The 72,089-nt window shown below is 42.9% G+C and overlaps 1 protein-coding gene and 1 pseudogene across 1 annotated transcript; both read left to right on the forward strand.

Annotated features, from left to right (window-relative positions):
- The first annotated feature begins 3,053 nt into the window (after positions 1 to 3,053).
- On the forward strand, positions 3,054 to 42,070 carry LOC137641495 (syntenin-1-like). The gene is made up of 7 exons (XM_068374114.1): positions 3,054 to 3,167; positions 4,997 to 5,110; positions 8,037 to 8,159; positions 12,794 to 12,902; positions 17,118 to 17,244; positions 32,053 to 32,194; positions 40,514 to 42,070. The coding sequence occupies exons 1-7, from the start codon at positions 3,075 to 3,077 to the stop codon at positions 40,685 to 40,687; spliced, it is 882 nt and encodes a 293-aa protein (XP_068230215.1). The 5' UTR covers positions 3,054 to 3,074; the 3' UTR covers positions 40,688 to 42,070.
- A 9,346-nt stretch (positions 42,071 to 51,416) lies between these two features.
- On the forward strand, positions 51,417 to 60,035 carry LOC137641154 (uncharacterized; annotated as a pseudogene).
- Positions 60,036 to 72,089: the final 12,054 nt, after the last annotated feature.

Here is a 72,089-nt window from a genome sequence, read left to right on the forward strand (position 1 = left end):
CTCCCGAGTTTCTCCTGTTCACGGACGCCTCCAGCCTAGGGTGGGGAGCCCACCTGAGGGAAGAAACAGCAAGCGGGACCTGGTCAGAGACCGAAAAGCATCACCACATCAACGTCCTAGAGCTAAAAGCAGTACAAAAGGCATGTCTGCACTTTGCAAGTCGATTGAAGGGAAACACCGTGGCCCTAATGTGCGACAACGCCACGGTGGTAGCCTACATCAAGAAACAAGGGGGCATGAAGTCGAAGGAACTGTGCGACCTCACTGTAGACATCTTGCACTGGGCGGACGAACACCAGGTAACACTGCTAGCAAGGTTCATCCCCGGGAAAAAGAACGTGCTAGCCGACGGCCTCAGCAGGGTAGGTCAGATAGTAGGGACGGAATGGTCCCTACAACCAGCGGTAGCCAGACTCATCCTTCAACGATGGGGCTCCCCGGTGATAGACCTATTTGCAACAAAGCTCAACGCCAAGTTACCGGTTTATTGCTCCCCGGTACCAGACGAAGGAGCAGCCCTAGAAGACGCCTTCCAGCACAGGTGGGACAACCTGGACGTTTATGCCTTTCCCCCCTTCACGCTGCTAAGACAAGTGCTCAACAGAGTAAGAACCGCCCAAAACCTAAAGATGACTTTGGTAGCGCCCTGGTGGCCGGAGAGAGAGAGTGGTTCGCGGATCTGAAAGACCTGGCAAGCCATCCGCCATGGCCTCTGCCCCCCAGGTCAGATCTACTAAGTCAACCGCACTTCCTCAGGTTCCACGACAACCCTCTCTCTCTTCGCCTTCACGCCTGGAGACTATCGAGCGACTCCTGAGGAAGGAGGGGTTCTCCTCCCCCACAGCTAAGAGGATGTCCCTATATCTAAGTAAATCCTCTACCGTAGTCTACCAGGCGAAGTGGGCCGCCTTTACGAAATGGTGCGCGACAAAACAAATAAGACCTCTCGAAGCCTCGGTCCCTGACATAGCTGATTTTCTAGTGTATCTTAGGGATAAAATAGGAATGTCAATCCCAGCTATTAAAGGAGTGCGAGCAGCCTTAGGCCAAGTCTTTCTCCTGAAAGGCATCGACCTAGGGACATCAAGACATATAGGGATGCTGATTAGAAGTTTCGAACAATCCTGTCCTCCCCAAGCCAGGAGAGTGCCTAGATGGGACCTGGCCAAGGTCCTGAAAATGTTGTGTCTTCCTCCCTTTGAACCGCTCAGAGATATCGGAGACAAAGATCTCACCCTCAAGACAGTCTTCTTGCTAGCCTTAGCTTCGGCTAAGAGGGTAGGTGAGATCCACGGTCTCTCCTACGACGTGGCACACTCCAAAGGGTGGAAGGAGGTATCTTTCAAGTTCGTACCCTCCTTTGTAGCTAAAACTCAGAACCCAGCAGTCTGGGACCCGAGGTTCGAAGGTTTCTCTGTTCCGGCCATTCCCAAGACAGGTAATACGGACGACCTGTAGTTATGCCCGGTCAGGACGATCAGGAAGTACCTGGAAAGGACGGCCCATCTCCGTCCAGGTGCCAAGAACCTCTTCGTCTCTTCAGGCGTTAATAAGAAGCAAGTGTCCAAGAACACTATTTCCTTCTGGCTGAGACAAGTCATCACTAGGGCTTATGAAGAAGACAAGGTGGCGGTACCAGGCACTCCCCGTCCCCATGACATCAGGGGCCTGAGCACGTCCTTGGCCTTTGAGAGAAATATGGCAGTGGGCCAGATCCTGCAGGCCGGCACTTGGTCACACCAGTCGACCTTCACGGCCCACTACCTCAAAGACTACTCAAGAAAGTCTTTGGATGGATTCTCCATTGGGACAGTCATCGCCGCCCTCCAAGCTGTGTAGTGGCAGGCTGGAAGACGTCCCCAACAAGTGAATAGACTCATCCCTACTTCTTCAGGAGAAGATTCAGTAGAGAACATGTCAAGAGGTAAGACTTAAATTATAAGCGTAAGTTTTCCACTGCTACCCCCTAACCGCTCTCTGTACCCCCGCATTACGTAGCCCTCCGGGCACCATGTGCCTAACCAAGTGGCAGAATGGCTCTCCCGCCTCCTAAAGTGTAAGTCTCCAAAGAGGTAATTCGAGGTAAAGTATTCGTGTCGGAACAAATGAAAAATTTTAAGTAATTTTTATTTTTCCTAACATACTTACCGAAGAATTACCTCTGAAGTAATGGCCCTCCCTTCCGTCCCCGAGTGCCATTCTTCCATTGCCAAGTCGGGCTTAACGGAGAACTTAATGAGGTCCTGACCTGGGAAAAGCAGTGACCTGCCCTAATCCGGGCCGAAGGAATTATCCTGGCGGCGGGGGTAGTAACTATCGGGAGCGAGATAGGGGGGTAGCGCGGGAAATCTTGGTCGAATTTGAGAGAGGATCAAGGACCCTCCAAAGAGGTAATTCTTCGGTAAGTATGTTAGGAAAAATAAAAATTACTTAAAATTTTTCATATATATATATATATATATATATATATATATATATATATATATATATATATATATATATATATATATATATATATATTAATTTATATATATATATATATATATATATATATATATATATATATATATATATATATATATATATATATATATATATATATATATATATATATATATATGTATATATATATATATGTATATATATATATATATTTATATATATATTTTTTTTTTCTTACAGAGTAGGTCATGAATCCCCTAAGTTCTTGAACTTTTCTAGTAAAGTTTTACATTAACCTATTTATTTAGTCACTTATTTTATGTCAGTCTTTGAGTTTTCTCCTATTTTCTTCATGCAAATCCATTTTACCAGAAGGAAAATTGTAATTCCCCGGTTGTTTATACGTAAAATGTCCCCTATTTTTAGTAAAATAGCCAGACATTCTTGGTTTTTCATATGACTACAATATTGTGTATTGACTTTTTTACATAGTGTTTCATATACAACTAAAGAAGTATAGAACAGCACATCACTTGTGAGTTTAGAAGAGCCAAATATGAAAATTTCACCTGTCTATTAGTTTCATTACTAGTTGAATCTTCCTCCAGGCTCAGGTCCAGTTGGTAACTCAGATGGCTAACTCTGGCGGAGGTGCAGCAACAGCACCGCCTGCTCAGCCCACACTGCCTCCCTATCCCCTTCATCCCCCAGAGTCTGAGAACAAGGTAAGTTGTATTTCCATTGTGTCTAGGTTTTTGCTTAATTTCTTTCCCTATAAATCCTAGCTTAAGATTGTTACTCTTGACTTCGTAGCTTGAGACCTTGTAACAGGTGAGAGTTTGATCTGTCATGTGTGCCAGAGCAGCAATGGAGTGCCTGTACAGAGAACATGAAGTTTTCACTGATTTCTTTTTATCTTTATAAACAAAATTTTGAAGCCAATTTGCTTTTGCTCAAGATAATCAAGATGATAATTTGATCTTTGATCAGTGGTGGTTTGATGCACAAACTGAAATTGAGAAATACTTTTAATGTGTCATTTAGTTCAATATTTGTTTTTCTACTTTGTCTCGTGGATCCCTAAACTAGGGACACTAATGACACTTGAAGTTGGAAGCCGAGTAAAGTATTATAGCATAGGTAATTGCATAGATCACCAATGATATGATTGTATTTTGTTACGGTACTGGAAACGCTACAAAATGCATGTACATTATATGATGAAAATACAAGCTTTACTAAACTCCTGATTTAATAATCTAGTTCAGCATGGGTCTCCCACATAATGGCTGATAAAGAGCCTGCCAGAAGAAATGCTGTAACCCCTGCTGATGGAAGCCCTGTCCTTATCGACATTTTGGAAGTACTGTACAGTATTGTCTTTGACCAGTGTTTTGAAGGTTTGTTATACTATGGAGAAAAAGGTTTCATTCAATATTGGTTTAAGCACAGCACTATACATACAGAGGTTGCGTTCTACTAAACACTGTATAAAGTTATCTATGTGTGCAGATTGTACAAGGCATAATTTATCATTGGGGTGAAAGGTCATATGCCAAAAGACAAAAGATCTCGGCAAATGTTTATAATGTTGAAAGGGTTCTCTTTGACTGGATGAAGTCTAAAGATGTCATATTAAAAGGTTTGTCTTTAAAATTAGGTTGTTCTTGAATCAGGAGTTTGCAATTCTTGTATACATTGTATTGATGAGTTGTATAACTTGACGAGTGTAACGTAAAATTGTGCAAGGAGTACAGTACTGTATGGGTTAATGGAAGACCTATTCTTTTAAAACTGGGCTTTCAGATTTATGGACGAGTGACTTCCCTTGTATCTCCTGACCTTTTAGTTGTACAGTATACTCTAATTTCTCAGTTTATGTTTGTCTACTATTTCATTGAATTCTTCCTTAGTTTATTTATATTTTTGCAATGGAATAAGACAACTTTTTTATGAACTTTCTCGATATTAATTTGTTAGTGCAAGAATTATTAACATGAAATTTCCATTGCCATTTTTCTTTGAGGAAGCCTTTATAATTCAAAGTATATAGTTTGAAGATGTAATGTACATCTTAATTTTGTAAATCATATCTTGAATTATGTTCAATTACTGTGATATTTGGGCTGTATGCAGAAATATTTTAACAGTGTAGCTGTAAAGTAGGTTGTCAACATATTCCTTAGATTTAACAAAAATAAATTTTTCATTTTTATCCTAGTTATGTTGCACTGCCTCAATTTTACCCATAAATTATTTCATGACATAATCATCTGCTTTAAGGAGATTCTTAGGCAAGATTTAGTGTTGTTCTAAAGGTATTTGAGGTCGCTTACGCATAAAAACATAGTATGAGAGATAGTCTTCTGTTTCATAGAATAAATTTAGAATAGGGAGAGACAACAGACCTTTTGTAGTATACAAAATTGGCTTCAAGATATCGCATATCCAGGCCGACATAGCCTAATTGGGATTTCTCTCTTTATTTTTTTATTGTTTAGCTGTAGATAACCTTAGCAGCTTCTATGTTTTGTTTCTTTTTATTTTTGTGCAGTCCAACATGGCCCACCTATACCCAGCTCTGGGCGACTACATGGGCCTGGAGTTTACGCATGAAATGATTGCCGCTAACATGCCCGAGTATCTCCCCGTCGCATTGATGCAACCAGTAAGTAGCTTGAATTTGGGGTTAAGATGTGTTTTTTGGGGGAAGAGCCTGAATGGAAATGCAATTGCATTTTAGAATGTCGAGAGATACCGTAGATGTCCAACTTAGGTTTCTGTGTTGCACGTACGTTGAACTCTTGGTGACTACGTACCGTCATTCTTTGCATTCTGTGCCATATTTTCACATGGTTGGGATTATTCATAATTTAACTTTGTATCTGGTTTCACAGCTTTTGTAATTACCATCACCAAACTTTATTTAAGAAGCACATTGTATGGTAAATCATAGAAATTACTCACTAAATTTTATTTTGAGAATATTTCAGTATATATTTCTGAATTATTACATTGTTACACTGAATATGCACATTATTGCTTGGGTAAATTTCTTGGAAACACAATCTCACATATTTGTCGTAGTTGTAAATTTATGCTAGCTACATTTTATATATATATATATATATATATATATATATATATATATATATATATATATATATGTATGTATGTATGTATGTATGTATGTATGTATGTATGTATGTATGTATGTATGTATGTATGTATGTATAATTGGTTTGTTTTCATTTGATTAATTTATTTAGTTTTTGTTTTTGTTTTTGTTTCACATGTATACTATTGGAATTTATTGTGAAAAATCCATGTGCGAAATATCTTGTTCTTTTCAAATTTAATAAGTTACTGCACTGTATTACAAGAAGTAAGCTTGATTGATAAAAGTTTTGATAAGTGTAATGAATGCCATGATTGACTTGGTGGTTAGGTTTCTTGCAATAATCTTTAAATTTATAACTTTCGGTATGGCATAATACAGTATATTAATTGTTGCTCGGATATTCTATTTGTTGACAAGATAATGTAGTGTAGTTTTGTAGGGATTCCATTCATCATGAATTTGATCTTGATAACATGTCTCTAGCCTTTGCGATAGTAGTTTACTTCGTCTAGGTTTTTCATATTTTTTTTTTATTATTAAGACTTAACATATGGTCTATTATTTTTATTATTATTATTACTGTTATTATTACTTGTTAAGCTACAACCCTAGTTGGTAAAGAAAGATACTATAAGCCCAAGGGCTCCAACAGGGAAATAAACTACAAGAGAAGTAAAGATCAATTAGAATAAAGTATTTCAAAAACAGTAACATTAGAATAAATCTTTCCTATATAAACGAAAGACTTCAAAAAAGTACGAGAGGAAGAGAAATAATATAGACTAGTGTGTTTGAGTGTACCTACGAGCAAGAGAACTGTATCCCTAAGGCAGTGGAAGACCATGGTACAGAGGCTATACATAATTAGTGTGAAGGTCATTTTGGTAAACATCATATTATTCATTGATAGTAAAATGTTAGATTTGTAGTTATTTTACAATTTCAGGGAATGATTGTGTGAATTATTGTCAGAAATGTATTGAGTAAATGTTTCGCCAAAGTTTATATGTTTACTGTATTATTGTTTATAAAACTACTACTAAAAAGTTCTTTTTGGAAATGAAGATCAAGGTAAAGGTTTAGCTTTCTTTTGCATGTGCTTCGATTTGCCTGTGTTTGTACAATACCTCCTTGTGGTATTATACAGTACTTCCTTATGGTACTTGTAAGCCTGCTGTGCACGAAAATTTATTACATTAAGTAGCTCGTACTTCTGTAGTAGAAATTATTTTGTCTTATGTCAAAGTGGCTGCAAAAGTAATTATTATAGGTGTAGTTGCCAGTTTTAGATGTTAATCAAAACATGTTATCAAATTCCATTGATATTTTGTCAATGTGTCAATGACTTCTTAGATTACAGTACGTCCTTGGGTTACAGTGGTTTAGACCTTCTTCTTCTTCTTCTTCTTCTTCTTCTTCTTTTTCTTTTTCTTTTTGTTTTTCTTCTTCTTCTTCTTCTTTCAATGTCTTTGATTTTGACTTTAGTACTGTACAGTAATTTCATAAGTGAGAGATTTTGGTATTTGTGTTTTGACTTGCACCAAATCTTAATTATTGTAGGAACAGATCTCTGCTGTAGCCCGAGGACCTGATTTGTGGGAATCTTAATGTGAAAGTATTTAACATTGGATATGTAAAAACTGTAAATGCATTACTGTTGGAATATATATTCTTTTGGATTGTTGTGTGGAACTGAAATGATGTTGCATGGCATCTAATAAAGTATATTAGCAAGAATTAATATAAAATCTTTTGGCAATTGAACACTAGAGAATTTATTATTAAATAAGAATAGATGGTAATTTTTTTTTTTGTTGATAGATTTCAAAGAGAATTATTTGGTACGTAAAGAGGAGATTCAGGTTTTTTTTTGTAAAAATTTGTATTTAAAAAAAAAATTGAAATAAATTTGCCTGCTTGATTGTTATACCGTTTGATATAAAGTTATTTTATAGCGTTAGTTTTAAGTATCTTCGGTGCGAAATTTATAATTTGTCTTCAAATGTTTCATATTTATTGTATTAGGAAAAAATATTAAAGCTCTCTTATTAGAATTTAATTCGGTACCATTTATTCTTGCTAATGTTTTCATGTCATGACTATAGTTGTTTTCTTCAATTTAAATTTAGATGTTCATCTTATAGATGGGAATCAACTTTGCATCTTATGTTTTTGATTGTGAGAGACTGGTTGGAAAATTTAGCACGTTTTGTCGTAGTTTGTTGGACGTTTGAATTACTGGTTGGAAAGCATCTTGATTGTGATCAGATGGTGAAGCATGATGAGTAGATTTACTAGTTTTCTTAAGTAATTGTGGGGTTTTTATTAAAGTTTAGTTAGTTAAATGTTCTGACTTTGCATGAAAGGTTTTGTTTGTGCTCGTCAAACTTGGTTTTGATTGGCTGCTAGTAAAGTAGTGTAATTGTAACGGTAATAGAGGGTTTCAGTGACTGATATTTCCCGTTTTTATTAGGGCACCGTTGCTGTACCACAACAAAGTCTTCCCCCAGCTCAGTTGCCATCTGGAATTGTAGCCCCTCTGTCTGGGTCATCTGCTGGTCTACAGAGAGCTCAAGTCACTAATGCTATCAGAGAGGTGAGTGGACTATTCTTTATTATTATTATTATTATTATTAATTGAGTCTGTCGAGTCATTTTGACACTCGAAGGGCTTGCAGGAAATATTTATTCTGGAATGAAAAATGGGAAGTGAAGAAGATGAACTGGTATTTTAGAAAGAGATGAAATGGAATTAATTGAAATTAGAAGGCAGAGAGTAAGGGTTCCCCTAAGAAGGGACATCAAAAAGGTACACTATACTGTACAATGCCATGTAATGCAATGGAATTTGGTAACCTTTACATTAGTTCTGTCGTTGACTCAAGTACACACACTATTAGCATTCTTTCTGCATCCTATGGCTTACAGTAGGTACCTTTGGTTGCTCCATGAAGAATGAAAATCAAAGTCTTTGCATGCAGTAATTAATAATTTTTTGTAATGTTTTAGCCCTGCATCAAGCATGTTGTTGAAAATTAAGAATGATTTCAATAGCATCTTTTTAAATTAGTGGTTGTAATGTTTAAACATACAAATGGGAATGATGTGAATATTTGCTTTTAGTAAACTTCATCTGCAAAGGTCCCATGATTTCAGAGTACCCTTAAAGGTTGTTGTCATTGCCTGCTTCATTGCATCATCTCGGCATTGCAGTTTTGCTTGCTCTAGGTCCTTGTAAAAGGCTACTTGCCAGGGTGATGATGTTAGTTGCCTGATAATCATTGCATAAACAGTAAGAGCTGCTTCTCATTCACGTAAGAATTAGAACTATATGTTAACCATACTTAATTTCTTCACAGATGTAGTTTTTATCTGTTATTGCTCAATTATATTTTGTCCCTGTTAGAAAAGACATTTATGAGTGAGGTTCTTATAAATTATAACTGAATTATGTATTCTAAAATCAAACTGGCTATATAATTAGGAGTATCTCTATCATGAAATCAGACTGGCGGCATAATTAGGAGTATCTCTATCATATATATTTCAAGTATACAAAGAAGTATGATATAGTAAATGAAACCTCTAGATACGAAAGTTTCTGTATACGAAACTCAATTTACGTAACATGTAAAGTTTTTTTTTTTTTTTTATCTCATATTACGTAAAAATACTCGGGATACAAAAACAAAATTCACCCAGCCTCTGAAAATTTTAAATTTTCAATATTAATCTTACCCGATGATCATGTAGCTGTCAACTCCGTTGCCCGACAGAAATCTAAGGTCGGGATACGCAACCTGAGCATGAGGAAATGGTTTCACTGTCGTTGATTAAGACAACATTAATGAGATTCTTGAGGAGCACCCAGAGGAGCTTACAATGGACGACCTGAAGGAGTTGGAGACTATGCAGCTGAACGACTGTTCAGGAACAGTTCTCTGGCAGCGCGGAGGATACAGATACAACTACAACAATAGCAGAAATTGAAATGCTATCCGTATCATAAAGTGGCAGATTTCATAGAAAAGGGTCACACAGGTCTTTTGATTGCGCAGTTTAATGACATTTGCAAGAGTCGTTTCAGGAACCTTTAATAAGTAGGTAGAAACTAGTTTTCTTTGATCGATATTTTTCAGAGGCCATTAGTAAGCCAATGTGAAGGTCAAAGTTACATGAAAAAACTAAAGTGGAGGCAGAGAAATTGATGAAATTTATAAAGTCTTCTCTTTATTTACCAAGGCACATCCCCCCAATCTTAGGGGATAGCCAATATAGAAAAAATTAGAACAAAATGGGACTTTTCCTCTTCGCTCCTCCCAGCCTGACTAGGGATTCAGCCGATTTTGGTTGGTACTGCTAGGGTGCCACAGTCCGCCCTCCCCCATAACTGTCAAATCGCTTGCCATTCATTCCTATTTCTAGCACGCTCTATCACCTAGAGCAAAACGTAAAATACTGTATAAAAAAAGTAGAAAATAGAAAAAAGCAAAAAACAAAATAATTTGAAATGTTTTGTAAAATTGAGTGTTGATGTTTTCTGGCATTTGTTAATGTGTTTTGTAAAGTTAAATGTTAGTGTTTGTTATTTGTTAATGACTTATGCCATTTTCCCTCTGCCACCGATTTTGAACATTGCCTCACCGAGAAGTAGTTCCACATTTTTGCATTTTTTTTTGTATTATTTTCCATTTATTATTGCATTATGTTCAAATATCTACTTCATTTACAGGTATTAATGGTTAAGTTAGGTGTATTGAATGATTTAAATGAATTTGGCTTTAGTGTATTTCATTCTGGTTTTACCTTTATCATAAAATTTAATGTGGTGTTTCCGTAGAGCTTGGAACAAAATAGGCAAATTTACATGTAAAACACGGCTCTTTATATGAAAGCCGCTCTGGAATGAATAAATTTCGATGATTGTCCTTACACCAGTATTAAAAAAAGTTTATTTTTTGGAGTTTTAAAAAATGGAAATAGATATTCAGTGTGTAACAAGAGTTTTAATTCATATTCAAGACAAATGGAAGTTACATTAATATTGTAGGGTTAGTCCAAGTGAAAATTAGGACTTGAGGAAATGTAGTGGAATAGCTATGTAGATTCTGTTCAAGTTCTGAAGTGTTTTGTATGAGACTTTGTAACCTTTTGAATTTTACCATTGAAAATGGTTAAAGTAAGTCCTTAACTTACAAACATAATCTTAATAGGTTCCAAGAAGCTATTAGGCCTAAGGTAGGCTTCAAATAACATGCAAGCCTACAATTTTCCTTCACAAAAGTCAACAAATAGTCCCGTTTCATATTGCAATTGTTGTCTTGCTTACTGCATCAAATTACATCATTTTTTATTTTTTATTTTTATTTTACTTTTGATACAATATCTGAGAATTTATGATTTCAGTTGGATCTTTGTATCACTAAATGTTTTTGAATTGAGGACCTTCTGTACTTTTTAATAAAAGCTGATTTGATAAGTTTCAGATTTTGGGAGTCTTGTATAATTTTTTGTTATCGATTACTTTAGCGTTATGTCTGTTGAAGAAGCGTTGGTAAATGTGAACTTCATGGATGATTAGAAATGTTTGCAGCTCTTATTTTGGTTTTATAACTTAGCATGAAGTTTTTGTCCAGTTATGGCTTTGCCCAGAATTACTATAGCAGTTACTTTATTACTACTTTGTATATCATTGCAATAGCCTTATTTCATTAGTTTATTCTAAAAACATACCCAGACAATGGGGTCACATTTGTAGACACACAGGTAGTTTGAATAGTTTTTTTTTTTTTTTTTTCTTTTTTTATGAAAGGGGCCAAAAAATCTAGCATTTCCTAGAGAAGAGACTGAATTGGTGATTGCTCATTCCCCTAAGGGATAACATAATGAAATAAAAGGGAGGAGGTAATGTGGCAGAATCCAGAGTCTTGATTATCAAGTGCCATATGGCTAGTTTTGGATAAACTACCTGATGATAATGATAACATTATACATGCTGTAATTAACATTACACTTTTGAATAATTTTACAGCTATATTCAACAACTTTGTAATTTTTGATAGTTACAAGCAGTGTACCAAAACTATTAATTCTTTACAGTATTTGTTTAAATTTCAATGTATTACTGTAGTGTCATTTTATGCATTTTTAAGTCATTATCCCTGGTAGTCTGTTGTGGTGGGGAATCTTTATAACACACGACAAACCAAATTACTTTTTAGACTTCAAGGTACCAACATTGATGACTACGCACTTGACCCTGCCTTTTGTTTGTAGTCCGTATTTCATCTTTGGAACTTTTAAATCTTGATCCATAGATGGAATAGTAAAATGACTTGCTACTAAGCCATGATAACTATCAATCCCAAACCTTGTATGCAGGATATCTTTCGTTAATTTGTATATAGTTTGTGTACAGTATACAGTAATGTATTACGTTTCACCCACTATTGATTGTAAACTTGGAATTTACTGCCCTTTCCAGACTTTGGACATGTTAGAAAGTTTTTATTTTCACCCAGAAAGGTAGTGAAAGTACATCTCTATTGAGGGCAAGTCATCATTATAGAAGGTCCCCAACTTGCAAACATTTGGAGGTACAAACAAATCCAACTTAAAATGACAAAGTTAAGATAAAGAAATACTGTAGATATATACATATACCAAGGCACTTCCCCCAATTTTGGGGGGTAGCTGACATCAAACAAATGAAACAACAAAGGGGATGTCTCCTCTCTATGTTCCTCCCAGCCTGACAAGGGACTCAACCGAGTTCGGCTGGTACTGCTAGGGTGCCACAGCCCACCTTCCCACATTATCCACCACAGATGAGGCTTCACAATGCTGAATCCCTTACTGCTGCTACTCCGCGGTCATCCAAGGCACCGGAGAAAGCAGGAAGGCCTACCGGAACTGCGTCACAATTGCTCGCCATCCATTCCTATTTCTAGCCGCTCTCTTGTCTCTCTCACATCTATCCTCCTATCACTCAGAGCTTCCTTCACTGTAGTAAAATATTATATCATTTATTATGGTTAGAAAAACATTTGTAATAACTTGATATCTATTTCATATGAAACTTGACTATTTGTTGACTTTTGTAGCTGGAAATCATAAGCATGGAGTACTTGCACACAGCTTCTTGGAATCTATTAAGTTCAAGTTCAGGACCTTATGTAATGACTTTGGTCTTCTTCTTTAGCAAATCTGAAAATTGATATCAAATTGCAGGTCACATTGTGTAAGGATGGGAGTGAAAAAGTTGGAATGCGCGTCAAGCCAATCAACAAGGGTATCTTCGTCTGCCTTGTCAAGAAGAATTCCCCCGCCGCACTGGCTGGTAAGTTCATGCTTATATTCGACATTAGTTAGAATTTTGTTCTCTGATAATTTGAAGATGTAAGATAATTCAGTTTCCTAGTTAATTCATGTACTTAGTATTAATTTTAATTGGTTATTTTCAATCCTTATATCTAAATAAAATTTTATTCTTTGAGAATTTGAAGATGAAACAACGAAATACATAGTTTCCTAGTTAATTTATGTACTTATTATTTTTAAGGAGTTTTCTTCATTCCTTATTAATATTACAGTTATTTTCTTGTTATATCCTTATTTTATATTTTTAATGAGTTATTTCAATCCATATTCAATTTTCATTTTTTTCAATTTTATTATTTGATGTATAATATGAATAATTTTGTAGTATTTATGAAAATAACGAGTCAAAGGTGAAGCGATGAAATTTTTATCAATTATGTTCAGCATGCAAGGCATCAGTCAGGAATAGTTCCCTCCCTATGTATGAAGAATATATAATTCCACTATAATATTACACCACCCTCCCAAGATTTTTAGTAAAATATGAGCTTATACATGAAATGGCTAATACTTCAGTGAAAATTTCACATATGAATACAGTTATTTTGCATAAATCAAACAACAATCGATTAAGTAACTAAGAAAAAGAATACATAGCATATGATAAATGGTTATCAATATGCTACTTAGAAGAAAATAAAAACACTCGTCATCCTTTAAGCATAACTAAACATAAATTGTAGAAGCCAAAAAATAATAATTTTAAACAACTATTCACATGATTAAGTTATTCATGCATAAATGGTATATAGCTTTACTGGCAGGTTAACAATGAAAAATAAACTGGTACAATTTCAATGAAGCGGAGAATAGGATATAAAATTAAACATTATTATTGTCCATGACGTAGTCTTAGAACACCATCAGGCACGTAGTCTGCCTCTTAGGGCGTACTGGAAACTCGAACGTATTAAGTTAAAGAAATAACAATCTGTGCCCTTGGAATATAGGAAAATTGAATTTCAGGCTCTGCAAAAGTTTTACATGACAAAATGTTTAGGTAATAGTAAAATATTCAGGAAGTGCAAAAGGAATCTAGATGGGAAATTGAATTAGATAAAATCAAATATCAATATTGATCAGATTCTAAGGAGTACATTATGTTTGAAAAAGATAATTCATTCTTGATAGAAATTTTGCTTTTAAGAGTCAACAAGTTACAGTATCTGTGTGGTCCCAGTTTAAAAATGGCAATGGAAGATAATGTTGTAGTTCCTCTATATAGACTTGTTGTTACTATCTATAGCCTTTTTCGTTTATATAAATCTCCCCTGATGTTCACATTGCTTTTCTTTAGAAACTGTTCATCAACATTTACCCGTAAAATTTATGATATTTCCTGTCGTCTTTTCTTTCAATAGACATACTGTATCCCTCTTGAGTTATGTTATGAAACACTTGCTGTCAATGGCAGGAAGGGAAGCAATGACATGCCAGGCTTCTTTGTTATTTCAGTATCTGTCGCATCTGTTGGATAAATTATCCGTTCTCCAGGTTCCAGATTGTTAGATTGATAATTAGATATCACTGGATGGTGACTGTGTTGTAATTTAACAACTTGTGGGGTGGGATAATGCCTCGCTGTCCTTTTCATGGAAAAATATCTTTCAAGTTGAAAGTGCAAATGTAATTTTCTTTTAGTTTTAGCGGGAAGTCCAGAGAAGACCAAGCTAGTTGTTTATAGCAGGGATGATGACAATAGCAACACATCAACAATGTTGTTTAATATAACATTTAACCACCCAAGTTTTGACAGTGGTGAGCTTCAAAACCACTGGAAATATTAGCTTTCTTTCTTAATTTCGGAAGGCCAAGGAGTCTTTTTCTTAAAGGCAGTAATTCTGGTCTTTCATGTCGAGTTGCTGAAACAAGTTCAGAATCTTTGCAAATAGCAGGGTAACTGTAATAGCCCCAATCTGGCAACAGAGGAATGGTACACAGATCGTCAATACATCTAGTACAAAAGTAACATGCTCGAGACAACCATTTTCAAAGAGAATGATGACGATAATGTCAACGGTTTTTAAGTCGGTTCTAGTGATACTGTTTTAATGGTCCATTCATTAAGGGTTCCGAATGTTCACTTCGCCTGACAGAGTCGAGATCCTCTCCCATATCCCAAAATTCTTGATTTACCGCAGACCATTCTGCTAAATCCATGCATTCCTGTTTGGATCTTAATGTCTCTCTACTTGACAAAGTAATCAGACTTATGCAATCTCTTATTTCATAATTGTGATGCCAACTCAGTTCTTCATAGTGTTTTATAATTATATATAAACATACTTTATAGTAACTAAAGTTGGCATCACTGTTTCATATGTATTTGACAGGGCATATCGTATACTGTAATTCCCTTGGCTCTTAATGTTGCTGTTGATAATTTTTTGTCATGTTTCGGATGGCATTGTGCATTGTTCCCTTGCAAGCTCTGCCACTAGCTCATCAAGGGCGACTTTAGCATGGTATATGCAACTCATGGTACTTGTGCAGAAACAAGTATTATTAACAAGTGCGTAATGGCTTCCATACCAGTTGTAAACAAATGGGAAAGCAAGTAACTAATGGTTCTGTTCATCCTTCTATATGGGAAGATAAGGATGAAGAAAACAGAAAGATCCTAAATATGATGAAATGTCTTCATCAACCTTTCGTAACCTTATTGCTAAAACTATCCATATAACTTGCTGAAGTAAAGTTCTGATGCTGTATTTTCCTCCAAGTTTTCATAAAAAAAATACTTCCAATGAGAACTTTACACCTCTGTTTTTCCTTTTTGTTTTAGATAGTATCGTTACTTGTTGTACCAAGTGTATGCCTGATAATTCTTGTTCTCATTTTGGTTTTTAAGCCTTCTATATCTCTTTGGGGTTTGATTTTTATAAGACTAATCTGTTACCTAGTCTTGTCCCACCACCAGTACGAGCATCATGGGAGGTACATGGAAGTAAACAAATTTAATAATTGAATTTACTTAGTACATTCACTTGATGTTCATATATATGCTGACCTTCCCACCGACTTGTGATGTTTAAGAAAATAGGGAATAGTTTTGGCTTTGAGACGTCATTGCTTCGCTGCTTACCATTAACCACTAGTATCTCATGACTTTGTTCTCTAGTCTTGGGTAGTACCATAGCCTCTGTACCATGGTCTTCCACTGTCTTGGGTTAGAATTCTCTTACTTTAGGGTATGCTTGGGCACACTATTCTATCTTATTTCTCTTCCTGTCTTTTGAATGGAAAGCTAATGGGAAATATTTTAGTTTACTGTACTTGGGTAAAAGTCATTAAACAAAGGTTCAAGTAAAAAAGCAGTATAAACATCAGACAAGTATAGAAATTAATTTTAATGATAAAGTTCCATTTTCTTTAATTTATCGCTTTACCTGAGCTTGTAAATTTTTATGTAATAATTAAACTGCCCTTCCCTTTCTATAATTTTGATATCTGATAATACATACATGTAATATGATTAGAGAAATTTAGTTCTGTGTTTACGCTAATTCAAGATTAAAAAAAAAAAAAGTTTTATTCAGATAGGAAAATTTTGCTTGTAGTAAATTGTAGAGTAAATTTTCATTTAATTGCCGGGAGTTTTAGATGAAAACTGTACAATATTTATTTTGTGAAATTGAATGGCATTTACGCAGAAAACTCCCCTGGTAGAATTTGTTGATAGTTCGTTGATGCTGGTTTACGTTAAAAAGGTTTTTAAAGGGTAATGTGTGTGTGAAGAATAATACCTAAACTGTGTAAACCTTTAGACTTTTGTGTAGAGTATTGAGTAAATAGTAAATCAATTGACAACTTTGTTTTCCTGAATGTATCGTACACTAAGAAGAGAGGCTTTTAAATGGGTGTCACCTTTAGAAACTAGGGAAATGAAAGTCTCATTTTTTACAGGTACTATACTGTACTTAACCCTTCGAGCAAATTTTCTATTCCCTTTGGCACCGTTGGACGTATTTTATGTCTAGTGATTACCAATTTTTCTCGTGCAAATTTTACTGAATATATAACATTAAATATCATTGGAAAGGAAATTTTTCAGTTATACGATTCTATGTGTCAAGTTCTGTCTTGTATAATTTTTGTGTAAAGATTAATAAAGTAAAATGTCAAAAAAAGCTCTATGCCAGATTCAAGTATTTTCTTTTGGTTCTTCTTTTAGGATTGCGGTTTGGGGATCAAATTCTACAAATAAATGATGAAACTGTCGCTGGTTATTCCATGGACAAAGTACATGCCCTCCTGAAGAAGTGTCCCCCGAATGGCATTCGCTTGGCTGTGAGAGACAGGTAGGTTGCACTTTACACCTGAATTCTTTGTTTTGGTCATGTAGGGAGGATCCTATTTGATGAGGTGCCTGATGTGGTGTAAAGAATTCAGGTCAACCCTTCTTTGTAATATGAAAAAAGAATTAGGAAGACTCAAAAACTAAGTTTGTAAGGGGGAAAAGTAGTTGCTGAGTTATGTGATACGCTGATTACTGACTTTGGCCAATAATTCCTTGGAAATGGTGACCTGACTTGTAGCATGAAGCTTCTCTTGAGAAGGTATTTATTGGAACAGAGCTGAATTAATTCTTTTCAGTAAAGATTTGCATCCCTTCATGGCAATAGAAGGGAATATATCAGAGATGATTTATGATGGGGCACTTATCAGATTAATTTTTAAAAGTTTGAAAGTCATAGATGAACCATCCCAAATATGATTGATATTTGAATCCAGGAAGTCCTTCAATAGCAACAATGAAGGAAAGAAGTGGAGGCCTCTTGGAAGCAAACTTCCAAAGACCTTTTAGAAGCAAATTATTACTTGTATCAAATTAGTGGTATTGAAAAAGGTTCAACGAATAGTTTTGGTTGTATTATGCAGAGGGTGCTGGACAATTTAGTACCAGGACAATTCGGTACTATGCATGTCATTTTATCTATATAAGTTATGACAAACAAAAGGGTTGATAATATTCATGTTATTAAAATGTGTTTATTAGTTTTCTATCATGTTTAATAAACTAAGCATTATTAAAAATAAATATTTATTACCATATTGGGTATAGAAAAAATTTCAAGCTTGATATGAGCAATTGCATTTTTGAGACTTGTAATTCCTTTTTTGCTAATTGATTTTCACTTTTAAGGGCTTTAATGCACGTGATTCTCCTTTCAAACATCAGGCACGAACGTTCCATGTTTCTATTGAATATTTCGGATAAAGTCTCCTCCTTTTGGAAAAGTTGGTCGTACAGTATGTGTTCTGGGTTTTATTGGGTAATAGGGCAAACAATCTTGGAGCGCTGAAGTTCTCAATTTGAATGTGGAAAACGTATAATTGAAAATATAAGGGTGGCAACTCTTAGAGGGGCTATCTCCGGCCTAGTTCGCACACTCAAATCTTGATTATCAGTTGGAAAAATTAGAATGCGTTTAATGTCGTCTATGCCTTCATATTGTAGAAACGTAGCTCCGTTCTTGAGGCTGGAAAATTCTTGTGCTATTGAAAAACCAATATTTGTTTACGGAATTGGTAAACGATTACCATGAACACCACGCCATTGTCTAACATTTATACCAACATGAGCAAGTCTTGTCGCATCCCCTAGTTCGCTCTTGTTTAATTTTCCCAGTTCTTCAGTTATGATTGAACGGGAATGTGTTTGAACTGCTCTTCCCTTTACTTTAGTATTTGCAACAGCAACCTTTGCCCTCACTTCCATTGCAATCATGCTATGATTGTGATTTCCAATGTTCTTAAACATAACTATCATCTGAATGAAGCTGTACTTTGCAAGAGCCACCAGGATATTCTTTGTCTGTGGTAAATGTAGTTTGTTCCAACACGAAACTTACCTCGAATTACTTTCTTAGGAGAGTCACTTGGTGACCTCTTTCTCGACCAAGGTTTTTGGCGCAGTTATCCCCCACTCTGTTCTCCCTATAGGCCTACCCCCGCCGCCAAGGGATGCGCCCCGAGGGCAGGATTAGGGCAGGTCACTGCTTCTCTGGGCCATTCTCCTCATTAAGTTCTTGGTCGTGAGGTGTTCAACACCTCACTCTGTCTCTCTCGATCCTTTGTGCGCATTTTGTGTTCCCAGCGTGGGGACTTGTGTTTTTTCGCAGTGTACTTCCCAAGTGTTCCTGTGCGTTCACTTTTCAACCGTGTCCTTACCCGGTGTTTAATTCATTTCCTTAAGTGCTTGTGTCGTGCGTTGTGTGCGTTATGGAACAGTATTTCTTTTAATTTCTTCAAGGAATTAATAGCTGAAAGGACAAATTTTTACAATAAATCATTCTTCCTCCCCTTATCCTCGGTGTTAGCCGTGTAGGGGCAGCTTATGTTCCCCTTCAACCACGTGTCAGGACTACTGGTCCTGGAACGTAGTGCAGTGAGTGCACTTCGGCACCAAAAGGAAGAATACATCCAAGAGGCTCATAGGAAGACGAGCCTCCTCGCCAACTTAATTCCCGATGCCTCGTCGAATAAAGATTCTTATACAGCCATCTTCCCCTACCCAGAGTAGGGGACGAGGTAAGTCAATTGCGGGGAAGTGCCCATTGCTCTTCCCCAAGAGTTTGAGTGGGTGCGGTATAGCACCAAGAAGAAGTAGGTGACGAAGGGTTCGCCTAAGAAGACTAGCGCCGGGCGTCCCGCCTGACAGGGCTTCCCTACCACCCTCTCCTACCCAGAGTAGGAGACGAGGTTGGTTTAATGTGAAGAAGATAACTCTTAAGAAGTAGTTCGAGGTAAGTACTACTTTCGAGAGTGTGTGGGGAGACGGAGTCCTGGTGCAAGCAGGCCACGTCTCCTCTGATGACCCCATGTGGGGGAAAATGTCCCTAATTCTTCTCCAGTCTCTTAACGTATTTTTCAGTCTCTTCTGCAGCCGAGGGCCCCGCCGAGAAGGAGCCTCCCAGGTCTGTATTGCAGCGTTCCCCGGACCGACAACCCAGGGTTTTTTCTCACCACGAAGGCCATCCTCCAGACGCAGATATAACCCTCGCAGGGAGAAATGCGAAAAGGCCTCTTCAGGCAGGCGTAAGACCGCGAAGCCTCCGGTTCACCCCGCCAACGGGTGTAACCGAGCTTCTTTACGGGCAGCTTGGCCGAATCAGCACAGCTGGTTCGGCCCTCGGACTTAAAAGGAACGGTTCCCTCCGTCGGGTCAGCCCACGGGGATCCGCGTCCGCGTCCCCCAGCCCGCCCGCATGTGTAACCGGGCTTCTTTACGGGCAGCCTGGCCGAATCAGCACAGCTGGTTCGGCCCTCGGACTTAAAAGGAACGGTTCCCTCCGTCGGATCAGCCCACGGGGATCCGCGTCCGCGTCCCCCAGCCCGCCCGCAGGTGTAACCGGGCTTCTTTACGGGCAGCCTGGCCGAATCAGCACAGCTGGTTCGGCCCTCGGACGTAAAAGGAACGGTCCCCTCCGTTGGGTCAGCCCACGAGGATCCGCGTCCCCCGGAGAGAATACACGAACAGTAGTCCTAGACGGTACGGCGTTGCCGGTTCTGACCCCGAACTTGGTGCGGAGCTCCCCGCCAGGGAAACCGGTACCACCGCAAGGGAGTGCCTGGTATTCCTGAACCGAAGCGCCCGGGGAGTGCCCGGTGACCCGGCGCCTCAAGATCAAGCGGTAGGAAGGACTCTACAGGTAAGCGTAAGTCCCCGAAGCCTCCGGTTAACCCCGCCCAGCGGGGGAAACGCACTTCTGGTCGGGCGGCCTGGCCGAACCAGCCCGGCTGGTGCGGCCTTCGGGTCAGAAGGAACGGTTCCCGCTGTCGGGTCAGCCCACGGGAACCGCATCCTCGGCACCCAGAGCCTTGGGCCGACGAGAGTCCCCGCTGAACCAGCGTTGCTTGCGGTAACCCAGGCCCCTGGTGCGGACGTCCCTGCAGATGAAATCCAGGTCCTCGGCCGACGGAGAAGAGCGCTCCCTGACGGAGGACTCCGTCTATAGGATTGAATTGAATTGAATATGGGATTTAGGCATTAAGCCAAGCACTGGGGCATCAAAGGCCATTCAGCGCTATATAACTAAAATCATTCAATCATATCTGTACACTCACAACATTTAGTATCATTTTAACCTTTAATACAAATCGTAACACTTTCATACAATAAAATCTAGATGTGAAATAAATAGGGATTAAAAGGGTAAAATAAATAAATAAATTAATAAAATCAATTATAGCTCGTAATATAACCCAATACTTTGTATAAATTTTCTCAAGTTCAGGGTATTACAGTTTTCCCCCAGTATATCTCTTAACGGTTTGTCCTGGAGTAAATGTGTACTCCTCTGGAGATTAAAAACAGGACAATCGACTAAAATATGTTTAACATCCATTGTCACTTGACAGGTATTACAAAGAGGGGCCTGTCTCCCTTCCCCACTCTTCATTAAATAATTGTGCGTTGCATGTGTATGGCCAATACGCAGCCTAGTTAAAATAATGGTATCCCTTCTACTTGTAGAATTACAAGATGACCATTTATCCACCAATGGGTGGATTTGTTTCAATTTTGTATTGGTGGTCCGTTCAGACCATCGAGCTTGCCACTTATTTTTACAGTAAAGATGAATCTCACTTCTAAGATCTTTGTAAGGAATACTCAAGGGGGATGGATTACTTAGCCCTGAAGCTTCCTTTGCTGCCTTATCTACTTGTTCATTCCCATCCACCCCAACATGGGCAGGGACCCAACAGAAGTGAACACTGATACTCTTCCTAGACTGCAGAAGTACTAACCAGTCCTGCACCTCTTGTACTAGATGATGGCCTGGCATAATTTGTTTTAATGAGAGTAAAACTCTATTGGAATCCGTAAAAATTGTATAAAAACTATTTTGGTTGCCATTTTTAAAAATATGTTGGACTGCGAGAATTATTGCGTACAGCTCAGCAGTAAAAATTGAACAAGAGGATGGGAGTTTCCTTCTAATAACAATATCCCCCACCACAGCTGCACTTCCAACTCCTGCAGCCGATTTGGAGCCATCTGTAAAAACATGTTTCCCATGATGTTGAGCAGCATGATTTAAAAACTCACTTTTCATTACCCTACTAGGTAAGGTATTTTTCCCTCCTGCCGTAAAACATACTTTAACAGGTGGATTACACCAAGGAGGAGACTTGGGATATCCTACCTCTGCTATCTGTGCTGTTAACAAGCCTACTTCTCTAGCATCATTTTTCAGCTGTACTTCCAAAGGCTTAGGCACTCTAGATCTGTTAGGAGCCCGATCTAAAGGCGCCCTAACATATTTACAGTTAGGATTGTTTCTCACAGCAAGGGACCTAGCTAAAAACCTCAAACTCAACTCCTCTCTGCGAATGGAAAGGGGAGGTATGCCAGAATCAACATAGAGACTGTCAATGGGAGATGTTCTGTAAGCACCTGTGCAGATGCGAAGCCCAGCATTGTGAACAATATCAAGTTTTCCAAGTAAAGTCTTTGTAGCTGACCCATATATTTGGCATGCATAGTCTAACTTGCTCAGACACAAAGATGTATAAATTCTAAGCAAAGTTGTTCTATCAGCACCCCAATCAAAATGCGATATCACTTTCAGAATGTTCAGTGACTTCTTAACCCTGATAGATAGGTCATTTATATGGGGACCAAATGTCATTTTCTTGTCGAAAATGACTCCAAGAAACTTGACACTATCCTCATATGGCAAAATACAATCATTTAAGAAAAGGGTGGGGATCTCTTCCCTTTTACGAGTACGAGTAAAGCGAATGGCTTTGGTCTTCTGAGGAGAAAACATGAATCCGCGAGAATTTGCCCATGCGGAAGCAGCATTTATTGCAATTTGAAGATTTTGGCATGCTTGTAGTGCAGATGATCCACTACAATAAATTGCAAAGTCATCGACAAATAGTGATCCTTGTATGCCAGGAGGTATGTGACTAATGAGACTATTAATTGCAACAGCAAACAAGGTCACACTCAATACGCTGCCTTGGGGGACACCTTCTTCTTGCATGTAGGATGAAGATAGTTCTGACCCTACTCTCACTTTAATGGAGCGGTTTGATAAAAATTCTTCAATAAAAGAGAACATATGTCCTCCTATACCCCACGAGGCCAATTGCTTTAAAATACCACCCCTCCAGGTGGTGTCATATGCCTTTTCGAGGTCAAAAAAGACACCCACCACCTGGTTTTGGTTAGAAAAAGCATTTGAAATTTCCCTTGATAACATCAGCAAAGGGTCCAGAGTACTTCGGTTCTTCCTGAAACCAAACTGTCTGTTAGATAAAAGATTTTTTGATTCTAGATACCACACAAGTCTGTTGTTGATCATTCTCTCAAATAGTTTGCATATGCAACTGGTCAAGGATATGGGCCTATAACTAGATGGCAGTTCTGGGTCTTTACCAGACTTGTGGCCTGGAATTACAATTGAAGTATGCCAGGAATCAGGAGATGTATGGGAAGCCCATAGACCATTAAAGGTTTCTAATAAAAATTCCTTGGTATCCACTGGAAGATGTGATATCATTTCATACCGGATGCCATCCTCACCTGGGGCAGTTAAAGAAGAGCTGGAGATAGCATTTTGCATCTCCTCCATACTAAAAGGCAGGTTAAAAGCTTCAGTATTTGAAGAAGCAGGAGGAACAACAGATGTTGATGCTCTAATTTGTTGAAATGCTGGGGAATAGTTGTCAGCACTTGATACATGAGCAAAGTGCTTAGCAAGAACCTCTGCTACATCTTTGGGGTCAGATATATATCTATTATTTTCCCTTAATATTGGTAGAGGCTTAGGGACGAATTTACCTTGAAGTTTTCTAATCTTGTCCCATATTTCCTTTGAAGGAGTTTTGGTATTAATATTAGATATATATTTCTTCCAAGATGCTCTCTTTGCTTTTTTAAAAATTCTTTTTTGTTTGGCACAGGCTCTGAGATATGCTATTCTATCTGCTAAATAGTTTGTCCTCAAGTATCTTCTGAAGCAAGTTCGGGTCACTTTTCTTGCGTTGGCACATTCTTTACTCCACCAAGGAACTACAGAGCGATGAGGTAAACCGCATGTTTTAGGTATAAACTTGCTAGCATTATCATCAATAATATTTTCAAGATGTTGATAGGCATGCACTGGAGATGTAAATTCATCATATTCTTTATCAGTGTGTGAACAGTTTTCATAAGCTGCCCAGTCTGCCTCATCTATCTTCCATTTTGGTGGACACTGAGAAGGAAGATTATGGACATAATTTAACATTATTGGCCAATGGTCACTGCCATGTAGGTGTTCATTTACTGACCAAAGGTAGTCCAATCGAATGGATGAGGAACAGATTGACAAATCAATGGCTGATGTAGAGTTGTGGAATACATCATACCTAGTTGGAGAACCATCATTCATTAGTATTACATCATTGTTGTCGATTAATTCTTCAACAAGATTACCCCATCTATCGCACACATTTCCACCCCATAAAGTATGCTTTGCATTAAAATCACCCATTAAAATAAAAGGGGCAGGAAGCTGATTGATCAAGTCTTGGAGGTCAGAAAGTCTAAGCCTTCTTGGATTACCAGCATGATCTAAGAGGAAAAGTTCTAAGGATGGTTCAATATATAGCGAGCATAAAGTAATTTTTTTCCCGATATGAGTTCTAACTGCACATGCCTGTAGTGGTGTATTGAGTGGGATTGTTTCAAATTTTACAGATTTGTGAATAATAAAACCTGTACCACCTTGAGCTCTTGCAGCTTGCAAAGGAGGGGATCTACAAAAATGATAATTGAGTCCAGGATTAAATGGTTTGTCACTGATCTTGGTTTCCTGTAGGCAAATTACCTTCGTGTCTGAGTCCCTGGTTAAAGTTTTTATTTGCTCAATGCTAGTACTTAGACCTCTGCAATTCCACTGGATGATAGACATTATCTTTTGTTATTATTTTTCTTTGTCTCATTTGTCTTTTGGGACTTTTCAGATGAAGCCATGTAAGGCCTGGAGATGGAAGGCTTTACTAGGCCACCACTCTTCTTTTCTTTCTTTCTAGGATCTTTATAAGAGTCAACCTTAGGATCATGAGCAGTAGGGCACTTACCTGACTTAGATGAAGGTGAGGATGATGGGGACCTTTTCCTCTTTGGAAGATCTTGTTTTCCAATCTCCATCAAATCAGGTAGAGATTCTGCCTGAGACAATACATTTAAGGTGGTGGAAGCCACATTGGCTTCCTTGGAGGATTGTGCTAGAACTTCAACAGTTCGAGCACTTAACCCAGAAGGCTGGGCTACTACCTCTAGGGGAGATGCTCCTATCGGTGACAATACTTTTGGTGTGTTGGACACCATATTGACCTCTTTGGAGGTTTGTGCTCTGGCTTTTATAGCCTGAGCACTTGACCCAGATGGCTGGGCTACTACCACTAAGGGAGATGCACCTGACGGGCCAGGTGCTGCCACTGGTCCCCCTGTGGTAGTAAGGGGTAGTGGATTATAATCTTTTGTTGGCATCTTAACCGCGCGAGCAAAATTAAGTTGCCGATTGAGTAAATGCTTTGCATAACCTACACTTATATGTTCAGCATTTGCTTTCAAGATTGCAGCTTCTTCATTCTTGTATTCTCTACATCTTTTATCATTTGGTTTATGATTATCTTTACAGTTTGCACAGGTTGTATCTCTGTTGCATTGGCCATGTTCTAACAAAGAACAGTTAATACAGATCTTCGTATTATTGCAGTACCGGGAAGGGTGACCGTACTTGAAACAATTAAAGCATTGTAAAGGCCTAGGTTTATATTCTCGAACACGTACTCTTTCATTCTCAATAATTATATGATCTGGTATAACAGGGGTTTCAAATGTTAAAACTACCATGCTTGTTTGAGGAATCTTACTTACTTTCCAAACATTAGCAGGGCACATGTCCAGAATTTCTGGTTCTGAGAATTCATATAGATCTTTATCAAAAACTACTCCTTTACCATAGCTGAAGCTCATATGTGGTTTAATATCCTTAATAGGATCAATTTCTGCAATCTTCATGCCACAAAGCATGTGAGCTTGAGTATCTGATTTTGCATTAATCAAAACAGATTGCTTACCGTATCTACTAATATCCTTACTTTTAATTAAACCAACTTTTTTTTGTATAAATTTACTCATCTTATAATAGTTATAATTATCTATCTTTCCAGATGCAATTATCCATGTTGGGGGCTTGGGGGTTCTTACTTCTGGAAGTCTATGCTCTATTTCTTTTTCCATCCATTCTTCTGGTTTATATACCTCTAGGTGTCTTGGTGCTTTATCACATAAAGCCCCAGAAATCAAACAATTGTCAATTTTTATGCTCTCTAAATTTTTATTTGCTTCTAAAGCAATCTCAAAACTTGAAAATGATACCCAAGCTTCCCAAAAACCCTTACTACCATTAAGCTCCATTAAAATTTCTTTGATTGCTCCAAATCTACAGAAGGCTTCATGAATTATGTCATAGCTACAACCAATTGGTATGTTTTTTAAGTGGAGAATTTTCAGATTTTTTGTTGGATCTGGTAATGAGCCAGAACCAGAGAGTAAAGTATTACGGTTATTACAAGCATCATTTTCCACCAGTGCCGATAAATTGTCTTTAACAACACTGGTCAAAAAAGTATTGTTGGAGGAATCCTTTTTATTGCCGAGGTTGTCAACAGAGCTTTCCCTATTTAAACAAGCAGAAGTCGTCAACGGTGTCTGGGGTTCGCCATTTGATCCAGGGGTACGGGGAATATTAAGTTTACTCATTAATTATTTTTCAGGGGGAGGGAAGGGGTCATAATAACAATGAAAAAAAAAAACAATGGAAAAAAATATAGTTTAAGGGAGAGAAAAAATTAAGACTGTCTGAAATTCCAAAGAAGACACCGTTAGCCTTTCCTGGAATTAATTTCTCCACCAATGACACCTGTGAAAGCTGCTTACCAAATGTCCACTCCCTACCCTACCACAAAGGGATGGTACCACTATGATTAGAGTGGCTCAAGTGTATGCCAAACCCGCTTGATGGGACTGAGAGCATTTCATGAATACAATCATCCCCACTCTAATCATAGTGGCAGGCAAACCGGACAGAATGCCAAGAGTCCTATCTCTATAAAATCGCCAACCCCTGGAATCCGAAGGCCAAATTTCCTAAGAGATACTTCCACGTGCCAGTATGGGAATACTGACACTCCTAGGTGTCCAAACATTTTCGGGCAGTTGGCAAGACCACCACAGCTCCCACAATTGATTTTGAAATAAAAACCGATCATGGATACAATGTCCCCTCTAAAAAACCTGGACAGTGAAATGGGTAAAAGAGTTTTGACAGCAAGGTTGGAGACAGCTGATAATTATGAAGGAGGAATAAGCAATAAGAGGTAATAGAAAAAGAATGAGAGAAATTTAGAGTCAAACTGAGGAAAAGAAATTCCCCAGTTCGAGAGCCCTCTTGCCCGTCACAAGCCTTCAGCACGGGAATGATATGCCGTGCTGAAGCCCAATGACTTCATCAAGGCATTCTCTCGTTAAGAGGGTCCGTCTATAGGAGAGTGGTTAGCCTTTGCAGAAGACACCACAGGTTCCGGAACCTGCAACTACGGATGTAGTTTCCTGGAAGTCAAGCCTTTTTGAGGATCATGCAGACTCCTTACAACCTAAGACGTCCCTAGCACTTCCTCTAACCCGAGGTCTAGGCCTAGAGCAGGATTATGTCGGCAAGGTAGTGGCCAGCACTGCCGGGGTCCCCCAACCTTTAAGCAGGACATCCTTAGTCAAGGCGTTTTCAGACAGTAGAGCCTCTTCAGCCCCAGTCTGGTTCTCGCCAGCAGGAGCCTCCATGATGGAGAAAATGTCGAGGGACTTAGTAAACGTCCCCTCTTGGCTGGACAGGTGGGCTTACTCTTTGGGAGGTGTACAAGCCTCCTTTGACCCCGAGGACCCTGTCCAGCAAGGCCTTCAACCCTTAGGTTATTGACATATCAGTCTCTCACACTAACTGCTAACTGGGTGTTCTGGAAGCGAGACACTGTTCTGGCGAAAGTGTCTTGGAAGGCACCAGACAGGGAGACGCGACCCATTCGCAGCTTTCCCTTGTGGGGAGAGTCTCTGTTTCCTCGGAAAGAACTAGAAACCATAATGGAGAAGGTCTTGAAATAGAAGGAGACTAACGTCCCCAGACCTACGACTCCTAGGAGACCACCCTATAAGAGATCGGTCTCGGATAGTGCCGCGACACCCCAAGCATCTACCAGCACTACGAGGAGAGAAGCCCCCCTCTTCCTCCTGGTCCGCAATGCCTCAGCCCCTCCGCAGGGGAGCTCCAGCGCCCTCTAGCTCCTTCAGGTCGGGTTACCCCGCCTCTAGGGGAGACAGATCAGGCCGCCCCTCTAGAAGAAGATAAGAGTGGGAGGCCCCCTATCCCCACCCAACCCTCGGGTTGGAGGATGACTCAGACGTCATTGGCAAGCATGGAGGGCTCAAGGAGCGGAACCTTGGACAGTGTCCTTACTAAAGAAGGGCTACGGACGTCCATTCCTAACGGAACCACCCACGCTTTTTCCGGCCAACCGGATAGAATGGCTAGATCCCAAAGACCCGTTAAAGAGGACCGCCCTTTAAGAGGAGGTGTCGTCCATGCTAGAGAAGGGTACCATGGAAAAAGTTCTTCTCCCAGGGCCAGGTGTCTACAGTCGCCTATTCCTGGTGGAAAAAGCGACCGGGGGGGTGGAGACCGGTTATAGATCTGTTAGCTCTCAACAGGTTCGTCAAGATGACGGACTTCTAAATGGACACGCAGAATTCAGTCCTGCTGTCCTTGAGGGAGAAAGATTGTAGGATACCATCGACCCCAAGGACGCATACTTCAAGATTCCGGTCCACACCTCGGGTCGGAAGTTCCTCCGGGTGAAATAGGGTTCCCAGATCCTGCAATTCAGGACCCCTTTTTCTTTGGTCTGTCAACAACGCCCAAAGTGTTCGCGAGAGTCCCCACGGCTGTCGCAGTGGGGGCACACGAACGAGGCATACGCCTTATCAGATACCTGGACGACTGGTGGCTTCTTCCCGCCTCAAAGGTCCTCTTGGAGGGACAAGGGAGAAGTCTCCTCCAGTTTTGCAAGGATCTGGGGAACTGAATCAACCCGAAGTAGTCAAATCTATCCCCTTCCACCGGAATGAACTACTGGGGAATAACATTAGACTTTTTTCGGTGAGAATTTTTCCCTTCGGAGAATAAGATATGAAACCTCAGGCTCATTAGTCAGCCGTTCCTGTCTGAACACCCCAGAAGGGCGGAAGACGGGCAGAGGCTGATAGGTCACCTGGTCTCTCTGGAGAACCTAGTTCCCCAAGGGAGGGTAAGGCTCAGTTCCATCCAATTGAATCTCAGGAACCTCTGGTGACAGACGGGTTCGCAGCAGGTGCTAATCCCAGTCATTCCAGACACGAGACCCTCCCTAGAATGGTGGCATTGCCAGTCGAACTCACTCAAGGGGACGTCCTTCGGGACCGGCCCTCCCGAGTTACTACTGTTCACAGGCGCCTCTAACCAGAGATGGGGAGCCCTTCCCCTCGACGAAGCGGCACGAGAGACCTGGTTGGAAGGGGAGAGGCAACTCCACACAATGTCCTGGAGTTGGAAGCAGTCCAGAAGGCGTGCCTACACTTCGCAAGTCTGCTAAAGGGGAACACCGTGGCGTGGGTGAGCGACAATGCCACGGTAGTGGCATACATAAGGAAGCAGGGTACTTGTAATCGAAGGAGTTGTGCGATCTCACCATAGAGAATCTAGATTGAGTGGAAGAAAATCAAGGGGTGATGTTAGCAAGGTTCATTCCCGGGAAGTAAAACATTCTGGCCGACGGCCTCAGCAGAATGGGCCACATAGTAGGTCCCTTCTCCCAGGAATAGCCAAGCTCATCATTCAACGCTGGGGTTCCCCGGTGGTTGACCTCCTTGCAACAACCTCAACGCCCAACTCCCAGTCTATTGCTCCCCTGTACCAGACCCGAAAGCTTCCTTAGAAGACACTTTTCAGCACAAGTGGGACAATCTGGATGTGTACGCCTTTTCCCCCTTTTCACGCTGATAAGACAAGTGCTCAGCAGAGTAAAGGCGGCTCGAAACCTACAGATGACTTTGGTAGCGCCCTGGTGGCTGGACAGAGAGAGTGGTTCGCGGATCTAAAAGACCTATCGAGTCAACCGCCGTGGCCTCTGTCCGTCAGGTCAGACCTTCTGCACCAGCCTCACTTTGTCAAGCTCCACGGCAGGGCTCTCTCCCTACGTCTTCACGACTGAAGACTAAGAGCGGCTCCTGAAGAAAGACAGATATTCTTCCTCCACGGCTAAGAGAATGTCTCTATTCCTAAGAAGTCGCCAACCGCGGTCTTCCAGACAAAATGGACCTCCGTCGCGAAGTGGTGCGCTGAGAGGTACATTAGACCTCTTAAGGCCTGTCCCAGACATGGCAGATTTTCTGTAGTGTTTCTCAAGGACAAAGTGGAGATGTCAATCCCAGCCATAAAAAGGGGTTCTCCATTGGGACAGTCATGGCCGCCCTCCGGGCTGTGTAGCGGTAAGGCCAGAGGCTGTACCCAACGATGAACACATTCTTCCCGACTACATCCGGAGGAAATCGTCAGAAGAATTTTTTAAGAGGTAAAATCTTAGGTAAATAGCGTAAGGTTGCGCAGTTACCCTCACTCCCGTACTCTGATAGGCCCCCGCATTCCATAGCCCTCTAGGCCCTACGTGCCGAGTCAAGTGTCAGGATAGCACTCCCGCCTCCTAAAGTATAAGTCTCCTAAGAAAGTAATTCGAGGTAAGTTTCGTGTTGGAACAAATAAAAAATTTTAAGTAATTTTTATTTTTCCTAACATACTTACCGAGAATTACTTTCGGGTAATGGCCCTCCCTTCCGTCCCCGAGTGCCATCCTTCCATTGCCAAGTTGGGCTATACGACGAACTTAATGAGGAGAATGGCCCAGAGAAGCAGTGACCTGCCCTAATCCTGCCCTCGGGGCGCATCCCTTGGCGGCGGGGGTAGGCCTATAGGGAGAACAGAGTGGGGGATAACTGCGCCAAAAACCTTGGTCGAGCAAGAGGTCACCAAGTGACTCTCCTAAGAAAGTAATTCTCGGTAAGTATGTTAGGAAAAATAAAAATTACTTAAAATTTTTTATTTTTATTGTCAACTAATATCTGTAGAACCAAATTGTCCAGGACCGAATTGTCCTTGTACCAAATTGTCCGGGACCCAATTGTCCTTGTACCAAATTGTCCGGGACCCAATTGTCCTTGTACCAAATTGTCCGGGACCCAATTGTCCTTGTACCAAATTGTCCAGGACAGAATTGTCTTGGTAATATCAAATTGTCCCTGTACCAAATTGTCCGGGACCGAAGTGTCCTAGTACCAAATTGTCCGGCAAAAAATTTTCCAGACATCTATGCAGAGATAAGGGGACTAGACTGCAATAATATCTGGAATGTTTTGGTCGACAGAAGAAGGGAAGGGGAAAATTCATATAGAAAAATATCATAGCAAATTTATGCGGGAGAAAAAAATATAAAACAGGATGGAAGAAAGTAGAAAGAGCAATAGAAATCTGTAAACCCACGTAGAAATGAGCAAAAGCTCGAAGATGTCAGGGTCATTCAAAAACTTCCATTGGTAAATCTAAATTAAAAGGGTGTTGGTAGAAAGTCATTATTGAAGACCAAGCATATTTTATAGAGCTTTTAGAAACTTCAGTGTGAAAATTGCAAGCATCTTTTCATGTATTGTAATATGTTATGACCTAGAGACTTAATTTTGTCATCATCACCATCATCTACACCTACACATATTGACGCAAAGGGTCTCAGTTAAATTTTGCCACTCGTCTATCTTAAGCTTTAAATTCAATGCTTCTCCACTCATCATCCCCCACTTCACGCTTCATAGTTCTCAGCCATGTAGGCCTTGGTCTTCCAACTTTCCTAGTTCCTTGTAGAGCCTAGTTAAAAATTTGGTGAACCAATCTCTGAATTATGTCATAAATGAACAAAAATACATGATTTTTAATTCCAGCATTATTATATATTCTGAACATTTTCAGGCCATTTGAACGATCGGTGACCTTGCACAAAGACAGCACTGGCCATGTTGGCTTCCAGTTCAGAGATGGCGAAATCACGGCATTGGTGAAAGATTCGTCAGCTGCCAGAAATGGCCTCCTCATAGACCACCAATTGCTTGAGGTAAGTACAGTATTGCTAACCAAATTGCAATATTGAATGTAATTAACTTTAATTTTTATTTTATTTTAAAGGAAAGTTACCTATTAGGGGAAAAAAAAACACCTATAAAACTGCTAAGTAGTATTGTTAACCTAATTCCAATTTTGAATGTTATTTACTATAATTTTTTATTTTATTTTAATGGGAAGTTACCTCTTAGTTAAACGCATAGAAAATCAACAAACGCCTATAAAAGTGCTAAGTATAGTGATTAAAAAACACACCCTCTTTACTGCCCGCAAAGAGCATCTCTTTAGTCAACCATCTTGAGTAATTATTATTTAAAAATTCTTATTTATGTGGCTAAGACTGGAACTCGAAATAAAAAAAAACAATATTACTTAAATATACGAGTCCTATAATAGTGGGTGCACGTTTACGTTATAGAAGGCATAAGGCTTCAGTGGGACCTTGAATTTTGCTAGCCTTTTCTGAGTCTGATGACAATAAATCTGTTCTATGCCTTGAAAGAGGCTATTACTGAAGATTTAGAAGAATAAGAAGCTTCCAAACTTACCTTACCCAACTCATTAGGGTTTATCTCAGCAATAGGGTAACATTTTTGAAAAGCAGATAATTCTTCACTTTCAAGGTAGCCTCTTTCGTCTTCCTGTATTTTAGTTTAAATTTTTACAACTGGAATGAATGTGGGGGATATTTTCAATATAAATTTTCACGATTGATCTTGTACATATGAAATATTTAACAAATTAAGTGTATGTGATGAAATTGAATTTGTTCCAACACGAATACTTACCTCAAACTACTTTCTTAGGAGTTACCAGTAACCTCCTCTCTACCGACCAGAGTTTTGTGTAGTTTACCCCCACCTTGTTTTCTAAGGAGGCCTACCCCCGGCATTATGGAATGTGCCCCGAGGGTAGGCTTATCGTAGGTCGATATCCGGCCGGGTCAGCCTCATCAGTAAGTTCTCTGATCGCGCACGTCGCCCTCGTTCTCTATCGATCCTTTGTGTGCGTTCTAGTGCCCCACGTGTTCCCCGCGTGGTAACTTATGTTTTCCAGTGTACTTTTCCCGGGTGTTCCTGTGTGTTCACCTTCCACCCGTGTGCTTACCCAGTGTATTCATTGATTCCCTTCGTGCTTGTGTCTTGCGTTGTGTGCATTATGGAGCAAATCCGCCGTTGTCCGGGGCCTAGAGCCGGTAAATCGTGTGGAGCGTTCCTCAACAAGCCTGAAGTGGATCCTCACTCCCTTTGCTCCTCCTGTAGGGGAAGGGTTTGTTCGTCAGCAGATACATGCCCCGAGTGTGTAGACTGGGGCGATATCCAGTGGGTAGGGTACGGTTCGGTACGGTACGGTACGAAAAAGAGAAAATCGGTGAAACGTTCCCCCAGGAAAGCTAGTGTTACTTCGCCGCTACCATCACCCAGTGAGCGGTCCGATGGGGCCTCTGTTTCGCCGTCCCCTACACAGAGTAGGGGACGCAGTAAGTCTGGTGTTGAGAAGAACAAGGCGTCCTTCCCCAGGAACTTAGTGAAAGTGCAGTGCCAATTGCGGGCCCTTCTAGGGCTAGTGAAGAACCCAGTAGTGCGTCCGGAGAGTCGGCCCTTGTGCTCGGGGGGCACGCGTCCTCCGATGACCCCTTGTGGGGTAGTAACGCGGTGTCTGTATCTTCGCCGCCCTCGTGGGCCTGTGCTTCTGGTTCTTCGTTAGGCGGAGACAACCAGAAGAAGTTATGACCTTCGGGTAATGATGCCTTCGGTTGGAGGCTTCCGAAGACGCTGGGGAGGTCACCCTTAAGGATGGAAGTGGCCCTGGACCCCTGGCTCCCTGGCATGGAGCATTTTGAATCGTTCCCGGCCCCCGTCACGGAAGTCCCCGAAGATTTCCTCCAGCCGTCGACCTCTGGCACTCAACGCGCGAAGAAGTCCCCCGCAGTCCCCGCTACCGGCCGACATGCGATAAGCTCAGTGTCGTCGGGTTCGTCGGATGTTTATTTCTCGTCGGAGGAGGAAGTCAGGGTAAAACACTGTCGTCGGAGGGAGCGCTTCAGGAGCAAGCGTTCCCGTTCGAGGTCGCGCTCCCGGTACAGTAGCAAGCGCTCCCGCTCCCCAGGGTGTAAGTATAGGAGGAGTAGGTCTCCTGATGGCGACTGGGTCTTCGTACCCCAGGACTCAAAGGTGCTTTGTTCCCCGGACCGCTGGTCCAGAGTGTGTTCGCCAAGGATGCTGCCCTCAAAACACGACCTTGACCCTCGTGACCTAGCTCGCAGGAAGGACTCTACAAGAAGGCATAAGTCCTCGAAGCCTTCGGTTCACCCCGCCCAGCGGGGGGAAACGCTCTTCTTGTCGGGCGGCCTGGTCAAACCAGCCCAGCTGGTGCAACCTTCGGGTCGGAAGGAACGGTTCCCGCTGTCGGGTCAGCCCACGGGAACCGCGTCCTCGGCACCCAGAGCCCTTGGGTGGACGAAAGTCCCCGCTGAACCAGCGATGCCTGCGTTAACCCAGGCCCCTGGTGCGGACGTCCCCGCAGATGAAATCCAGTACCTCGGTAGGACGGCACTCTGGCACCAAGAGCTAGACGTCCAGTTGGCGTGCCCGGTAACCCAGCTCCCCGGCCCCAAGCAGAGACCTCGGCTGACGGAAGAGAGGGTCCACCAACGGAGGACTCGGCCTATAGGAGGGTGGTTGGCCTTATCAGAAGACACCACAAAATCGAGGAACCTTCAGCTACAGACGAGGATTACTGGAGGTCAAGCTTATTAAGAATTATGCAGACCCCTATCTAGCCTAAGACGTCTCTAGCGCTGCCTCTAGCCCGAGATCTGGTCCTAGGGCAGGAGTATGTAGACAAGGTGGTGGCCAGTAATGCCGAAGCCCCCAAAACCCAGAGTTCCTCAAAATTGCTACAGGGCCTCAGAACCCAAGGCAAAGTATATGTGCCAAAGGGCGTTGCCCTGGCCCCTGTAAGGTGGAGTCATCCATCGACATCCTGAGTCAGGGCGTCTCAGATGATAGGGCCTCTTCGGCCCCGGTCTGTTTCTCGCCAGCAGAGGCCTCCATGATGGAGGAGATGTCGAGAGATTTAGTGAACGTCTCCTCTTGGCTGGACTGGTGGGCTTCCACCTTGGTAGGGGTACAAGCCTCGTTTGACCCCGCGGATCCTGACCAGCAAGGCCTCCTGAGAGACCTTATTACCTCCGGTGGTAAAACCCTTAAATTTTTAACTTACCAGTCGCTCGCCCTGACGGCTAACTGGGTACTCCATAAGAGAGACACCATACTGACGAAGGTGTCCCGGAAGGTACCAGACAGGGAAGCGTGGGCCATACGGAGCTTACCCTTGTGGAGAGATTCCTTGTTTCCCCTGAAGGAAACTGGAAAAGGTCTCGAAGAAGGAGTCTATCAACCCCAGACCTACGCCTTCGAGGAGACCACCCTGCAAGAGGTCCGTCTCGGATAGTGCCGCGATGTCCCAGTTCTCTCCCAGCACTACGAGGAGAGAGGCTCCCTCTTCCTCCTGGTCCGCAATGCCTCAGCCCCCCCGCAGGGGAGCTCCAGCGCCTTCAAGCTTCCTTCAGGTCGGGTTACTCTGACTCTAGGAGAGGCCGATCAGGCCGCTCCTCCAGAAGAAGATAGAGTAGGAGGCCCCCTATCCCCGCCCAAGCCTCGGATTGGGGGATGCCTCAGACTTCATTGGCAAGCATGGAAGGCTCACAGAGCAGAGCCTTGGACAGTGTCCGTACTAAAGGAGGGCTACAGACTTCCGTTCTTAAAAGAACCACCCCCTCTTATCCCGGCCAGCCGGGCGGAATGGCTAGCTCCCAGAGACCCGTTAAAGAGGACCGCCCTTTAAGAGGAGGTGTCCTCCATGTTAGAGAAGGGTGCCATGGAAGAAGTTCTTCTCCCAGGGCCAGGTTTCTACAGTCGTCTGTTCCTGGTAGAAAAAGCGACGGGGGAGTGGAGACCGGTTATAGATCTGTCGGCTCTCAACAAATTCATCAAGAAGACGGACTTCAAAATGGACACTCCGAAGTCAGTCCTGCTGTCCTTGAGGGAGAAAGATTACATGATGACCATAGACCTCAAGGACGCACACTTCCAAATTCCGATCCACGCCTGGAGTCGAAAGTTCCTCCGGGTGAAATGGGGTTCCCAGATCCTGCAATTCAGGACCCTTTGCTTCGGACTGTCAACAGCGCCCCAGGTGTTCACGAGAGTCTTCACGACTGTCGCAGTGTGGGCTCATGAACGAGGCTTTCGCCTCATCCGATACCTGGACGACTGGTTGCTTCTTTCCGCCTCAAAGGGCCTCTTGGAGGAACAAAGGATGAAACTCCTCCAGTTTTGCAAGGATCTGGGGATCGTAATCAACCCGAAGAAGTCAAACCTATCCCCATCCACCAGAATGAACTACTTGGGAATGACATTGGATACCATTCTGGGAAAAGCCTTCCCTTCGGAGGACAGAATAAGAAACCTCATGAATATCATTCAGCCGTTCCTGTCAGAGCGTCCCAAGAGAGCGAAAGACTGGCAGAAGCTGATAGATCACCTGGTCTCATTGGAGAAACTAGTTCCCCAAGGGAGGGTAAGGCTCAGAGCCATACAATGGAATCTGAAGAACCTCTGGTGCCAACTGGACTCACAACAGGTTCTAATCCCAGTCCTACCAAACACGAGACCCTCCCTGGAATGGTGGCATTGCCAGTCGAACTCACTCAAGGGGATGCCCTTCGGGAGCGATCCACCCGAGTTACTACTGTTCACAGACGCCTCCAACCAAGGGTGGGGAGCCCATCTCCTCGACGAAACAGCACGAGGGACCTGGTTGGACGGGGAGAAAGAACTCCACATCAATGTCCTGGAGTTGAAAGCAGTCCAGAAGGCTTGCCTACACTTCGCGATTCTGCTAAAGGGAAACACCGTGGCGTTGATGTGCGACAACGCCACGGTAGTGGCATACATAAAGAAACAAGGAGGCTTGAAGTCAAAGGAGTTGTGCGATCTCACCATAGAAATCCTAGATTGGGCAGAAGAGAACCAAGTGGTATTGTTAGCAAGGTTCATTCCCGGGAAGAAAAACGTACTGGCCGACGGCCTCAGCAGAGTAGGCCAGATAGTAGGGACAGAATGGTCGCTTCTCCCGGAAGTAGCCAAGCTCATCACCCAACGTTGGGGTTCCCCGGTGATGGACCTCTTTGCAACAAAACTCAACACCCAACTCCCCGTATATTGCTCTCCTGTGCCAGACCCGAAAGCAGTCTTAGAAGACGCCTTTCAGCACAAGTGGGACAATCTAGATGTGTACGCTTTTCCCCCTTTCACGTTGATAAGACAGGTGCTCAACAGAGTAAGGACAGCCTGAAACCTAAAGATGACTTTGGTAGCGCCCTGGTGGCCGGAGAGAGAGTGGTTCGCGGACCTAAAAGACCAAACGAGTCAACCACCGTGGCCTCTGCCCGACAGGTCAGACCTTCTGCATCAACCTAATTTTCTCAGGCTCCACGACAACCCACTCTCCCTACGTCTTCACGCCTGGAGACTATCGAGCGGCTCCTGAAGAAAGAAGGATATTCTTCGTCCACGGCTAAGAGAATGTCTCTATACCTGAGAAAGTCGTCAGCCGCGGTCTACCAGGCTAAGTGGGCCTCCTTCACGAAGTGGCTGAGAGGCACATTAAACCTCTTAAGGCCTCTGTCCCAGACATAGCAGATTTTCTGGTGTTTCTTAGAGACAAGGTGTGAATGTCAATTCCAGCCATAAAAGGAGTTCGGGCCGCCTTAGGCCAAGTCTTCCTCCTGAAGGGCATTGACCTGGGGGCCTTGAGACACATAGCGGTGCTTGTCAAGAGTTTCGAGCAGTCCTGCCCCCCACAGGCGAGTAGGGTTCCCCAGTGGGATTTAGCCAAGGTCCTGAAGATGTTGTGGCGTCCCCCCTTTGAACCTTTGAAGGATATCGTAGACAGAGATCTCACCCTCAAGGCCGTCTTCTTGCTGGCCTTGGCGTCCGCTAAGAGAGTGGGTGAGATCCATGGTCTGTCATATGACGTTTCTCATTCGAAGGGGTGGAAAGAAGTATCCTTCAAGTTCGTGCCTTCTTTTGTGGCTAAGACTCAGAACCCAGCAGTCTGGGATCCGAAGTTCGAAGGTTTCTCAATTCCTGCCATCCCTAGGACGGGTAATGCAGAAGATTTAAAATTATGCCCTGTACGGACACTTAGAAAATACCTGGAAAGAACAGCACATCTCCGCCCAGGCATCAAGAGCCTCTTCGTATCCACAGGTATTAATAAGAAACAAGTTTCCAAGAACACCATTTCCTTTTGGTTGAGACCAGTTATTGCCAGAGCCTACAAGGAAGATGGCATAGCAGTGCCAGGCACCCCCCGACCTCATGACATCAGGGGCCTGAGCACCTCCTTAGCCTTTGAGAAAAACATGGCAGTGGGTCAGCTCCTGCGAGCAGGTACTTGGTCGAATCAGTCAACCTTTACTCCAAGCGGTGTAACGGTAAAAGCCCCAGGCGCAATCAAGGCTAGCAACCGGTAGGCACAAGTGCGGTTTCCTTCCTCCTACCCAGTTGCTTCCTAGCCTCTTCGGGGAGTACCAACTGATACCATTGAATAACACATGCTTCACGACTACGCTACTGGAAAGAGCTTCAGAAGAAGTTTTTCAAAGGGATAGTACTTAGACACTAACGTGAACTCGTGTAGTTACCCTCACATCCGTTTTCTAGTAGGTCCCGTTATCCCTGGGCCTCTTGGCCTCCACGTCCCGGGTCAGGGGGTAAGAATAGCACTCCCGCCTCCTAAAGTGTAAGTCTCCTAAGAAAGTAGTTCGAGGTAAGTATTCGTGTTGGAACAAATCAAAAATTTTAAGTAATTTCTATTTTTCCTAACATACATATCGAGAACTACTTTTGGGTAATGGCCCTCCCTTCCTTCCCCGAGTGCCTCTCTTCCCTTGCTAGCATTGTGCTAAACCAATAGAACTTACTGATGAGGCTGACCCAGCCGGACATCGACCTACGATAAGCCTACCCTCGGGGCACATATCCTTAATGCTGGGGGTAGGCCTCCTTAGAAAACGAGGTGGGGGTAAACTACACAAAACTCTGGTCGGTAGAGAGGAGGTTACTGGTAACTCCTGAGAAAGTACTTCTCGGTAAGTATGTTAGGAAAAATAAAAATTACTTAAAAATTTTTATATTAATCATATAATGATGTACTTACACCTCCATTGAGTTGTGATGAGTTAGGGGAACACATTGGCAAACAAAACATATTGCAGACAACCAAGTTTAGTTGATAGTTTGTTCATCCCAACAAGGTTTAAGGGAATCTTACGATATGCCACACCATCCATCTATGTAATGCGATATAATTTAAGAGCACTTACTTGAGTGAATGGAAGGATATTAGAATACAGACAGCAACGGAACCGGTGGGACCAGAGTGCCCTTGTAAGAGTGTGTTCCCTGAACTCGGAACTTGAATGAAAAAAGCTAATGATATCAAGAGCTGATAACACTTTATTGAAAGTTGGCTGATTATTTGAATGGTCTGAAGGAGGCTTGCCATTATCTTCGTTATCCCTGCTGTCATCCACTGGTCTAGTATTCCCTGGCTTTTCTCTTGAATTAACAGAAAGTTCCCTTTAGCACTTTGCCCAGTTAACTTGATCGACAACCATTGGAACATCCTATATCACAGAGGCACCGTGAGAGAAACTTCTTTTTACGATCTAATTTAAATCACGGTGTTGCTTCTATGATACACCAAGAGAATGCAGATAATGAACTATCAGAAACAATTCCCGGCCATACTCTACATAGTAATTGCTTAGAATACCAGTAATAAGCAAATGTTCTGAAGTAGATCTGGCCAGAAGCTGGTGACCAAAGAAACTAAGGAGGCAACTCTCAATGAGGCCTCAGTTACCGTTTACCACTATAATGTTCATTTCTTTATTAAGAGCTTGTATTTATTGAAGAGAGGAAAATATTACTATTTTACTGGTAAAGGTCGATTAAACCGAGCCTATGGAGAAGATGAAAAGTGTACATAAGGTCGAGCGTAGAAATAAGAAATTGTATCTTCAAAATTTGGATTATATTTCCATAATTTGATACTTTCCTATGAGATATATTGTAGAAATAAGAATCCATAATTTGATACCTTCCTATAAGGTCAAGTGTAGAGGTAAGGAATTTTATTATTAAAATAACAATTATATTTCCATAATTTGATACCTTCCCTTATGAACTGCATTGCCTGCTTGTGCTAATGCTAATTAATATTTTTAATCCATCAGGTAAATGGACAGAATGTAGTCGGCCTCAAGGACAAGGAACTCTCCGCTATCATCAGCGAATGCGGACAAGTCGTAACGGTGACGATCATGCCATCGTTTGTTTACAAGCACATGATGAAACACATGGCATCGTCACTTGTCAAGTTTATGGATCATAACATCCCAGACCTTTAAATTTGACTGCCATATACTCTACTTATTTTTTCAAATTGCTAATCACTGTTTTGTCTCCCAGTTGTAATGGACTGCGGTGGCCAAGCATTGATGAGGCAGCTTGAGCTTTTTCTTTTCGTTTAGGTATGTGTAAATATGTAATGCTGAATATAAATTGAATTAGGGCTGATGAATTGAAGAATTTTAAATTTCCTTAGTTAAAAAAAAGTACTTATTTGATAAACTAGTGAAGTTATATTGAACATGCGTCATGGGCATTATTGATTTTCATCTAGTCGGTTTTAAGTAAGGCAAAATTTACATAGATTGAATTTTATTTAAACTCAGTATCTACATAATAGAGAAATTCTTGTAGTTATGTTCCTTGAAGATTATTATTTTTCACTCAAGAGAAACCTTTGGCATTGATTTTTACTGATCTTTTGCAAATTCGGTATATTGTAGGTTTAGTCAACCTCCCTCGTTGAGAGTGAAATCAGTGCCATGTAACTCTATAAGGAATAGATTATTTTAAGGAAACCAATATAGGAATGACTTGTAATGTAGCGAGTGTGGATTTGTAGTCGGTCAAGACTGGCATGAGGATTATTTTTGCATTATATTTCAAACTACATATAACCAGAATACCCATATATATATGCAATATACAATTTCAACTTAACATTTCCCGGTTCCAGCACAACCAAGCACAAAGTGCACATCAAATACATTGTCAAAATCACATTCTTAGAGGTTTGAATGTCTTGAGTCTAAAAAAGAAAAAAAAAAAAGTAAGAGTGGTGCAGTACGTCTTTAGGTCCTCTGACAGGTGGTTAAATTTAACGTGCAGTGGTGGCGAAAAGAGCAATGTTATGTTCCTTCATATTTTTTTTAATTACAATAGCTTGGTGTTGTAGTTTAGGTACACAATTATGTATTTTATATATTCAGATTTAGATATTTTATAACTTTATTTGTATACTCTTGGTTTATATAATAAGTGCTGCAAAGCATACAATATACTCTTTTACTCACTGGTATGCAAATTACGTAAGTACGGTGAACTAGTTTCCTTTTCTTGAATCAAAATACATCAGTAAAGAAGTAGTAGGTGTTGCCCTTTCCTTCCAGTATCAGGGTACTTCGCAGATGACAATTCTTTGCAGGTTTTAGTTTTCAGAAATGCGCAGGATAAAGTACAAGGAGTGAAAGTTTGCGTGAATGGCTCATACATAATATGAGAGGACCTTTAGTACTGTGTATTAACAAAGGGGCCTATGCATGCGAGATCCCTCACAGTGAAGAATAAGGGAAGGCATTCGATGCTGTAGCCATTATGTGAGGTTTGTGATAACATGTGAAACTTATTCATTGTCTTTATTATAATAATAAAGCATTTATGTCTCAAGTTGTTTTTGAGTCCTTTTCTTTCTCTTGTGTTTAATAAGGAATTTTGAGTAACATTATTTGTAACTGCTATTTTCATGGATTCTAACGGGTAAAAGTAGAAAAAAATTTCTCAATGGATTTGTTTTGAATTGCAATACAGTATTCTATACATTTGCATTTGTAATAGTTATAGGTGACTCCTAATACTACGTCATGGTCAGTTTTAAGCCGGGGATAATTTTCCAAAACGGCTCGACTTTTCACTGCTGTACTATATCATTATTACTTGCTGAGCTACAACCCTAGTTAGAAACGCAGGGTCTCCAATAAGGAAAATAACCTAGTGAGGAAAGGAAACGAGGAAAAATAGAATATTTTAAGAACTAACAAGATTAAAATAAAATAATAGCAAATGGGGTATATCATTGACTGGAAATACATTTTAATATACAAAATTTCTAGTTGAACTCTCCAGAGCTGCCAGGGCTATATATCTTTGCTGCTGAGATTTGCTAATGTTGCATTGATTGGTACAGGTGAAAGATTGTTCTGTACAGCCTTAGATTGTGTAAGGGTTAAAGTAGACCTTCAGAAAAACTATACATTACTGTAATACATTTTTCAGTTTTTATTTTAAGTGTTATTAGTGAAGCATTTTCTGGTGTGTAAAGAAAAAGTCAACATAATTTTTAACAGTCTAGTTTTATATGTACTGAAATAAATGTGAACACTTGCCAATCACAATTGGAATATACAATTTTGTTCTACAGCTATATTACATTTGATGCAAAACTTACAAAACGACATGGTATACCTGGAACACGAAAGTAAAATAACAGTTTGGTTAAAGTAAAAATTTGTCTTCAAATATATTTTTCAAAAGAAACAGGTTCAACTTTGGTAGTAATTAGAATGAAATTGGACTAACTTGATACAGGTTATAATGCAGTATTTTACTTGCAATTACCAAACGTATAGCTATAATAGTAGGTAATGCAGCAATTATTTTCCTTCAATATCACAACTGTACTGTACTGTATTTTGACAGTAGGTAGCATTAAATTATTTACCACAAGTAAAGTTTATTTTCTTCAGTAACTAGGACTTCCAATATATGGAAGAGGTTCTAGTTATACTTGTACCAGAGATCCTAATGTACAACAGATACTTTTCATTACATAACCTTTTTGGGCTCGAGCCATGTCGTTCTGATCGAAGTTCCTCATTGGCAACTTCTACTTAGGACATTTCTATTATCTCACCCAAAAAAAAGATTTGTTCCAACACGAATACTTACCTCAAACTACTTTCTTTAGGAGTTACTGGTAATCTCCTCTCTACCGACCAGAGTTTTGCGTAGATTACCCCCCACCCGCTTTCTAAGGAGGCCTACCCCCGGCATTAAGGACAGTGCCCCGAGGGTAGGCTCAACGTAGGTCGCTGCCCGGCTGGGTCAGACTCATCATTAAGTTCTCTGGTCGCGCGGTGTGAACACCTCGCTCTCGTTCTCTATCGATCCTTTGTGTGCGTTTTAGTGCCCCACGTGTTCCCAGCGTGGTAACTTGCATTTTCCAGTGTACTTTTCCCGGGTGTTCCTGTGTGTTCACCTTTCACCCTTGTGCTTACCCAGTGTATTTCTTGATTCCCTTCAAGGAATTAATAGCTGAAGGGAACAATTTTACAATAAATCATCCTTCCTCCCCTTATCCTCTGTGTTCGCCGTGTAGGGGCAGCTTATGTTCTCCTACAGCCACGTGTCAGGACTACTAGTCCTAGAACGTAGTGCGGTGAGTGCACTTCGGCACCAAGAGGAAGAATACATCCAAGAGGCTCATAGGAAGACAAGCCTCTCCTCGCCACTTACTTCCCGATGCCTCGTCGAATAGAGCTTCTATACAGCCATCTTCCCCTACCCAGAGTAGGGGACGAGGTAAGTCAGTTGCGGGGAAGTGCCCATTGCTCTTCCCCAGGAGTTTGAGTGGGTGCGGTATAGCACCAAGAAGAAGTAGGCGACGAAGGGGTCGCCTAAGAAGACTAGCGCCCCTTCCCCTCCTTGCTTCGCCGGGCGTCTCGTCTGACAGAGCTTCCCTACCACCCTCCCCTACCCAGAGTAGGAGACGAGGTTGGTCTGTTGTGGGGAAGGTAACTCCTAAGAAAGTAGTTCGAGGTATGTACTACTTTCGGGAGTGTGTTGGGAGACGGAGTCCTGGTGCAAGCAGGCCATGTCTCCTCTGATGACCCCATGTGGGGGAAAAATGTCCCTAATTCTTCTTCTTCTTTGGCGTATTTTCAGTCACTTCTGCAGACGAGAAGGAGCCTCCCAAGTCTGTATTGCAGCGTTCCCCGGACCGGCAGCCCAGGGTTTTTCTCGCCACGAAGGCCATCCTCCAGACGCAGATATAACCCTCGCAGGGAGAAATGCGTGAAGGCCTCTTCAGGCAGGCGTAAGGCCGCGAAGCTTCTGGTTCACCCCGCCAGCGGGTGGAACCGTGCTTCTTTACGGGCAGCCTGGCTGAATCAGCACAGCTGGTTCGGCCCTCGGACGTAAAGGAACGGTTCCCTCCGTCGGGTTAGCCCACGGGGATCCGCGTCCTCGTCCCCCAGAGAGAATACACGAACGGTAGTCCTCGACGGCACGGCGATGCCGGTTCTGATCCCCGAACCTGGTGCGGAGGCTCCCGCCGGGGAAGACCGGTACCACCGCAAGGGAGTGCCTGGTATTCCAGAACCGAAGCGCCCGATGGGGAGTGCCCGGTGACCCGGCTCCTCGGGATCAAGCCGTAGGAAGGACTCTACAGGTAGGCGTAAGTCCTCGAAGCCTCCGGTTCACCCCACCCAGCGGGGGGAAACGCGCTTCTTGTCGGGCGGCCTGGCCGAACCAGCCCAGCTGGTGCGGCCTTCGGGTCGGAAGGAACGGTTCCCGCTGTCGGGTCAGCCCACGGGATCCGCGTCCTCGGCACCCAGAACCCTTGGGCGGACGAGAGTCCCCACTGAACCAACGATGCCTGCGTTAACCCAGGCCCCTGGTGCGGACGTCCCCGCAGATGAAATCCAGTACCTCGGCAGGACGGCGCCCCTGGCCCCAAGAGCTAGACGTCTAGTCGGCGTGCCCGGTAGCCCAGCTCCCCGGCCCCAAGCCGAGACCTCGGCTGACAGAGGGGAGGGTTCCCCAACGAAGGACTCTGCGTATAGGAGAGTGGTTAGCCTTATCAGAAGGCACCACAAAATAGCAGAACCTGCGGCTACGGATGAAGATTCCTGGAGGTCAAGCCTTTTGAGGATCATGCAGACTCCCTCCCAAACTAAGACGTCCCTAGCACTTCCTCTAGCCCGAGATCTAGTCCTAGGGCAGGAGTATGTCGACAAGGTAGTGGCCAGCAATGCCGAGGCCCCCAAAACCCAGAGGTCCTCGAAATTGCTCCAGGGCCTCAGAACCCAAGGCAAAGTCTATGTGCCAGCGGGACGACGTCCAGGCCCCTGTAAGGTGGAGTCAGCCGTAGACATCCTTAGTCAAGGCATCTCAGACGATAGAGCCTCTTCGGCCCCAGTCTGTTTCTCGCCAGCAGAAGCCTCCATGATGGAGGAAATGTCGAGGGACTTAGTAAACGTCTCCTCTTGGCTGGACTGGTGGGCTTCCACTTTGGTAGGTGTACAAGCCTCCTTCGACCCCGAGGACCCTGACCAGCAAGGCCTACTGAGGGACCTCATTACCTCCGGGGGTAAAACCCTTAAGTTTTTGACATATCAGTCTCTCGCACTAACAGCTAACTGGGTGCTCCGTAAGTGAGGCACTGTTCTGGCGAAGGTGTCTCGGAAGGTAGCAGACAGGGAGGCGCGAGCCATTCGCAGCTTACCCGTGGGGAGAATCTTTGTTTCCTCTGAAGGAACTAGAGGCCATAATGGAGAAGGTCTCGAAAAAGAAGGAGGCTAACGTCCCCAGACCTACGCCTTCTAGGAGACCGCCCTACAAGAGGTCCGTCTCGGATAGTGCCGCACTGCCCCAAGCCTCTACCAGCACTACGAGGAGAGAGGCCCCCTCTTCCTCCTGGTCCGCAACGCCTCAGCCCCCACGCAGGGGAGCTCCAGCGCCCTCAAGCTCCTTCAGGTCGGGTTACTACGCCTCTAGGAGAGGCAGATCAGGCCGCCCCTCTAGAAGAAGGTAGAGTGGGAGGCCCCCTATCCCCGCCCAAGCCTCGGGTTGGGGGATGCCTCAGACGTCATTGGCAAGCATGGAAGGCTCAAGGAGCAGAGCCTTGGACAGTGTCCGTACTAAAGGAGGGCTACAGACTTCCGTTCCTAACGGAACCACCCCCTCATATTCCGGCCAACCGGACAGAATGGCTAGCTCCCAAAGACCCGTTAAAGAGGACCCCCCTTCAAGTGGAGGTATCCTCCATGTTAGAGAAGGACGCCATGGAAGAAGTTCTTCTCCCAGGGCCAGGTTTCTACAGTCGCCTGTTCCTGGTGGAGAAAGCGACCGGGGGGTGGAGACCAGTTATAGATCTGTCAGCTCTCAACAAGTTCGTCAAGAAGACGGACTTCAAAATGGACACTCCGAAGTCAGTCCTGCTGTCCTTGAGGGAGAAAGATTATATGATGACCATCGACCTCAAAGACGCATACTTCCAAATTCCGGTCCACCACTCAAGTCGAATGTTCCTCCGGGTGAAATGGGGTTCCCATATCCTGCAATTCAGGACCCTTTGCTTCGGTCTGTCAACAGCGCCCCAGGTGTTCACGAGAGTCTTCATGACTGTCTCAGTGTGGGCTCACGAACGAGGCATTCGCCTTATCAGATACCTGGACGCCTGGTTGCTTCTTTCCGCCTCAAAGGTCCTCTTGGAGGAACAAGGGAGAAGTCTCCTCCAATTTTGCAAGGATCTGGGGATCGTAATCAACCCGAAGAAATCCACCAGAATGAACTACTTGGGAATGACATTGGACACCATTCGGGGAAAAGTTTTCCCTTCGGAGGACAGGATAAGAAACCTCAGGCACATTATTCAGCCGTTCCTGTCAGAACACCCCAGGAGTGCGAAAGACTGGCAGAGGCTGATAGGTCACCTGGTCTCATGGGAGAAACTAGTTCCCCAAGGGAGGGTAAGGCTCAGATCCATTCAATGGAATCTCAAGAACCTCTGGTGCCAGACGGATTCACAGCAGGTGCTAATCCCAGTCCTTCCAAACACGAGACCCTCCCTGGAATGGTGGCATTGCCAGTCGAACTCACTCAAGGGGATGCCCTTCAGGACCGGCCCTCCCGAGTTACTACTGTTCACAGACGCCTCCAACCAGGGATGGGGAGCCCATCTCCTCGACGAAACGGCACGAGGGACCTGGTTGGAAGGGGAGAGGCAACTCCACATCAATGTCCTGGAGTTGAAAGCAGTCCAGAAGGCGTGCCTACACTTCGCAAGTCTGATAAAGGGAAACACCGTGGCGTTGATGTGCGACAACGCCACGGTAGTGGCATACATAAAGAAACAGGGAGGCTTGAAATCGGAGTTGTGCGATCTCACCAGAAGAAAATCAAGTGGTGATGTTAGCAAGGTTCATTCCCGGGAAGAAAAACGTTCTGGCCGACGGCCTCAGCAGAATGGGCCAGATAGTAGGGACAGAATGGTCCCTTCTCCCGGAAGTAGCCAAGCTCATCATTCAACGCTGGGGTTCCCCGGTGATGGACCTCTTTGCAACAAAACTCAACGCCTAACTCCCAGTCTATTGCTCCCCTGTACCAGACCCGAAAGCAGCCTTGGAAGATGCTTTTCAGCACAAGTGGGACAATCTGGATGTGTACGCCTTTCCCCCTTTCGCATTGATAAGGCAAGTGCTCAACAGAGTAAGTACGGCCCGAAACCTAAAGATGGCTTTGGTAGCGCCCTGGTGGCCGGAGAGAGAGTAGTTCGCAGACCTAAAAGACCTATCGAGTCAACCGCCATGGCCTCTGCCCGCCAGGTCAGACCTTCTGCACCAGCCTCACTTTCTCAGGCTCCACGACAACCCACTCTCCCTACATCTTCACGACTGGAGACTATCGAGCGGCTCCTGAAGAAAGAAGGATATTCTTCCTCCACGGCTAAGAGAATGTCTCTATACCTGAGAAAGTCGTCAGCCGCGGTCTACCAAGCAAAATGGGCCTCCTTCACGAAGTGGTGCTCTGAGAGGCACATTAGACCTCTTAAGGCCTCTGTCCCAGACATAGCAGATTTTCTGGTGTTTCTTAGGGACAAGGTGGGAATGTCAATTCCACCCATAAAAGGAGTTCGAGCCGCCTTAGGCCAAGTCTTCCTCCTGAAGGGCATCGACCTGGGGGCCTCGAGACACATAGTGATGCTTGTCAAGAGTTTCGAGCAGTCCTGGCCCCCACAGTCGAGTAGGGTGCCCCAGTGGGACTTAGCCAAGGTCCTGAAGATGTTGTGTCGTCCCCCCTTCGAACCCTTGAAGGATATCGTAGACAGAGATCTCACCCTCAAGGCCGTCTTCTTGCTGGCCTTGGCGTCCGCTAAGAGAGTGGGAGAGATCCATGGTCTATCATACGACGTTTCTCATTCAAAGGGGTGGAAAGAAGTATCCTTCAAGTTCGTGCCTTCTTTTGTGGCCAAGACTCAGAACCCAGCAGTCTGGGACCCGAAGTTTGAGGGTTTCTCAATTCCTACCATCCCTAAGAGGCAATGCAGAAGATTTAAAATTATGCCCTGTGCGAACAATTAGGAAATACCTGGAAAGAACAGCACATCTCCGACCAGGCATCAAGAGCCTCTTCGTTTCCACAGGTATTAATAAGAAACAAGTTTCCAAAAATGACAAATTCGAAGATAATTTGTATTTTTCCTACCCATACAAACCTTAGCTATTTACAGAGGGTTTTCCTTTTAGCGCAGCTGAAATGACGAGCCAATAGTTTTAACGAGGGTTAATTACCCCCGCGCTAGTTAGCGGGGGGTGGGGAAGGGTAGCTTGCTACCCCTCCCCCCTCCACACACCAGTGACTTGCTTCACTTCATTTAGAGGTAGGACTTGACTTGGGGGTCAGGGATGGCAGGCACATATGTGTAAATAGCTAAGGTTTGTATGGTTAGGAAAAATACAAATTATCTTCGAATTTGTCATGTGTTCCGTAACCGAAATACAAACCACGCTATTTACAGAGGGTGACTTACCCCTTAGGTAGGGTGGAAAGTCCCCAGCCTTACTGACTTCGGCTTGCCCTGGGGCTCGATCCCTCAGTGAGCAGCACTACAGAGAGAGAGCCCCTGTACCTCACAAGTTCCTAGCATCGCTAGGAACGATTGGCCTACATAAGCAGTGTGAGGAGGAGTGTGTGACTCGTCCTATGAAGTTGACCTTGAGACCTTCAGATAGGAATTCTAGGATAGGATGTTCCCCATACCACCTCGTCAGGGTATGGGAGACGCAACAATATTAAGCTTAATACTAGGAGCACAAAGAAGCATGGGTTATCTGCAGAGGTCGAGGTCAGCTATGCAAGGACCAGGATGCTGCTTCCCCAAGAGAGGGGAGAATGAAGAAAGAAGTAAGGGTCAGACATACTCTTTCATTCACGCAGACTAAGACCGGGTAACAACGCCCTCAACCTGCTGCTACTTGTCCAAAAAGGAGCCTGAGGTTAGACCAGCTGTTGTGCAGCCACCACAGGGCCAATAGAAAACGTATCGAGGCTCCTGTGGGTCACATCTTGCAGGTAGTGGGCTGTGAAGGTCATTTGACGCTTCCAGACCCCAGCTTGAAGTACCTGCGTCACAGAGAAGTTTCTCTTGAAGGCCAGGGATGTAGCAATACCCCTGACATCGTGGGCCCGAGGGCGACGTGACGGAGGAGGGTCAGGATTCAGGGCATGGTGGATAACCCTTCGAATCCAAGCTGAGATGGTGTTCCTGGTGACCCTCCTCTTTGTCCTGCCTGTGCTCACAAACAAAGCTCGCACATGAGGACAGACTGCAGCTGTTCTCTTCAAGTAGTGCCTCAGACACCTTACTGGACATAGTAGCAGCTGGTCTGGGTCGTTTGTTACAGAACGGAGACTCGCGATCCTGAAAGAGTCGAACCGAGGATCCGGCACTCCAGGATTCTGAGTCTTGGCCACAAACTCAGGGACGAACCTGAACGTTACCTCCCCCCATCCCCTTGAATGGGCGATGTCGTACGAGAGACCATGAAGTTCACTAACTCGCTTGGCCGAAGCCAAGGCGAGTAGGAAAGCCGTCTTCCAAGACAGGTGGCGATCGGAGGCCTGGCGTAATGACTCGAAGGGAGGACTCTTAAGAGACCTGAGGACTCGAACCACGTTCCAAGGAGGGGGTCTCACTTCCGACTGGGGGCAGGTAAGCTCATAGCTACGTATGAGTAAAGAGAGTTCTAGCGATGAAGAAATATCCCGCCCTTCAATCTGAAGGCCAAGCTTAAGGCCGAGCGATAGCCTTTCACTGCCGAGACAGAAAGTCTCATTTCTTCTCGCAGATACACGAGGAAGTCCACTATTGCTGGAATAGTGGCATCGAGTGGAGAGATACCCCTTCCACGACACCAACCACAAAAGACTCTCCACTTTGCTTGGTAGACTCCCTCAGAGGACCTTCGCAGGTGCCGAGACATTCTCTCCGCAACCTGTTGCGAAAAGCCTCTCTCCGCGAGGAGACGCTGGATAGTCTCCAGGCGTGAAGCCGAAGCGAGGCTACGGCCCTGTGAGGGACGCCGGAGTGGGGTTGTCTGGGTCATTAGAGAAGACATTGACGTATCCCTTTTCAAAGGGAACCAGTCTTGGAGACCTGTGAGCATGAATCTGTGATCTTGGACTCAGTCTGGAAGATCAAATTATGGAATAGTGTAGAACATTCTGAACTGAATAAAACTAGAGATAAGGATCACGTTTCTCTCTCTTACAGGTCAAATATCAAGTTCACTATTGATGAATAACGAAAATTTATGTCAGGAGGAAAAGAAAAATCCACCGCGACATATGGTGGCAGCTGTAAAGGGATTAATAATCTTATGCTATTGATTCCACTTACCCATGAGGCCTAAGTACTGCAGGTCACACTAACGTTTTTGTATATTTTCATAGAAATATTTTTTTTAACTGTAACATCCTATGTATAAGGTATGTATAACATATACTTTGCATGTAATTCTTATTGTCTGATAATATTTACATATTTGGGGATTTTTCTGTTTAAATGATTTTTGTTAAATTATTGTATTAAAATGGTCAGTGCTATGGATGACTCATACACAGAACTAATAGAGTTAGAAAACGAAGTTAGACAAACTGCAAGGGAAACACAGAATCTTACACAGTCCTATCAGGGAGTTTGGTCACAGGTAGGGGATTTAACACAGCAGGTTCAAAAAATGGACAGGGAGATGTCTAATATTCAGGGGACAATGCAGCACCTTATACAAACCCTTAATGACACTCAACCCCCAGTAGTGTCTGCGCCACATACTCCACATAATCCATACAACCCTTGCCCAGATACACACATCAATACAATATTAGAAACACTACCATACAGTTCCCCAATCCCTCCATGTACGAACACACAAAGCACACCACAAAGCACATCTGCGCTCATGAGTACAGTACCCCTGACACCTATAAGGGCATGGCCAACAACACACAACCCTGCAATTCCAACACCACCTACACCATCCCCCATCCCTAATCCACCACCAGCCTACCCGCCTCCTCAACTTTCTGTTAATCAGACAAACCCTTTCATTATACAGCAAGGTAATCAGTGTGTCACATCCAATCCTTTTATTGGATCTTTCAGTAATGCTAATCCATTCCTTTATTCAAATACTACTCCAGTTTCTCATGATATACCTATTCTAAGGCCAAAAGATGTATCTCTCCTCAAACTTGCAGAGCTTAAGGGTGTAGTTGCCGACAATAGGTTGAATACTTTCTTTAGGCAAGTAGAGTCATGCACAGGCTCAGATGATAAGAGGATAGAAGTTGCCATGGCTAGGGATGAACAGGATATAGCTACTTTCTTGGCCGCTGAGATACAAAAGAATGGTAATAATCTGTCTTGGAGTGAGATTAAAAGGCTCATGAAACAACAGTTTATAGGTGCAGCAACTCTTTTACAGGCATGGCAAGAGATAACTGCCATGACTTATTACTTTGATGAACCTCCTAGTTCTTTTGTTAATAAATTCCAGTGTAAAATTTCAGCTTTAACATTGAAGTTCCCCAATGATCCAATTCCAACATCAGATAAGTTCCTTAAGACAAAGATATATAAAGGCTTAAATTCACAAGTTCAAGTTAAATTAGTTGATTTCTTGGCAGACCATACACCTTTAAAGAATTTCATGGCATATGCAGAAGAAGAATATTATAGGGCTCAGAGCATAATTATTAGTAATAACAACAGAGTCTTGCCCATTTCGGGTGCTGGAAGTTCCCAGTCGCCAATTCCAGTAACAAATACCCCTCCGGTAGGAACTCCGTGTAATGAAATATGTTATTTTGATAATAAAATAAATTTTTGAATATACTTACCCGGTGATTATATAGCTGCAACTCTGTTGCCCGACAGACAACTCTGAGGTAAAAACTCGCCAGCGATCGCTACACAGGTTGCGGGTGTGCCCAACAGCGCCATCTGTCGTCCAGATACCCAGTACTCAATGTAAACAAAGACTCAATTTTCTCCTCGTTCCACTGCGTCTCTATTGGGGAGGAAGGGAGGGTCCTTTAATTTATAATCACCGGGTAAGTATATTCAAAAATTTATTTTATTATCAAAATAACATTTTTCAATATTTAACTTAGCCGGTGATTATATAGCTGATTCACACCCAGGGGGGGTGGGTAGAGACCAGCAATATATGTTTACATTTTTATGAGCTAAGAGTTTTTATTTCATTTTAGAAGTTATCAAAATAACAAAAACAAAATAAATAGGTACCTGGTAAGGAAGTCGACTTGAACAATTACTCTGCCTTTTAAGTACGTCTTTCTTACGGAGCCTCGCGATCCTGTTAGGATGCTGATCGACCCTTAGGATCTGAAGTATCAAGGGTTGCTACCCATACAACAGGACCTCATCAAAACCCCTAATCTAGGCGCTCTCAAGAAATGACTTTGGCCACCCGCCAAATCAACCAGGATGCGAAAGGCTTCTTAGCCTTCCGGACAACCCCAAAAAACAACAATAAAAACATTTCAAGAGAAAGATTAAAAGGGTACGGAATTAGGGAATTATGTTATTTTGATAATGAAATAAATTTTTTAATATACTTACCTGGTGATTATATAGCTGCAACTCTGTTGCCCGACAGACAACTCTAAGGTAAAAACTCGCCAGCGATCGCTACACAGGTTGCGGGTGTGCCCAACAGCGCCATCTGTCGTCCAGATACCCAGTACTCAATGTAAACAAAGACTCAATTTTCTCCTCGTTCCACTGCGTCTCTATTGGGGAGGAAGGGAGGGTCCTTTAATTTATAATCACCGGGTAAGTATATTCAAAAATTTATTTTATTATCAAAATAAAATTTTTCAATATTTAACTTAGCCAGTGATTATATAGCTGATTCACACCCAGGGGGGTGGGTAGAGACCAGCAATATATGTTTACATTTTTATGAGCTAAGAGTTTTTATTTCATTTTAGAAGTTATCAAAATAACAAAAACAAAATAAATAGGTACCTGGTAAGGAAGTCGACTTGAACAATTACTCTGCCTTTTAAGTACGTCTTCCTTACGGAGCCTCGCGATCCTGTTAGGATGCTGATCGACCCCTAGGATCTGAAGTATCAAGGGTTGCTACCCATACAACAGGACCTCATCAAAACCCCTAATCTAGGCGCTCTCAAGAAATGACTTTGACCACCCGCCAAATCAACCGGGATGCGAAAGGCTTCTTAGCCTTCCGGACAACCCAAAAAAACAACAATAAAAACATTTCAAGAGAAAGATTAAAAGGGTATGGAATTAGGGAATTGTAGTGGTTGAGCCCTCACCCACTACTGCACTCGCTGCTACGAATGGTCCCAGTGTGTAGCAGTCCTCGTAAAGAGACTGGACATCCTTTAGATAAAAAGACGCAAACACTGACTTGCTTCTCCAATAGGTTGCGTCCATTATACTTCGCAGAGATCTATTTTGCTTAAAGGCCACGGAAGTTGCGACAGCTCTAACTTCGTGTGTCCTTACCTTCAGCAATGCTTGGTCTTCCTCACTCAGATGGGAATGAGCTTCTCGTATTAACAGTCTGATAAAATAGGATAAAGCATTCTTTGACATAGGCAAAGATGGTTTCTTAACTGAACACCATAAAGCTTCAGATAGGCCTCGTAAAGGTTTAGTTCGTTTTAAATAGAACTTAAGAGCTCTCACAGGGCATAAGACTCTTTCTAGTTCATTGCCTACCATATTCGATAAGCTTGGAATATCGAACGATTTCGGCCAAGGTCGAGAAGGTAGCTCATTTTTGGCTAGAAAACCAAGTTGTAGTGAACATGTAGCTTTTTCTGACGAAAATCCGATGTTCTTGCTGAAGGCATGAATCTCACTGACTCTTTTAGCTGTGGCTAAGCATACCAGGAAAAGTGTCTTTAAGGTGAGATCTTTCAGGGAGGCTGATTGTAGCGGCTCAAACCTGTCTGACATGAGGAATCTTAGTACCACGTCTAAATTCCAACCAGGTGTAACCAAACGACGCTCCTTCGTGGTCTCAAAAGACTTAAGGAGGTCCTGTAGATCTTTATTGTTGGAAAGATCCAAGCCTCTATGCCGGAAGACCGATGCCAACATGCTTCTGTAGCCCTTGATAGTGGGAGCTGAAAGAGATCGTTCTTTTCTCAGGTATAAGAGAAAGTCAGCTATTTGAGCTACAAAGGTACTGGTCGAGGATACAGATACTGACTTGCACCAGTTTCGGAAGACTTCCCACTTCGATTGGTAGACTCTAAGGGTGGATGTTCTCCTTGCTCTAGCAATCGCACTGGCTGCCTCCTTCGAAAAGCCTCTAGCTCTCGAGTGTCTTTCGATAGTCTGAAGGCAGTCAGACGAAGAGCGTGGAGGCTTTGGTGTACCTTCTTTACGTGTGGCTGACGTAGAAGGTCCACCCTTAGAGGAAGACTTCTGGGAACGTCTACTAGCCATCGAAGTACCTCGGTGAACCATTCTCTCGCGGGCCAGAGGGGAGCAACTAGCGTCAACCTTGTCCCTTCGTGAGAGGCGAACTTCTGCAGTACCTTGTTGACAATCTTGAACGGTGGGAATGCGTATAGATCTAGATGCGACCAATCTAGGAGAAAGGCATCTATATGAATTGCTGCTGGATCCGGGATTGGTGAGCAATATATTGGGAGCCTCTTGGTCATCGAGGTTGCAAAGAGATCTATGGTTGGTTGGCCCCAAGTGGCCCAAAGTCTCTTGCATACATCCTTGTGGAGGGTCCATTCTGTTGGAATTACTTTCCCCTTCCGACTGAGACAATCTGCCATGACATTCAAGTTGCCTTGGATGAACCTCGTAACTAGTGATATGTTTTGACCTCTTGACCAGATGAGCAGGTCCCTTGCGATCTCGTACAACGTCAGTGAGTGGGTCCCTCCTTGCTTGGAGATGTACGCCAAGGCAGTGGTGTTGTCCGAGTTCACTTCTACCACTTTGCCTTGAAGGAGAGACCTGAAGCTTTTCAAGGCCAGATGTACTGCCAGTAGCTCCTTGCAGTTGATATGCATTATCCTTTGACTCGAGTTCCATAGTCCCGAACATTCCCGACCGTCTAATGTCGCGCCCCAGCCTACGTCCGATGCGTCCGAGAAGAGAACGTGGTTGGGAGTCTGAACAGCCAGGGGAACACCCTCTCTTAGGCTGATACTGTCCTTCCACCAAGTCAGGCAAGACTTCATCTTCTCGGAAATGGGGATCGAGACCGCTTCTAGCGTCTTGTCCTTTTTCCAGTGAAATGCTAGGTGGTATTGAAGAGGACGGAGGTGTAGTCTTCCTAATGACACAAACTGTTCCAGGGATGATAGCGTCCCTATCAGACTCATCCACTTCCTGACTGAACATCGTTCCTTTTTCAGCATGTTCTGGATGCACAACTGGGCTTGGCTTGTTCTGGGGGCCGAAGGAAAAGCCCGAAAAGCTAGACTGTGAATCTCCATCCCTAAATACACAATAGTTTGGGATGGGACCACTTGTGACTTTTCCATATTGACAAGGAGACCCAATTCCTTGGTCAGATCTAGAGTCCACTTTAGATCCTTCAGACAGCGACGATTGGAAGAAGCTCTGAGAAGCCAGTCGTCCAAATAGAGGGAGGCTCGGATGTCCGCTAAACGAAGGAATTTGGCTACATTCCTCATCAGCCTCGTAAACACAAGAGGAGCTGTGCTTAGGCCAAAGCACAGGGCTTGAAACTGGTAGACAACCTTTTCGAAAACGAATCTCAGAAAAGGTTGGGAGTCCGGGTGGATGGGGACGTGGAAGTAGGCGTCCCTTAGGTCTAAAGAGACCATCCAGTCTTCCCTTCTGACCGCTGCTAGAACCGACTTTGTGGTCTCCATGGAGAACGTCTGCTTTGTGACTAAGACATTCAGAGCACTGACGTCCAGCACCGGCCTCCACCCTCCTGTCTTCTTTGACACCAAGAAGAGTCGGTTGTAGAATCCCGGGGTTTGATGGTCCGAGACTTTGACCACCGCTCCCTTCTCTAGTAAAAGACACACTTCCTGTTTCAAGGCTCGTCTCTTGTCTTCCTCTCTGTACCTGGGAGAGAGATCGATGGGAGAAGTTGCTAGAGGGGGTTTTCGTACAAGCGGGATCTTGTACCCCTCTCTGAGCAACTTCACAGATTGTGCATCTGCGCCTCTCTTTTCCCAGGTCTGCCAGAAGTTCTTGAGTCTGGCTCCCACTGCTGTCTGAAGAAGCTGGCAGTCAGACTGCCCTTAAAGGACTTGGTTCCTTTCTTCTTTCCTCGTTTCCCTTCGGCACGAGCACCTCCTCTGCTGGAGGTTCTGCCACGAAAGGGCGGAATAAAACGGGACGCTGGAGTGTCCATCCTTGGTCTAGCTGACAAGGTAGGCAAAGGGGTAGCTTTGCGAGCGGAGGACGCAACAAGATCGTGAGTGTCCTTCTGTATCAATGAAGCGGCTATTTCCTTAATCAGGTCTTCTGGAAAAAGGCACTTGGAGAGAGGAGCAAAAAGAAGCTCGGATCTCTGGCACGGTGCAACTCCAGCTGAAAGGAATGAGCATAGGTTTTCACGCTTTTTAAGGACTCCGGACACAAAAGATGCAGCAAGCTCATTAGACCCATCACGTATGGCCTTGTCCATGCAGGACATAATGAGCAAGGAAGTCTCTTTTTCTGTTGGAGAGATCTTTCTGCTTAGGGCTCCTAGACACCAGTCTAAGAAGTTAAAAACTTCGAAGGCCCTAAAGATACCTTTCAAAAGGTGGTCCAGGTCCGAAGATGACCAACATATCTTTGAGCGTCTCATGGCAAGGCGGCGGGGAGAGTCTACGAGGCTTGAGAAGTCGCCCTGGGCAGAGGCAGGAACTCCCAAGCCGAGAACTTCTCCCGTGGCATACCAGACGCTCTATCTAGAAGGGAGTCTAGCAGGGGGAAACGTAAAGGCTGTCTTCCCTAAACTCTTCTTGGACTGCAACCATTCTCCTATCACCCGCAAAGCTCTCTTGGACGAGCGTGCGAGGACGAGTCTAGTAAAGGCAGGAGTGGTAGACGGCATGCCTAACACAAACTCTGACGGAGGAGAACGAGGAGCCACAGAAACAAACTGGTCCGGAAACATCTCTTTGAAAATGGCCAAAACTTTCCTAAAGTCCAAAGAGGGTTGAGTAGACTTAGGCTCGTCCAAATCTGATTGTGGTTCATCTATGTGTGCAGCAACATCATCATCAGAAAGTCCCTCATCCGATAACTGATGAGGAAACGGCAACGGAGTGGGTAACGGCTGGTTCGCTGAGTCCGGTCGTACGGGTGCATGCGTGACTGAGCCGGACGCAACGTCATGGAACTGCTGCCCAGTCTGTGAGCTGGCAACAACCATGGCAGCGCGGGGACGCACAGCGTCTACTCCAGACTGTCTGGACTGATGTGGGTGCGCAGTGGAAACCACACTGGGTTGCGGAGGTTGACGCACCGCGTCAAAACAAAGCAACTCTGACGGTTGTTGAACCTCCCGAACGTCAACGGAGACCTCCGTGCGTCGCTTAACGTCAACATGCGGCTGGCAGATCACACTGGAACGCATGGGTGGCGGAACTCTCTCAACTGGTGTGCGTGAGAAGGTTACCTCAGCGTCCACAGGACGCACAACCGATCGTGTGGAAGGTTGTAGGCTAGGTACTGCACTAGCTGGTGCGGCAGCAACCTTCTCCGCACGAAAGTCCTGCATTAGAGACGTCAGTTTAGACTGCATGTCTTGCAGTAAAGACCACTTAGGGTCTACAGGAGCAGGTGCGGCGACAGACTGTGTTACTGTCTGAAGCGGTACCGCTTTGCCTCTCTTAGGCGGTGAGCAGTCATCGGATGACGGCAGCGAGTCCGAACTGACCCAGTGGCTACAACCGGGCCGTTGGACTTGCGCTGAAGGGACCGACTTGCGTTTAAGCGGTCGTGAGACCTTGGTCCAGGGTTTCTTGCGAGAAACACCTTCCGAAGACGAGGTATAAATGGGCTCTCTCGTCTTAGTTAGGCAGGGGCGATCTTGGGTAGATACGCCCGATACCACGGAGGGAACGTCTGTTCGCTGATTAAAGCCTCTCGAACCCATTTGTCGTACGACATTGCTTCTCCCCTGGACTTGGGAGCTTGCAAGAGGTCCCGGACTAGGAGGACGACAGGCACGAACAGACGAACCCTCAAGCGCAACACTATCACCAACACTATCACTCGGCACTTTAGCACTTCCCACTGCACTTTTGCACTTAAGCTCCTTCACATCCGCCATGAGCTGATTACGGTCACTAGCAAGGGACTCAACTCTCTCACCCAGAGCCTGGATGGCACGCATCATATCAGCCATCGAAGGTTCCTGAGTGCCAGGAGGGGGGTTAGGAGCAACCACTACAGGGGAAGGAATAGGTTGTGGGGCATGAGGAGAGGATATATCAATAGAACGAGAAGAACTTCTCCTAACTCTATCTCTCTCTAGCCTACGTGTATACTTTTGGAATTCGATAAAATCGAATTCCGAAAGCCCAACGCACTCCTCACACCGATCTTCCAATTGACAGGTTTTATCCCGACAATTGGAACAAACAGTGTGAGAGTCGATAGAAGCCTTCGGAAGACGCCTTGAACAGTCCCTAGCATTGCACTTCCTAAATTTTGGGACTTGTGAAGGGTCAGCCATTTTGAATTGGTAAAAGGGAAATTCAAAAACTATCAAAAAGTCATCAACAAAGAATCCGTTATCAAAAAGAGTTCAAGGATTTGTGTGAAGAGAAAACCTGCACAGCGAAAGCTCAAAACTAGAATAAAGTACTTTACCAATTAGTTGTGAAAAAAACTCCAGTTTAGCAACAGCGAGTAAGTACGTCTTGTCGATAGCACGACAGAGAGAAAATTGAGTTTTTGTTTACATTGAGTACTGGGTATCTGGACGACAGATGGCGCTGTTGGGCACACCCGCAACCTGTGTAGCGATCGCTGGCGAGTTTTTACCTTAGAGTTGTCTGTCGGGCAACAGAGTTGCAGCTATATAATCACCGGCTAAGTTAAATATTGAAAAAGAGAAATTAACAAGAAAATTGGATGAGTTAAACAAGAAAATTGAGAAAGTATCCATGACGAGACAAAATAATATTAAAAAGTACTGTGCTTTTTGCAAAGTAGCCACCCATAATCTGTCTGATTGTCCTTATAATCCACCCAAGGGAGTATGCTTCGATTGTCATCAACCAAATGTTAGGAGAGGTCATGTAGGATGTCCAGGACAATTAGGTGGAGATAGTTCACTATGACTAGGTCACGCCAGATCTCCAAGTATAAGTTTGATGGTTAATGATTGCATGATAGGAGCTTTAGTTGATACAGGTAGTTGTGCCAGGATAGTCAAGAAATCCTTTGTGGACAGTTTAGGTTTGAAGACTGCTAAGATGAGAAATTTACCACAGTTAACGGGAGTCACAGACACAGTTGTACCGGTATTGGGATCATTTTATTTGGGTGTTAATGTTGGCCGTAGAGTTGTTACTCATTTATTTTATATTGTGCCAGACCCACTTTTAGATACAGAAGTCCTTTTGGGTGCAGATTTACGTGGGATTGCTCGTTTAACATGGGATCATAAGAAGGGTATCCTGGTTCGGGATAATATTACGTACCGTGTGCGGCTTCTTAAAATGAGACCTTCCACAAAGAGAATTAGGAATCTCAAGATAGTTGAATCCTCAAATCCCAATGTAGATGAGATTAGGTTAAAGAAAAAAATTATTCTACCTCCTTCCTCAGCAGGAATGTATGCAGTTAAAGTTAATGAAGATGCGGATACAGTACTTCTATTGGAACCAGGAATGAAACATAGTGGTGCTATGAATGCTTTGTGCCTTAAAGTTAATAACAATAAGGAAGTCTTTATACCTCTAATAAATAGTACAAAGGGTATAGTTAAGTTAAAGATAGGAATGTTGATAGGTACTTATAAAAAGATTGATGAAAGGGACATCAGTTCAGAATCTCCCATATGTAAAAAGATTGAGATTAATAATGAGCTTATTCCTAAAAGCATGCGTGTTGCACCAGGACAAGGATGCACTAGAGAGGAAAAATTAGAAAATTTAATTGCACAATACAATTGGTCACATCTAGATGATGAACAACAGGCCCAGTTGAAGAACATGGTAATGGAAAATCATCAAATTTTTATATTAGAAAATAATGAGTTAGGAAAATTTCAGGGAGTTCAAGGGCATATTAATGTTAGTGATCCACAGCCAGTTAGGACCCCTATGTATAGATATCCTGAGAAAGCTAAGCAACTTATTGCCGATATGTTAGAGGATATGGAGGCCAAAGATATAATTGAGCCATCCACAGCTGCGTGGTTAAGTCCTATAGTTTTAGTTAGGAAGCCTGATAACTCGCAAAGAATGTGCCTGGATTATAGGAAAGTTAACACACACCTCCAAACTGATATTCATCCTCTACCTAGATTAGAAGAGTTAGTTGAGTCAGCTTCCGGGAATCAGTTTTATGCCTCGTTGGACATGAAAGAGGCTTACTACCAGGTATAATTGGAGGAAGATAGTAGAGATTTGACAACTTTTAGTGATGGAGTCTCCCTGTATAGATTCAAGAGACTCCCCTTTGGGTTGAGTTGTAGTCCAGCCATATTTTCAAGAGTAATAGGAAATATCTTAGCTCCCTTAATAAAGAAAGGCTGGGTCAAGAATTATTTAGACGATATAGTCGTCTGGGCCCCTAGTTTGGAAGAATTAATTGGGAGATTGGGAGAGTTGTTCAAACTGTTAGGTGAAAAGGGAGTGAAGCTAAATATTAAGAAATGTCAGTTCGCTCAAGAAGAGGTCAAATTTCTGGGCCATATCATATCTAGGGATGGATGCAAACCTTGTCCGGACAACGTAAGTGCAATCAGAGATATGAGCGCTCCCACTAATGTAAAAGAAACTACAAGATTTTTAGGTATGTGTGGGTTTTATAGGAAGCACATACACAATTTTGCTAAAATTGCTGTCCCCTTGACTAATCTCTTAAGAATGAAAGAACCATTTAGTTGGACACCAGAGTGTCAGTCTAGTTTTGAGCAGCCAAAACAACTTTTGATGACAGCTCAAGTACTGGTAAAAGCAGATATGACAAAGCCTTTTCAGTTGTTCACAGATGCTAGTCTAGACCATGTAGGTGCAGTACTGATGCAGGAGAGAGATGGTCTTTTGAAACCTGTTGGATACTTTTCAAAGAAATTGAAACCTGTCGAACAGAGGTATTCAACTACTGATAGGGAAGCTTTGGCCATAGTCTTGGCCTGTAGGCGGTTTCATCATTTTCTTTGGGGTACCATGTTTACGGTTCAGACAGATCATCAGCCTCTTGTGTCAGTCTTCAAGAGAAAGACAAAGTCTCCTAGGATGAATAGATGGATCATTGAAATGCAAGATTATCGCTTTAAGGTTGTATATAGGCCAGGAAAGCTCAATGAAGTTGCTGATCAGTTAAGCAGGCCAGTTAGAGCAATTTTCCACAATAATCAAGATAATTATCTTGGGTTAGGTAAGGAAGAATTTAGAGATAAACAGGTAAGTGAAGCCAGATGGGGTGACTTGATTGCTTACTTAGAATGAGGAAAATTACCTAGGAAGAGGTTTCCCAGAGCTTTAATTCATCAGTTTATACTGTATGAGGGTTTGTTGTACCTGAGTTCTGATAAGCAAGATAATAGTATTCAGTTAAGACTTGTGGTGCCTCAAGAGCTTAGGAAAGCAGCCTTAAAATTTGGTCATGAGTCTGTTGCAAGTCATTTAGGTAGGAGAAAAACTATTGACACTTTGGAGACGTACTTCTATTGGCCCTCACTTAGATCTGATGTAGTAAAATATGTTAAAGAATGTATTACATGTCAAGCTCATAAAGACAGTCCGTCCTTACAGCAAAAGTTCCATGAACTACCTCCAGTACATAAACCCTTGGAGCGTATCAGTATTGATTTGACAGACATGGTGTCTGGCGCAAATGGATACAGGTATGTTCTTACCATCATTGATCACTATTCACGCTACGTGAAGATTTACCCACTGAGGAACAAGACGACAGATGTTGTCAGTAAAAACTTTGAAAAGTATTTAAATGACTTTGGGGTTCCAAGGTGTGTAATTCTTGACAATGGTGCTGAATTTACCTCACAACAGTTTAGAGATCTTTGTAGAGTACACAACATAAATACTGGTTTCATCACACCATACCACCCTGAAGGTAACAGTATCTCTGAAAGGATGCACAGGACCATGAAAACTTTGTTGAATGTCATGTGTCAGGGTCATCCATATCAATGGCCAAAATATTTAGGAGAGACACAGAGAACCCTTAATTGTGCAATACATGCCACCACTGGTGAACAACCTCACTATGTATTTTTTAGCCGTAGGCCCTTTAGGCAAATTCTCAGTGAAGTGCCTTCAATGGATGATGAGGTGACGGACTCTGATCTCGCTCGAGCCCATGAAATAATTCAAAAGTCACATGGCAAGAACATTTGTCAATATTGCCAATCGAAAAAGAGTGAACAAAAAGGTGGAACTACATTCCCTAGTATGGGTAAAGAATGAGACCCAGTTACCAGGTACAAGCCATAAATTAAATGTGAAATGGCTTGGACCATATAAAGTGATAGAAAGTGTTCGCGATGGGTCTACCTATGTGATACAAAATGTTTTCAATGACACTGTACTTGAGCGTGCTGCTGATAAACTCAAACCATTCTATGGGGATGAACAGTACTTATTGAATATGCAAGAGCACACAGAAAATGTGCCTGACATAGTAACTGAGGGAGTTCGCACAAGAGGCGCAAGAAATATTGTACCTCCTTCCCGTCTCATAGAAGAGATATAGACTCTGTTAGTGAATTTTGCTGAGAGGATAGCCTACTATATACTCTCAGTATGATTGTGAAGCAAACCTGTTCCTATACGTTTATGATACTGTACCTGTATTTTTCTCTTTTACTTTTATAATATTTTTGTAAGTTGTAAACTCTGGAACTATTCAAAGTTGATGAATAGACTTTTTTTCTACTATAAAAAAAATTGTGATACAAATATATAATGGATCATAGAAAAATTGCCTGATTATGAGTGTTGTAGTGGTCCCATGGATCTTGTTTTATAGTAATTAGTTCTGCTCTTGTGGTACTGGTTTTGTACAAATCAGGATGGAGTGCGCCCCTTTCCGAACGCCTTTGAGACTCGTGATGTGAGAGTCGTTTCTAACCAAGAGGTCTGGACAGTTAGGTAGTCATTAGGACACCTCGATAGCAGCCAACGTTTCCCTTCTTAAGTGGTGAGCTCTGTTGAGGTAGAGTGACATGATCTCCTGTGTAAATGGAGTCAATCTAACCGCAGCATAGGGCTAGGCAAAGCTACTAGGAAAGTTGTCCGAATGCACACCTTTATGGTAGTGTCCCCATTAAGTGCTCCAAGATATCCATGTTTTGATTGTACAAGAGTAATCTCTTCCCTCTATTGAGAGTGTTTCTGATTTTGTTGAACCGAGATCTGTATTCCACGGTAGCAAACACATGTAAAGGGTTATTCAAGACCATGATGGAATGTGGCCTGATATTAGAGTGGACATGAATCAATTTTTCCCTAAGGGAAAAGCTTTGTAATGGGAGAATGTTATCCTTTTGGTATTTTTATTTTTTTTCTGTGAAATTGATTCATCATCCGACTCTAATATCTTTAAAATTATCTCTGTTAGTAATATTGATTATAAAAATCATTTAAAGAAAATTTATTTCATCAATGAATGCATGTAACATTATTGCCATTACCTTCTTATGTTTTTCTCTCTATCTAATACGTGGTCTTGAGTCCTTTTTTTTCCGTTTTGGCCATGCTGGCATGAGAGAAACACGTAGGAGAAGCCGAATGGGCATGCTTCCCCGTCCATTAAAGATATTTGTTTTGGGTCATTAGAGAAGACATTGACGTATCCCTTTTCAAAGGGAACCAGTCTTGGAGACCTGTGAGCATGAATCTGTCTGGGAGATCTGTGATCTTGGACTCAGTCTGGAAGATCAAATTATGGAATAGTGTACAACATTTTGAACTGAATAAAACTAGAGATAAGGATCACGTCTCTCTCTTACACGTCGAATGTCAAGTTCACTATTGATGAATAACAAAAATTTATGTCGGGAAGAAAAGAAAAATCCACCGCGACACAAAGACCACTCGGTACTCACTATCTGCGAAGCCCTGCTCAGACTGTCGGCGAGCACATTCCTCTTGCCAGGAATGAAGCGAGCTGATAGTGTTATCGAGTGGGTTTCGGTCCACCTCAGAGTCTCTACTGCAAGATGGGATAGCTGTTGCGAAAAAGTGCCTCCCTGCTTGTTGATATAAGCCACTACCGTGGTGTTGTCACTCATCACCACCACGGAGTGACCCGCCAGGGACCGTTGGAACTGCTGAAGAGCCAGAAAGACGGCCTTCATTTCTAGCAGGTTGATGTGTAGGCACTTTTCTGATTCTGACCAAAGGCCTGAGGCCCTCTGGTTTAGAACGTGCGCCCCCCACCCTTCTTTTGACGCGTCCGAAAACAGAGTCAATTCCGGGGGAGGATGAGAAGACTCACTCCCTTCCGCAGGTTCTCGTCGGCCAGACACCACCGCAAGTCCGTCTGTTCCAGAGACCCCATTGAGATCCGAATGTCCGGGAAATCGGATCCTTGATTCCACCGGGACTTGAGCCGCCATTGAAGGGATCTCATCCTGAGGCGGCTGTTTGGAACCAGACGGGCCAGGGAGGATAGGTGGCCTAAGAGACGCAACCACGATTGGGCGGGGAGTTCTTTTCGCCTGAGGAAGGGTTCCGCCACCCTCCTCAGCCTTGCTATCCGGTCGTCTGATGGAAAGGCTTTGTGGAGATTGGTGTCTATTAGCATGCCTAGATAAACCAGTCGTTGGGACGGCTGCAGAGAGGACTTCTCGAGGTTTACCACGATCCCCAGATCCTGGCAAAGATCCAGAAGCCTGTCTCGGTGCCGAAGAAGGGTCGACTCCGAGTCTGCTAGGATCAGCCAATCGTCCAGGTAACGAAGGAGACGAATGCCGTTCCTGTGCGCCCAAGATGAAATCAGGGTGATTGATTGATTGATTGATTGAAAGTTTTCTGGCATCCTGACATCTAAGGTCATTGACGCCGATACCATTTACTGTATATGAAAATTAAAAGCAAATTCAATTAAAACCATAAAAATTAAGAAGTCATTACAATGGTTAAATAGTTTTCAGAAGACCTGCTTCTGAAATAAATCTAAAAATTCCGCTCGCATAGTAAGACACATCATGTCCAAGAATCTTGGCAAGGATAAACCTGCCATCCTCACCTCGAGCCTCAAACAGATATCTATTTCTTAAGTTAGTAAAATTAGGGCATTCGGTCAACAAATGCCTCACTGTTAAAGGTACTAAGCAGTCCTCGCAATACGGTTGGTGTTGGCCCTTCAGCAGAAACTCGTGTGTCAACCGTGTGTGACCAATACGGAGACGACAAAGAGTCGTCTCCCATTTTCGGGGAATCATGTTATACCTCCAAGGTGATATGATATTTGTTACTTCCCTCATTTTATTGCCATCTTCACTATCCCAGTGCTGTTGCCATTTATCACATACCAATTTCTTGATGTAAGGTAGGAAATCGTTACATGGAATGGGATACCTCCTTGGTAGCAACTCGGATGCCGCATTCTTCGCCAGTAAATCTGCCTTCTCATTCCCAGACACACCTACATGTGCTGGAACCCAACAAAATCGAACAGTTATACCTTTCCGTCCAATAATAAAAAGCCATTCTAAAATCTTTAAAACTAGATGGTTACTAGAATTAAAAACTTCTAAAGCCTGAAGAACACTCCTTGCATCACTAAAAATTGTAAAATTACCCTCCTTTTCCAAAGCTATTTTCTCAATAGCGGTTAATATGCCATACAGTTCGGCAGTAAATATGGAAGCTGTTAGAGGAAGTGCACCTCTACAGTTAAAATCATTACTATGTACTCCAAATCCAACGCCAGCATCAGATTTGGAGCCATCAGTATATATAAAAGTCGATCCTCTATGTTCTTCAACATGTTCCATAAAAAGAGACCTGGATTCTAAGTCAGTCAAATTCTTCTTAACTCCAATAAAGTATCTACAAAAAGATATGTCAGGTAATTTCCATGGAGGCGTTGATGATACCTTGAATGGAAGCACCTTATTTCTAATTATATCCAGATTGTTTAATAATTGGTTAACCCGAAACCCAAAAGGTTGAGGAGATTTTGGGTGCAACTCAAAGTAGGTTGAGTGCCTTACAAGGCTTGCAGTTTGAAAGGCTGAAGAATTGGGGAGTCTTTGCAATCTAAACCAATACCGAATAATAGAGGACATTCGGTAAAGGTCCAGAGGCAACTCCCCAGCATCAACAAGGAGACTTGTGATAGGGGAGGTTCTAAAGGCTCCTGTGGACAATCTAATGCTAGCATGATGTATTGAATCTAGTATTTTTAACCGGCTTGGGGTTGCTGAGGAGTATATTTCGCATCCATAACTAATTTTGGAAAATATCAAGGCCTTGTATAATTTTAAAATTGCATTGCGGTCTGCCCCCCATGATGTATGGGACAGGACTTTTAAAAGATTCATAGCTTCAACACATTTAGCTTTTAATGTTTTTAAGTGAGAAACCCATGTAAGCCTACAATCAAATATCAACCCTAAAAATTTTGCTTCACTTGCACATGGGATCCGTTGACCTTTGATGTATATATCCGGGTCTGGATGTACTCCCCGTATACGACAGAAATGGACAATTGTAGTTTTACTTGTTGAGAACTTAAATCCATTCATATCGGCCCAATGGATAATTTTATCAATAGAGAGTTGGATTTTTCTCTCAACCATTGCCATTCTGGCTCCAGCAAATGATATGGAGAGATCATCCACAAATAATGTTGCAAGAACATCCCGTGGAATGACTGAGGATATCCCATTAATTGCTAGTGCAAAAAGGGTTACACTCAGCACACTACCCTGAGGAACTCCTTCTTCCTGGCATTTACTCTGTGATAGAGCTTCCCCAACTCTCACTTGGAAAACTCTATGTGAAAGAAATGACTGGATGAATAGTGGTAGCTCACCTCTCAATCCGCACTCATGGATTCTTTTAAGTATACCGTATCTCCATGTGGTATCATATGCCTTTTCAAGATCAAAAAAAACTGTCACATGGTGCTGTTTGGAAGCAAAGGCTTCACAAATGGAGGACTCAAGTTGTATCAGCACATCAGTCGTTGAGTGCATTTTCCTGAATCCACATTGAATGGGTGATAAAATATTCTTCTTTTCAAGGTACCATATCAGTCTTGCATTGACCATCTTCTCCATGATTTTACATAAACAAGATGTCAATGCAATAGGTCGGTAGTTTGCTGCTAAAAACTTGTCCTTACCGGGTTTTAAAAAGGCTAAAATAATTGCTAGTTCCCAAACACTTGGATAACTATGATCATGCCATATTCTATTAAAAATGCTTAAAATAAATAACTTTGTATTAAAAGGTACATGTTTAATCATTGCATATGGAATTCCATCGGGTCCAGGGGCTGTATCGTTACAAGTAGCAAGAGCAGAATCAAATTCTCTTTCAGTAAAAGGAGAATTGTATGACTCTTGCTTTCTTGTTGCGAAGTTTAAAACTTTCTTTTCTTCATTGCTCCTATACTGGTGACCAGGAGCTGCTTGACACTTGCGCGATACATTTGAGAAATGGTCAGCCAGGGCATTGCTAACTTCGGTTGCTCCAGTCATATACTGGCCATTTATCTTTAACACTGGTGGTGGGTTTGGGGTGAATTTTCCTGCTATCTTTTTTACTTTCCTCCACACAGATGATGTTGGTGTTCTACTGTTAATGGAGGAAACAAAGGACATCCAAGACTGGCGCCTAGCTTCTTTCATGGCACGGCGGAACTGTGCTCTACATTTCTTGTATATGACTAAATTCTCCTCATTACGGTGCATGCGCAATCGAGTTAGACTTTCTTGTGGCTCTGTGCAGGGCAGTTAGTTCTGACGACCACCAGGGGACTGGTCGTCGTCTGAATATCCCAGTTGTTTTGGGAATGGAATTCACTCCTGCTGTGTGAAGAGTTCCATTAAGTAAGTCTATGGCATCATCAACACTTTCAAACTGTTCTGCATTTCCTTCAATTTCACTTAACTCCCGAAATCTATTCCAGTCCGCCTTATCAAGATTCCATCGAGGTGATCTTTGTAAAGGTGGACCATTGTTGGTGTTTATAATGATTGGTGCATGATCACTAGTATGCCAATCATCTAATGTTCTCCAATTAAAATCGAGAAGACAGTTAGAGCTTGCAACCGATAAGTCAATGCAGGACAAGGTACCTGTCTGTACATGAAAATGTGTGGGCTCTCCTGTATTGAGGAGTCCGACATCTTCATTCTCCAAAATTGACGATATAATATTACCCCTTGCATTTGCTAAAACATCACCCCATAAAGGATGTCTACTATTAAGGTCTCCTAGTAAGAGAAAGGGTTGTGGGAGTTGTTTAATCACCTCTACTATATTATCATATGAGATGTTATCATTTGGAGGCAAGTAAAGAGAACAGATTGTGTATTTTCTCCCTATATCAATCTGTACAGCCACTGCCTGCAGAGGGGTACAGATAGACAAAGATATTTGGGGAACATCTCGACGAACGTATATAAGACTTCCCCCATGGCTCCCTGCTCGTTGATCATATGGTGTCCTATAGCTAACATACTCTCGAGGACAAGGAGTATTAGCATCGAGCTTGCTTTCTTGTAGACATACTGTTATAGGGGAGTGCTCACGTATGAGGAGCTTAAGTTGTTCATATTTCGCCCTTAAACCCTGGCAATTCCATTGCAGAATGGAGGAAAAAACTATGTTTTATTTCTTGGAAGACACCTTAGATGAAGTCTTCCCATTGGCAATATTTGATCTAACAATGTTTCCCGGAGGTAACTCTAGAGAGGATCTTGATATAGTGGGTTTTGTGTTTCTCTTTTTCTTTGTGTCCTTTTGATCTAATTGTTGAGGAGGATGGTGGACCTCAACTTGAATTTCTGATTGGTTCAATTTACCTTCTAGTTGTTCAGAAATATCAGCAGACAAGATATCATATTTATTGGAAGTCGTGACTTTAATGTTTCTTATGGTAGGAGGAGAGAGGGAGGGAGGTCTCTCTCTTTTTCGATTAAAAGGTTGTGATCTGTCAGGTTTTTGCGACTTCCCCACTACGGGTTCACCAGGTAAATTGGTTTCGAGTGCAACCTCCATCAGATCAGGCAAGGAAACGGCCTGTGAGAGGTTTGTACTATTGTTTAAAATCGGAGTAGTTGGCTTTTGAATAATTTTCAGATCTTTAAGTGTCCGTTTTGATTTTTCCACAATTTCTGGATATAGATTTTCGATGGGACTTTCAACCTCTTTAACTACTTTCATTTGTTTCTTTATCTTAGAAGTAGAGATATAATTTTCGTCTGTGTGGTTTGACAAGTTTTTCTTCAGAACTATTGAAAAAGGTTGCCCTGGTCTTATTTGCTTTTCAAGAGCTCTTTTACGAGCCTCTTTAAAAGTAACCCTTTCCATGGTCCTAATGGCCTGGATTTCTTTTTCAAAAATAAACTTTACACAGCTTCTAGATGTAGCTGGGTGTGCTTCCCCACAATGTATGCAATTAGGGTTTTCTATGCATACTCCATGACTACTTTTTCCACAGTTGGCACAAACAGCTGGCTTATTGTTTAGTTTTTCTTTACATTTCTGGCTTAAATGGCCATACATTTGGCAATGATAACATCGCAATGGTGACGGGATATATGGTTTTACCTTCAAAGATAGCCATCCAGCTTTTATAACATTTGGTAATCGGCATTGATCAAATGTTATAATCAGAGTAGCAAGAGGGATACGTTGTTCTCCAACTCTCTTTCTCATTCTGACTACTTTAACTACTCCTTGACTTCTCAGTTCATCCTCTATTTCTTTCTCCTCTATATCCAACAATTCTGGAGCATATATCACACCTCTACTCTGGTTGAAAGTAGGGTGTGAAACGCATTTTACGCTATGACCATTCAATGTTGTAAGTGTTTTTAACCTTTCACCTTGTAATGGGGAGAGTGTCTCTATCAAGAGACTTCCATTTCCCTGGGGTAAAATTTTTGGCTGCCCTCCACATAAGGTAACTATTTCTCTATTAGCTTTAAAAACATTTATACGCTCATTTCTTCCGTTTTCAAATTCCAAGATAAAAAATTTTTCATAATTCACTACTTCATAGTGACCAGGTAATACTTCTACTTTTCTATATCTTTCTGTACTGTCATAATTTTTCACTCTCTCTCTCTTCTTCTCTAGCATTTTATTATTCACATGACGTGAATAAGGTTCTAACGTTACAATGTTAGAACCCGAGTTGGAGCTGTCTGTACCGAGGTCCATGTTTGTATTTTCCAGGTCGTCAACAGAGGTGTTGGGTTTTTTTGAAAAAGCAAGCCGGGTTATCCACCTCTTATCGGAGGATGTCAGTCCTCCTATCCCATGTGGCCCAACACGAGAAGAGGCTTCAGCGGGGACCAGTCCTCTATTAGAGAGGGGCTGCCTCTCTTAAGGTGGGCGTACACTGGTCAGTGGGGGTAGTTAGCCCCTCCCACCGTCGACTCCAATGCCTGGCGTCAACCATTACCCGCAAATATGGGTGACTTAAGACCGGATCACTGGAGCCCGACTCTTAACAGACTTGGTCTGCACCCAATGGGGTCTGCCAGAGGGTGATGGCGTCTAAATTGGCACAGGTTGAGATGGAATGCACTCCATCCCACACTCTGCCAAATACAAAGCGGCATCCAAAGTAAAATCGAACATGCCAAAGTCGTCAACAATATCGAGCCCAAAAGGAAGAGATGGGAGGAAAAAAGAAATAATCAAAAGTAAAAGAGAAAGTGCTGACTGATTTAGTTGAATCGACAGCTGGGCACCGAGGACCAATGGGAAATAGTTCCCACTGTTCATTAGAGCCCAGCTGCTAATCCCTAAGCCCCCCATCCTCGTCAAGGCTTCAGCATCTGGGGGGAAAATCAGGGTGAAAACACTGGTGAACACCTGAGGAGCTGTGGAGAGACAAACACAGCACCTTGAACTGGTAGATCTTGTTGTCTAGGCAGAATCTCAGGTACTTCCTGGAAGACGGATGGATTGGGATCTGGAAGTACGCGTCCTTTAGATCCAGTGTAC

This window comes from Palaemon carinicauda, chromosome 5 (assembly GCF_036898095.1).
Source record: "Palaemon carinicauda isolate YSFRI2023 chromosome 5, ASM3689809v2, whole genome shotgun sequence".
NCBI lineage: Eukaryota > Metazoa > Arthropoda > Malacostraca > Decapoda > Palaemonidae > Palaemon > Palaemon carinicauda.

Excerpts from the sequence above, each read along its gene's own strand:
- LOC137641495 (XM_068374114.1), top strand. The coding sequence starts at position 3,075 with ATGGCTAACTCTGGCGGAGGTGCAGCAACAGCACCGCCTGCTCAGCCC. Across the intron at positions 3,168-4,996 it reads CCCCAGAGTCTGAGAACAAG|TCCAACATGGCCCACCTATA; the intron begins GTAAGTTGTATT and ends ATTTTTGTGCAG. Across the intron at positions 17,245-32,052 it reads CGCTTGGCTGTGAGAGACAG|GCCATTTGAACGATCGGTGA; the intron begins GTAGGTTGCACT and ends GAACATTTTCAG.